At 33.7% G+C, this 72089-nt stretch overlaps 4 protein-coding genes, 1 long non-coding RNA gene and 1 pseudogene across 10 annotated transcripts; 4 read left to right on the top strand and 2 right to left on the bottom strand.

The window, feature by feature from the left end:
• The first annotated feature begins 3628 nt into the window (after positions 1-3628).
• Positions 3629-4849, top strand: LOC131620948 (F-box/kelch-repeat protein SKIP11-like). Its single transcript, XM_058892147.1, has one exon. The coding sequence runs from the start codon at positions 3629-3631 to the stop codon at positions 4832-4834; it is 1206 nt and encodes a 401-aa protein (XP_058748130.1). The 3' UTR covers positions 4835-4849.
• Positions 4850-23033: 18184 nt separating this feature from the next.
• LOC131660564 (F-box/kelch-repeat protein At1g74510-like) lies at positions 23034-23925 on the top strand (annotated as a pseudogene).
• Positions 23926-31541: 7616 nt separating this feature from the next.
• LOC131660557 (uncharacterized) lies at positions 31542-45261 on the top strand. Its single transcript, XM_058929814.1, has 3 exons — positions 31542-31725; positions 31870-32903; positions 45211-45261. Exons 1-3 carry the CDS (start codon positions 31542-31544, stop codon positions 45259-45261), a joined length of 1269 nt encoding a protein of 422 aa, XP_058785797.1.
• A 4916-nt stretch (positions 45262-50177) lies between these two features.
• Positions 50178-54411, top strand: LOC131644720 (protein NO VEIN-like). Of its 6 annotated transcripts, none has more exons than XM_058915283.1 (5): positions 50187-50643; positions 51193-51543; positions 52234-52368; positions 52527-52730; positions 53507-54411. In XM_058915283.1, the coding sequence occupies exons 2-4, from the start codon at positions 51238-51240 to the stop codon at positions 52608-52610; spliced, it is 525 nt and encodes a 174-aa protein (XP_058771266.1). In that variant the 5' UTR covers positions 50187-50643; positions 51193-51237; the 3' UTR covers positions 52611-52730; positions 53507-54411. The 6 variants fall into 6 exon arrangements, 5 of the variants coding, with proteins under 5 accessions (XP_058771268.1, XP_058771267.1, XP_058771266.1 ...); XM_058915282.1 differs by having other exon boundaries at positions 50188-50643; positions 51161-51543; XM_058915285.1 differs by having other exon boundaries at positions 50178-51543; positions 52234-52360.
• A 9984-nt stretch (positions 54412-64395) lies between these two features.
• On the bottom strand, positions 64396-65914 carry LOC131620945 (uncharacterized). Its single transcript, XR_009289373.1, has 3 exons — positions 65529-65914; positions 65218-65400; positions 64396-65031 (listed from the first exon to the last, which is right to left on the bottom strand). It is a non-coding gene; the product is annotated as an uncharacterized LOC131620945 (long non-coding RNA).
• Positions 65915-67661: 1747 nt separating this feature from the next.
• On the bottom strand, positions 67662-71755 carry LOC131620939 (protein FAR1-RELATED SEQUENCE 5-like). The gene is made up of 5 exons (XM_058892130.1): positions 71328-71755; positions 70535-70588; positions 68198-70456; positions 68017-68079; positions 67662-67928 (listed from the first exon to the last, which is right to left on the bottom strand). The coding sequence occupies exons 2-4, from the start codon at positions 70538-70540 to the stop codon at positions 68059-68061; spliced, it is 2286 nt and encodes a 761-aa protein (XP_058748113.1). The 5' UTR covers positions 70541-70588; positions 71328-71755; the 3' UTR covers positions 67662-67928; positions 68017-68058.
• Between the last annotated feature and the right edge of the window lie 334 nt (positions 71756-72089).

Here is a 72089-nt window from a genome sequence, read left to right as displayed (position 1 = left end):
TCTGGTTCAGTGGTACCTTGCTTCGTATGAGCTCCTCGTACCATCCCCAAACTGACGGACAAACAGAGGTTACAAACAGAACTATTGAACAATATTTGAGAGCCTTTGTTCATCAAAAACCATCCTTGTGGCATAAATTCCTACCTTGGGCTGAGTACCACTACAACACCTCTTTTCACTCTTTTGCAGGGATGACTCCTTACCAGGTAGTTTATGGGAAACCTCCACCTTCCATACCATCATATGTGGCTGGTACTTCTGCTTTGCCTGCTAGTGATGAATTGTTGACCTCTAGAGAAGCTGTTATGGAACTGCTTAAGAAGAATTTGGTCAAGGCTCAGACTAGAATGAAAGCCATTGCTGACAGTAAGCATCGTGAAGTGCAATTTGATGTGGATTCATGGGTCTACGTTAAATTACAACCTTATCGTCAGACATCTCTCTCGGGCATTTAGTATAATAAGCTTCATAAGAGATATTACGGTCCTTTTCGTGTTTTGGCTCGCGTTGGACCCGTTACTTACTAGCTAGAGCTCCCTTCATATTCAAAGATTCATGATGTCTTCCATTGTTCTTTATTGAAGGCACATGTTGGCCCCCCTCCCCCTAACATGGAACCACTTCCTCCCGACTCCTTGGGAAACCATCCCTTACTCTCTCCTCTAGCCATCATCGACTCACGAACTGTTACAGTGGCTGAAACGGTTCAGCAGCAGGTTCTGATAATGCAGGAAGTTTACAACCTTGAGGACAAGGTTGATTTTGATGGGGTGGCTATTGATACAGTAGTGGGCCAAGGTGAGGAAATTGAGCAAGTGCAACCCACAAGGCCCATCAGAACCAAGAGGATACCTAACAAATACCAAGACCACATACTCTACTGATATTTTGGAATTGTCATGTGACTTTTATTCTGTTTTATTCCTTAAGATTCTAGAAGCTTGTGACTCAGCTTTATTGTTAGGATTTGATGAGCTGTCATATCTAGGGATAGATTTTGTTATAACCAATTGCTCTATATATGCTGTATGTGTAATTGGTAGCAGGGTATGAATGAAATCGATATTTACTCTCTCTATTCTTATCTCTTTCATTGCTTGAGGAGGTTTACCCAGTCCTTAAAACTGAGTACTATCAGGGTAATTATTAATTGTGAGTAATGAGTACACTATTCTGAGTAATATTTACACCATTCTGAGTAATATCGAATTTTAACTATTTTGAGTAATATATTCATTGTTCTGAGTAATATTTATACTATTTTGAGTAATCAGTATATTATTTTGAGTAATAAATATAATACTTTGAGTAATATAAACAATATTTGAGTATTTATGCGTCGTGCATAAGGATATACCTTATGCACATCAACACATCCCAAAAAAAATTATAGAAAAAAAGGAAAATCAACAAGCATAGTGCTCTCATTCAACATGTCTTTTTCATACGTCGGATTCCTCTATCATCTTCTTGTTTTAATTTTCTCTCATGTTAACCCAAGGGTAAAAAGAAATGGTATAACTTTTCTTGATAGAGATGAAAACAAATGGAACCGAAAAAATAAGAATTTTTGTGGATTTTAGTTTTTTATTTTAATTTTTTAGTTTATGTGTTATTTTATAATATTAACTGGGTTAGGGTAATTTTTCAATTTGAGTTGGGACAATTGATTTTTCTAGGTTTAGATTTAAGGTGATGAAGATGAATGAAAAAAGGATAAATATTTTGAATTTCTTTTATTATTGATTTTTTAAAATATTAATTAAATTGTTTTAATATTAAATAATATTTATTATAGTAATGACATGGACAATTTTGTTGACATGGATCCACATAAGGCTCGCCACGTCATTGCCATGTCATTTCTGATGATGTCACATCTTCAAATTTGACGAGGGACCAAAAAATACCATAAATTATCAAAGAAAGGGACAAAAAAATTGAATTTTAAAATTGAGGGACTAAAACATTAAAAAAAACTAAAATAAGAGAATCAAAAGTGCTTTTAAGACTAGATAAAAATAAACATCACATCGATTTTTTATGAAAACTATGATAGAGGGATCAAAACTATTTTAATTTAAAATAGGGAGACCAACTTCGTAAATCAGATAAAATTGATAGATCAAAAGTGTAATATAGTTTATTAATATTACTTTAATTAATGAATAAATAACTATTTTCCGCATTTTATATTTTAAGTAAATCCTTAACATTTTAACTTAGTATTTTATATTGAATTAATATATTTCAACCATTTCATTTGAATTATCATTTAAAAGTAAAGGTAAATTTAATGAAATAAGGACAAATCTATCCTCAAAATAATTCAAATTATAAACTTTATATTTACTCAACTCATAAATTATAATGAGTTGGCAACATGAATCTAACAAAAAAAGCTTTTGATAGACAACTCAACTCATAAAAAAAGATGCTCCATCCTTGTCTTGAGATTAGGCTTATAAAGGGTCAAAATTACGAAACTTAAGATGCTGATCAAATGTTAGAGTCCTAATTACGATGAATTTGTGAAAAATAGAAAAACTTATAATCAAGATAAAAAAGACAAATAATATGAAATGAAATGATCTGGATGATTCAAATAAACATAAAGAAAAAAGAAAAAAAAGTATAATATAAATTAAAAAATAGGAATTGTTGTACAAAAGCCAAAGATCATAATAAGTATGAGTAAGTAAACAACTTGACTTCATGCAAATAACCCCAAATAGTGAGTTTGTGATATACTTTACGTATACCATGGGCGAATGTAATTTTTGTTTTATATCATTTTAAATAATTTTTTTACTCTATATAAACAATACTACTGACATATAAATGGTATAATCTCTCATACAGATAATACTCATAAGAGACTATATGCATTTTGGAGATAAGAGAAATTGTAGATAGAGATTTAACATTTCAATTTCAATCTTTAATTATTTCAAATTTGTAAGTTTTTCTTGTTCTCCCATTTTATTAACATGTTTTTCTTTGTGTAGTTATGTGTTTTTCCTTAATCATAATTTTTTTTCAAATGAGTATAAATTGTCGTGTAGAAAAAAAAATGAATGAAAATTATGCTAATTCAAATTACAAGTATTTTATTTATCAAAAAAAATTTCTCTGATGGATTAATATTGTAGGTCTTCAATTTGGACATGAAATTCATTATTTTGATTGAATTTATTTATCTAATTATTTCTTAAAAACTCCTCTCTTAGATTTGATTTTTTTCCCTATGTTAACTTAGACATATATTAAATTGAAGATTAACATTCTTTAGAACATTAAATATTGATTTTCATAAGTTGGTATTGACAATTGGATACTCATTACCATGTGTTATGTTTGTAAGCTTGTGTTATACCCATAAACCATTGATGTGTGATTTTATGCCCAATACTTCCATTTTTAATAAAAGTTAGTTGATGAAAACTGTTCAATAGTATTTTTTTTCATTCCAATTAACATTTGTAGAGGAATTCTTTTCATATATATTTGCAGGTCATGTATATTTGATGCCAAAATAATATAAGAAGGATAAACAGTTTGATTTTTATTATCATAACTTTATGGATGTTCAAAGAAAGAAAAATTAACCAAATATAAAAGAATATAAATGATGTCTAAAAACATAGAAGGTCGAGTGGATGATTCTAAGGAAAATGATGAGGAAAAGAATCAAGAAAAGGGAAATCAAAAGAATTCCATTTTCCTTTCCCATCCAAAAGGAAGTAACGATGGAAAACAACATGCTGGTGAGACTTCTGATTCGAGTTTTCTCATTCAACAACTTGGTCGGGATATATCAATTCATTGTCTCCTTCAATTGTCAAGATCTGATTATGGATCAGTTGCTGCATTAAATACGAGTTTTCGATCACTAACTCGATCTAGGGAACTTTATCAACTTAGGAGAACAATGGGAATAATAGAACATTGGGTTTACTTCAGTTGTGAAGTTTTTAAATGGGAGGCATTTGATCCAAATCGTGGTCGATGGATGCAATTACCTAAAATAATTTGCGATGAATGGTTCATGTTGTCTGATAAGGAGTTGTTAGCTATTGGTACCGAGCTTTTAGTTTTTGGTAAGGAATTAATGGCTCCTAAAATTTTTAAGTATAGTCTTCTAACAAATATGTGGTCAGTTGGGAAAATGTTGAATACTCCTAGATGCTTGTTTGCTTCGGCTAGCTTTGGAGGAATTGGCATATTAGCGGGTGGTTGTGATATGCGTGGTAACATCTTAAGCTCTGCTGAGATCTATAACTCTAATACTGGAAAATGGGAAACCCTTCCAAACATGAATAAAGCAAGAAAAATGTGTTCAGGTGTCTTTATGGATGGAAAATTTTATGCCATTGGTGGGATTGCAGCTGACAAAATAACACAACTTACATGCGGTGAAGAGTTTGATATGACGACAAAAGAATGGCGTGAAATACCCAACATGTTCTCAATACGAAATGAGGTGCTTGAGACACCACCCGCTTCTGGGTCACCTCCTTTGATTGCTGTTGTAAAAAATGTGTTGTATGCTGCTGATTATTCACAACAGGAAGTAAAGAAGTATGTTAAAGGAAATAATTCATGGGTTACCATTGGAGGATTTCCCGCACAAGCAAGCTCGATGAATGGTTGGGGACTAGCGTTTCGGGCATGTGGAGATAAGCTAATATTTCTTGGAGGTCATAATCTTCATGGTAGAGGAATACTTGAGATTAATGCTTGGGTCCCTGACAAAAATGCGCCACAGTGGAACCGGCTTGCGACAAAGGAATCAAGGAGTTTTGTTGATAACTGCACTATGATGGGATGTTGATGTTTTTCAGTCTTGTATGAGTTTATTTGTTGTTATGATTTCAATATTTTAATTTATCCCTAAAACCTATTTCTCTGTGATTTCTAGTTTGTTAATGTGGGTGTTACTTTTGTAATATGAAATTATGTTATTTTTATTCTATATTGTTGTTGGTGTTTAAATTTCAAATTTCTATTGGTGGCAGTGGAAAAATATTAAGCTAATTGTAATGATGTATCGTTGAAGATTTTTATTTGGTTAAATGTGTGATATAAAGTCTAATAAGGTTTTTATATTTTGCATACAGATAAAAAATGTTACAAGAAGAGTTAATATTTTAATCTTTTATGACTTAAAATCTATAATTAAAAATACTTGATGAAGTTAAGAATTGTAAAACTTGAGTATTTTATACTAGTTTTTTAAAAATAATTTACTTAGTTTTAGTCTATTTCTTAACTTCTATATTAATGCCACTACTATTTTAAATTTAATGAAACATGACATAGTTGAGTCTTACCGTAGCCTAATTGTATAAGTGGAAACAACATAATCTAAATATGCCTAAAATTAGTTAAAGTTACTAAGGCTAAGTTATTTCTCTCAACATTTTTCGAAGAATAATTTTAGTAGTGGAAACAACTAATCCAAATGTACCTAGGATATTTTAGATAAAGCGATATTTTCATCCATTTTTTTTATCTTCCTCAAATGCACATATGTAATAATGAGTTTATAAGAGCAAACCTCACTAAAGGAAATAATAGAAAAAATCCATTATATTTATGATTTATGAAATAGTTAGTAAAACATATTCACCATAAAAGCTTTTGAAAAATCTCAAACATTAACATTTAAGGTATTACATGGGTGCATTAACTTTTTTATCGTAACATGTATACTTTGTGTTGGAACTTGTATTAAATTGAATTTAGTAATTATTAAAAGATATGTCTATAACATATTTGAGTCCATGACTTGAAAACATACTTCTTGAAAAGAGATCCGATAAAATTTTACATTAAAATTATAAAAAGACTAACGATAATTGTAACACCCCAAATCTACCCCACAATTAATAGGGAAAATCGGAATGCAAAATCTCGAAACAAACATCACATTTGAGGCGTCACATTTTCAACTTAAACAAAACAACGTACAAGCTCATATATGAAGATACATAACACATATAACGGAGGAACTCATACTTCAATAGCCAATCAAATTCAAACAACTTATCACATCGCAGCCGAATTCAAGGAACAACATAATTCAAATCATAACATCCTTGCCAACATGGCACAACTTATCCAACATGTCTCAACAAAGCAATAACAACAAAATCCAACAAGAGATAACAACATAAGCAAGACATCGTAAACATCCCCCGAGTCCTACGTATCAGAACATAGACCCGCCGACTAAAGCTATACGGTAAACAGCTATATCACGTCTTTACCTGCACGTTACCAACAAAGGGTAACATTACAACAGAATGGGTGAGATATCAAACATTATAAAGGAACATATGATAATATTCAAAGCAACGAAATAATCATACATAGTTCACGACTTCTCAACTTACAACAAGTTATTACAATTTTCATCACAAACGCGGCATTATTAGTCATTCACAACAACATAGTCAATTTCACAATTAAAACATCAACACATCACAACAATCATATTGAATCACAACGAGTCAATGCAACTCGATACACAACTTCATGTTATGCGTATGCATGTGGTCCCATTTAGAGTAAACTCCCAACTTAAACATTTTCCGTTCAGGTCAACTTAAACATTTTCCATATAGGCCAACTTAAACAATTGCCATTTAGGCCAACTTGAACAATGCCATGGATGCGACTCAATGATGCACATCCACAAATACAACTTAATCAACATAAACAACTTAAACAACGTAAACAACTTAAACAACATAATCAACATAAACAACATAAAGAACTTAAACAACCTCGGCTAAAAAACATCAACTCAATGTCGAATTTCAACGACAATATCAACAATGTCAATATCATTAAATTCATAGTAATTCATTGCATCTCAACCACATTCTTACGGTATTCAACATATTCGATATTCAACTTCTCAAAATATCATCACTTTTGCAACATACAATTTAAGAAAAGCTTTCTAAAAGGTTTCCAAATCATTTCCATTAGAAATACATTGATTAGAGCTTCACGGAGGTTCAAACGACACTTAAAAAGAGTTACGGATCAAAAGATACATCATTTCAAAGTTTCAAAAAGTTTTACACAACATGATCTGCTTAGAGGGCCACAATCGCGCTTTGCGAGACTAAAAATAGTAGCGAACCATTTTCACGTCTCCGCTTAGCGGACCAGGTTCGCTTAACGGACTCACGAATTTTTCAAAATGTTCCCAGCATCCGCTTAGCGAGCCATGGGCCGCTTAGCGGACGCGCGATTATGCAGAAAAATTACAGACATGACAAACCTGCATAATCCCACTTCCACCACACCAAACCCTTCTCAAACAGCAATTAGAGGCATATAACAACATCAGCTAACATCATTCATCAACAATCATCATTCTAAACATGATTTCAACCATAACTTCATGAAAATTCACATAAACCCTAAAAATTCTACAACACAATTCAAGGTTACTACATATATCATCTAACCCACCCTAAACATCATCATACAACCTTTTATCATGAAAGAATCCCACCCTTACATTGGGGTTTGGATTGAAGACAACTCTACTCTTCAACCTAGTTTTCTCCTCTTTTCTTCTCTCTTCTCTTCGTTCACAATTTTCACCATATGAGCTCTAACTCTCTATTCCCCTTAACTCTCTTATTTTGTTAAACCCTTACTAGTTCTCAATTGCTAATGGGCTCTATTTAGCACCTCTCAATTGCTAACACCAACTTAGGTCCAATAACTAATAAACTTATTAACTTGTTTTATTTACTAATAATCACCAATAAATAACACAAAATCACTTAAGCACACAATTAACACATAATTCAAAATTAATTCACATAACACATAATTAAATAAAATACGTAAATAAAAATGGTCGTTACAGTAACAAAAATAAATTTCGTTTTTATTTTTAACACTATTTAATTTCACACATAAATAAGTAGAATATAATTAAATTAAAAAGAATTAAAAGAAGATAATAAAGTAAAAGATAGTTATCATGTATATGTTATAAAATGTGAAAGTTGCATGGGTAATATGCATTTTAGTTAACTTCATTAAATATTAATTGCAATATTAAATATTTTTACAACACAATTGAATGCATCAAAGAAAATAATATCAATTAGAATTTTACTAAAGTGATTCGAATCACAACAGAGTTATAAGAATAATTGGTTGTTAATAGTAAAAGTTTTACTTTTAATAAATAAACTTGACAAAATAACTAGGACATTATTTAGATTATATTGGATTCTTAATTGATATGTTTACGAGTTCAAAGTTCTATATAACATTCATACTACATAATCTATCATGTATTTTGAATGAGGCGCAAGAATTGCAAAGTATTTAACTAGATCACATTAAATTAACTCTTTGTAAAAAAAATTCTTTAGTCCCTTACTTGAATCATTTTCTAGTATTTTTAAGTTAATAATATCCTTCAACATTTTTTAGATGCTCAAACTTGCATTAAAGCCATGCATTCTTTGATCAAGATTTATTTCATACTCTTCTTCGAAGATCCATATTTCAAACTTGAGATTTTTTAATTTATATACAACAGATTTCCGCAAAATGGTAACTCTGAATGTGTTTTAAAATGGGCATTTTAAAATGCTTATGTAACATAACCGTGGTCTTTATATTTCTCATGACGACTGGTTGTTGTTAAATTTAAAAATTCCAAGGCATTTTATTAAAATTTATGATGACTTGACTAGCATAAACTCTGTATTGTATTGGCGTGAGGCATTTCTTTTTGCCTTTTCTAAAAAAAATTCACGATGCCATTTGCATTGGTAACTCTTGCACATATTGGAAAATAAATTGGAAAATTATACCTCAATCTTGTCCCATGATAAATCATATATCGCATTTGTGTCATTAGTCTGTCATTTATGAATTAGGTTGACCAAAAGTCAACTAAATATATGTTGTGAAATTTGACTAAAAATTCATGCATCGTTGATCATTGTTAAAAAATTATTTAAATCATCACACTATTCCATTAGAAATATTCATTAATCATATCATACATGATGATAAAAAGTCAAAGAAAAGTCATCATTTTACATGTTGAAAGAAATTAACTAAAATTGTCTTATTTCATTTTGCATTTTGAAAAATAAATTCATGATCATTTGATTTATCATCATTATATCCATTTGATTTTTTTTAATCATTTTCGTACATCATAAAAAAAAAAATCAATGTTTCTAGAAGATCCAAAATATCTCTCATTTATAAAATCACTATTCCATACATTTATTACACCATTATTTCATGGATTTATTGCATTATTATTCACTATTTAATTAAATAAGCTTTTAGATTGCACTCACACATTTCTCACTTATTTTTTTTAATTCCTAAACTATCCTTTTTAGAGCCTATAAATAAACACACTCTCATTCATAAATCTCACCACCAGTCCCTTATAAAACTAAGCCAAAACTTTCTTCATTTTTCTCCATTTTTCCAAGTAACTTCTTTCTTCTCTTTATTGATATTTATTTTAGGTAGACTCAAATATTTGTTATTTATTTAATTCTATTCCATTTTTATTCTTGCTTCATCTATTTAGTATCTTAATCATCACCATTTTGCATGAAAACTCCATTGATTCAAAATCAAGAGTTTAAAGTGTTCTTGAACCTCCATGAGAAAAAGTGATTAAATGTGGATTAATTTTCGCTTTTTCGTAAAGTTTTATTGTTTATTTTCTGTTTTCAAGCATAGATCCTTATTTGAATGATAGAATAGATGAATTTTCATTATTCATTTGCCTAATTCCTTGAAAAATTGATGCAGTAATGACCAAATCAAGTCAAAAGATGGTTGCTACGTTTTTTCTCCCCACAATTTTATGTTGTTTATACTCTGATTTAAGTATAGAATCTTGTTTGTGAGATCGAGTAGATGAATTTTCATTATTCATTTGTTTAATTCCATGAAAAATTGAGAAAGTTGCGACATATTTACTATTTTGTTGGATTTTTTTCTTCCATTTTTGTTGCTACGGGAATAGTAACCAAATGTGGGATTGAGGAAGAAGAAGTCTTCCCACTCTCCTCTTGGTTGTTCAACGGACTCTTGCAGGACTCCCTCCTTTGTGCCTAGAACATTTTCCTAATTGTACCACCATTTTGTAGCTCATTTTGTCTTTTGTTTATTTTTATTTACTTTTTTTCATACTTTTCTTTTTAGAAATAGGGCCTTAAGCCCATTTATTTTTAATTAGTTTGTAGTTACATTTAAAATAGGGACTTTGTTTAGACATGCATACAAATTTGTTGGTGTTCAGGACATTGTCTGCATTTTTTAGAATCTTTGCTATCACATATTTTGTCTGCATTTGGATAAATTGCATGTTGATACTTTAAACTCTTTTAAGAAGAACTATCTTCAAAAAATAATAATTTTAAATCTTGAGAGATAAATTTCAAATTTTAATAGCACTTTAGAGTGCTTATGAGAGGAACCTGCATATCTAGTAAATGAAAAATCATGTATTTATGATACATTATAAGAAAACATTAATATAGTGGAAAATAGTACTTATCTAATTTTAAAACTTGATATTGAAAGGGAAGTTAAAACATGTCACTAAATCTACTAGTATTAACTCTATCACCTCAAGTGTGGAAAAGCAATACCTTGGAAAACATTTTAAAAAGCCAATCACTCTAGAAACTATATTTAAGTTGTTTCTAAAAAAGTGGTGTACCATTATTGTGGTAACATAGGTCACATAAGGCCTTTATTGTCTAATTACACGGGCTCATAAGTGTATTAGTACTAACCTTATTGGACCAACGTGAGTTGGGGGCCTAAATTTGCTTGTTGATTTCTTTGTGGGAATGTCTTGCTATCACAAAAAATACATGTTTTCTAGACAATGGTTTCTTAAGACATATAATGGGGGACACTTTAATGTTCATTGATTTTGATCACAAAGAATGTGGTCACGTCACGTATGGACACAATAATAAAGGTAAAATATTAGGTGAAAGTATTATGGTAAATCCTCCTAGAAATATCGTATATGGTGTTTTGTTAGTCAAAAGGGCTTAAACATAATCTTCTATGTGTTAGTAAATTATATGATAAAGGGTATTTGATTACTTTGAGTTGCTTAATTGAATATAAGGCTAATAAAGTTAGTGTTTAAGGGTTATAGAGTTTATATATGCTTAGTCTAGATGATGTTTCAAAGAGAAGCACAAAATGTATTCTCTCCCATAATGAAGATTCCAAGTTGTGGTATAGACGTTTGAGCCATGTGCATTTTGATTTGATTAATAAGATATTTATGGGGAATTAGTAGCCAATCTATCGTAAATCAAATTTTCTAAATAAAAATTATGTGATGCTTTCCAAATAAGAACACAAACAAGGGTTTCTTTTAAACCATTTTTTCTACTAATAAACCCTTTTAGCTTCTCCATTTAGACTTATTTGGCCCCTCAAGGACTAAGAGTCTAGGCGACAACTATTACAACTTTGGTATTGTAGAAGAATTTAATCGATTCACTTAGACAATATTCTTATCTCATCAGGAAGACACTTATTCAGCTTTCATTTGATTTTCTAAGCTCTTCCAAAAAGAAATTTTCTTTGAAACTTATTTCTTTAAAAAATGTTCATGATGGGGAATTTCGTAACCGTCAATTTGAAAATTTTTGCAATGAAAATGGGGTAGCCCACAACTCTTATATCTTCTCAATCCACAACACAATGGTGTTGTATAGCATAAAAAATGTGTTTTAGAATAGGGTGGTCATTCAAACTGTCCTAGAGAAGACCCCATATGATCTACTTAATGGTAGGAAGTCTAATATTTCAAGTTTTTGCTTTTTCGGCTGCAAATGCTTTATTTTAAGTAATGGAAAGACGAGCTAGATAAGTTTCGTGCTAAGTCTAATTAGGGAATATTTCTAGGGTATTTCTCATCAAGTAAGGTATATAGTATGTTCAACCATAGAACATACATTGTGGAAAAGTATGTTCATGTTGGTTTGATGAAACCAAACACCACAAGAAAGGGAAAGATAATTCTAGTTTTGATGTTTCAGGAGTGTTAACTGAAGATCTGGTAAATGATGATGATCCAAAAAAGGATCCTCCTAAAAGTATGGACATCAAATATGATAAATAGGAAAGAAAAAATAGGATGACAAGCAAGAGACCTCAAGCAAGCTACTTCGAGAGTGGATTATAATGAAAGACCATCCGATAGACAACAATATATGATATATCAAAAATCGCGTAAATATGCGTTCCTAGGTTAATATTTTATGCAATTATAGCTCCTTCATATCTTAAATTGAACAAAGATATATTTTTGTGGACTTAACAGATAAAGGTCGCCCCCTTGCTATTTAAGAAGATCTTAATCATTTTAAAAGAAATGATAAATGGGATATTCTCCCACGTACTCAAAACATAACTTTCATAGGCTCCAAATAGGTCTTTGGGAACAAGCGTGATGAACAAGACATAATTACCACAAATTAAGAAAGGCTAGTCGCAAAGGGATATAGTCAAGATGAAGGGATAACTTAGAAGTAGACATATGCTCCCGTAGCATATCTTGAAGCGATTTGACTTCTTTTAGAATTCACATTCAGTCTAAATTTTAAATTGCATCAAATGGACGCTAAGACCACATTCCTTAATAAATTTATAAACAAAGAAGTGTACATCTCTCAACCACCCAATTTTGAGGACCTTGAGAATCCCGACTATGTATTTAAATTGAAATGAGCACTATATGGTCTCAAGAAAGCATCTAGAGCTTGGTATGAGCGCCTTATTGGGTTTTTACTTGGAAAATGATTCACTCATGTTAATATTAACACTAACTTGTATACTAAATATGAGGAATCACATATTCTATTAATTCATATATACGTTGATGATATTATGGATCTACTATAGAAGATATGTGTAAAACAAATTCTAATGTCATGTAGGGACAGTTTGAGATTTCTCTCATTAGAGAATTCAACTACTTTTTAGATTTGCAAATCAAACAAATGGAGAAGGGAAATTTTATATGCCAGAAAACATATTGCTTAAAGATGCTTAAGAAATATAATATGAAAATTTTAAAGACAATATCAACCACTATGGTGTCAAACATATTTATTAATAAATATGAAAATGGAGTTAAGATAGAGATCCCAAATATCATTGTATAATATGATATCTTCTTTATTTAACGACAAGTAGACTTGATATATATGTACACTCGATTCTAGGTCTCACAGGAATCTCATTTTAAGACTGTAATAATTATTTTTAGGCATCTTAGTGGAACCATGCATCATGGTCTTTGGTTTTCCAAATGGTAGCGAGAGTAGATTATCAGGTTTTTCTAACTCTAATTTCACATGGTGTAAATCATATAGGAAAATAACTAGTGGCACCTTTCACAGTTTTGGAAACTATTTGATTTCTTGGAACAGTGAGAAAAAACACATCTTTGCTCTTTATACTATTGAGGATGAATATGTATCCACTGCTAACTGTTGTGCACAAGTCTTATAGCTAAAACAACAACTACTAGATTACGATTTAAGACTTGGTTGTGTTCCAGTCAAGTGTGATAACACTAGCACTCTAATCCTAACTAAGAATACAGTTCTACATTCACTGACTGAACATATTGAGATTATGCACCATTTCCTTAGGAATCATTTAAAAAGGGGTGTCATTTTTTAATATGTGGACAAAAAAATTCAACTGGCTGATATTTTTACAAAATTGTTGTTCGTAGAACCTTTTCATATAATCCGTAGAGAATTAGGGATCATTTACCCATCTTGTTTTGAATAAATATTGATTCTTTAATTATTTCAAGTTTTCTATATATTTTATTTTTTACTAATGATTTCTTATGCATGAAGTTATTTTGTAACAAGACTATTGGTATGATCTCTCTAAACTCTATCATGTCATTATTTAATCCTTTATCTGTTCTTATGTGATGATATATGTGTATAGGATGCTGCTTCTTCATCCAAATTTGACAAATTTTTAACTCCAGAAATGTGCATTTAAGATCTTGTAAAATGAAATATTTGATTATGTTCATGTTGAAATCATTTTTGCTATATTCATGCATTATTTACCCCTCTTCCAAAGTTATGTGTGTTGTCACCACTGTGCTTTTCTACTAAATATTCATTTTAGTTTTTATGATATTTGTTGCATTTGACATTAATAATAATGTATTTCATCTGTGATTTAATCTTCTAATTATGTGTATATATTTCTTCAGCTAATTTTTAACATAATTTGTTGTGTGTTATTTTTAGTGTTTGTTGGATTTATGAGCTTAAACTCCATTTTTATCTATCTCTTTTTTATCGTGTCAAAGGAGGAGAAGTTGTAATGAGTCTAATCTATCGATGTACGTCGTTTTATGAAAAATTGATAAGGTGCAATGTTTTGGGGGGCACAAAGGAAACCATTGATCACACTTTACTTAATGCTCAAGTTGACACATTTATAATGCATGTTATGCAAGCTCCCGAGCATTAAAATGGGGGAGACTGGAGTTGCTCTGCCCCTCTAAGATTTTGGTTTTGTTGCTTGTCACGTTTTCTACCTTATCTTTTATACCAACCTAAAATTCAATGAAACACTCCATTTCTCTTAAAATAGTAACTTTTTGAAGTGTGTTTCGAATAAAGGATATGCATGATTTGAATCAATAAATTATTATTCAGGGTTTTTCCATTTCCTCTGTGATTCATATCATAAGGTTCTCTAATTTGAATCAAAAGTTAGCATAATTAGAATCAAGATAAAGGTTGATTCGAATAAAAATTCATTTAAAATCCTATATTTTGGTTTAGTTTGTGTGATTCGAATCACATGATTCTTTGAATCGAATCACTAATTTGAATCCTAAGTTATCCATAGACTCAAAGCATGTACACTATGCTCGACTCGAATCAAATGAGTATCTTTACTCACTTTTAGTGCTCTATCTCAGACACATATGTAAATCATTATTGTGTCATTTAAAAAAAATGCTTGTGACAACATTGTAACTTTAAGAATATTTCAAACAGAGTTTTTAGCTATCAAAGTTCACCAAAACAAAAGTAGATTGAATCTACATTTATCTTCAACCATTAGCAAGATATTGTGAGTTGATTTCTTCTCAATTATTATAGAAAGTAAAATCTATCATAAAGGGTGATCTTTTATCGTTGATGTTTATGAAGCTCTTGAGTTCTAGGTCAATATTAGTGTTGTGTGGTATTGCCAAGAATTGAAAATCCAGCAGGAGCAAAACGAAAGGATTTTATCCATCAAAGACTTTGGTAGAACTAAGTAAAGATTGTTGTAGAAAAAAGTTGGGAGTTTATGTTCCTTTGGATGATAAAAAAGCTCAGACAAGGTATCAATATGATTGAGTAAAGATCACTGCAAAACAAATGCTTAGAGCAGATCATGGATTTGAGTAAGAAGACAATCAAGACTGAGGGAATGCATTGGAATTTTAGTTGTCTGGGATGTGTATAATAGAAGAAGGAAATATTCAAATTGAAGTTGTTAATTTTTGTTTTTCATTTCAACATCTGGTTCCTTGATTGTATAAAATGGACATTATAAAATTTTCAAAGTAGTGAAAGAATACGAATTTTCGATGGTCCACCACTGGAGACTGAATAAGATGCAAAGCGATGATGAACACATTGAACCAATTTAAACCCTAGTGCAATCTTATCTCTCCTTATCTCCTTTAAATTTTATGTATAATTGAATGTTTTAGGTTTTTACCGCTTTCATAGAAATCTTATGTTGTTAGGTTTATTTTGGTTATCTCAATTGTGTGTAAATTTTAGGTTTGGTATTGATTAAGTCATACGGATTATCTTTGTTGTGATTAAAGTTGTTTGTAACTATAATGTTAGATTGATTTAATTGATCAATAAATATATCCTGAGGTATTTAAGTGGTACTATCAATCATGGTTTTCTGTTGTCTCTGATTGCACCATCCTGTAAGTTCTCTCTTTGTGCTTATAGTGACTCTGATTGGGAGGGTGATCTTGATGATAGGTGTTCCACGTCTGGCTCGTGTATCTTTTTTGAACCAAATCTTGTTTTGTGGTGCTCTAGGAAGCAGAAATTGATAACTCGCTCAAGCACAAAGGCACAATATCATGCCATGTCTCACACGACATCTGATTTTCTATGACTTGTCTCTCCTTCAGGAACTCCGTGTTCCTTTTATTTTCCCTACACTCTTTGTGCGGCAATCTCAGTGCTATTCTATAATATGACAATCCAATTCTTCATGTCCGCTCTAAACACAATGAGCAAGACATTCACTTTGTACGTGAATGTGTTATTTCCAAAATCACTTTTTATTACCTAAGAACAAGCACCTCCACCTACATGTGGAGAGTTTGCAAATGATTAAAGAAGACAATAAATGAATCGTCTATTCTCTTCCCCCTTCTTAGATTTCAAATGGATTTCATTCCATAATACTTGATACTTGTCCATTTATATCAATAAATTGAAATATTTATCTCCTATTTTTTTACTTGTTAGTTTTCAGTAACACCGCCTGTTGACAGGGTTTGTTTATTTTATTGTTATATTAATTTTCATCTTTCAATAGATTTTCAAATAAATTTAATAAACAGGTGCTGAGTGGGAGTAGAATCAACTTCATATATAGAAGGAAAGTTCATCTCTTGTTTGTAGGCTATTGAGCAGAAGACACCAAACAAACACTCGAATGTTACTTAGAACATTAGTTTTCCATACACATTCTAACTTCAACATGGAACCTAGAATTTTATAATATTACATTGATAAAACATGTCTAATTAATTTTTGGGTTAAATAAGTTTTTGGTCCTTATAAATATTGCAGTTTCATTTTTAGTCCCTACCTGAGTTTTGGCAACGGTTTTAGCTGGTTTTGGCAACAATTTTTTTGTAAAAACGGTTGCCTAAAGACAGGGAGGGACTAAAAATGAAAATTGTAATATTTATAGGGACCAAAAACTTATTTAACCCTTAATTTTTTTTATAAAACTTCACACAGTATAAGATGTTTTTGAGACTTTAGTTTTACTTGTTTGTACACTGCTTTTCTTTAAAAGTTCAATGTAACATTTGTTATATCTCATATTTTTCTTATATAATTGAGGTTTTAAGTATTTTTAAATTGTCAACGTCCAAACTGAATTAAATTTCAGAAGGAGTGTATAAATTGTGTATTTATTATAATTTAAATAAAGTAACTAGTAAAGGAAATATATTCTATATCCATGCATTATTGAATGATTTATTTTGTTTTAGTTTAGTTTATCAATACATGTGTTTCATATGAAATTTTCCCTTATCAAGCATGTGATTCCAGAGTCCTTGTATCTGAGTAACCGTCTCTCTTAGCTGCAAGATTGTTTTCAGAATCCAAGAACTATTGGTCTTAATTACTTTTGGTTTGAAAATCTAGATACATAAAGTAGTCCATTTCTCTAAACCAATATTTTTGCTGGTGAAAGTTTTAGTTTGATTTTATATTTAGAGTATTCAAAATATATTTTGAATATATAAAATTGATTTTGATATTTTTAATCAATCTCAAGTAAAATAATGTCATTCCTTAAAATTGATTCTAATTTTTAAGTTATAATTTTTAATTTTGTAGTCAAGATGAATAATATTTATCTAAATTTATTATTTAATATATTTTAACAAATCTATTAAATAAATATTCCATATTGAATTAAATTATAGTTATAATCAAATTAATTTGTTGTAAAAAAACATAAAAAATTATCACTCAAATGAAAATACATGTCGTATGTGAAATTTCAATATAAAAAGTTTTTATCAAAAATAAATAAATCCTACTAATATCTTAATATGATAATTTAAAATCAAATAAAAAAATAAAAAGACCTGCTAGAATAGTAATATAATAATAAAAAATTAGATTAAAAGAAAAATATTAAGAACTAACTAAATAAATCCTACTATATGTTAATATAACAATGTAAAATCAAATAAAAAAGGATATTTTTTATAAAAAAAATAAAGAAACCTTACAAATGTATTAAAATAATGAATAAAAAATAAAATAAAAAGAAAAACATTAATAAAAAAGATACCATACTAATATAATAAAAAAATCAAATAAAAAGAAAAAAATCATATAAAAATAAAGAAACCTTACAAATATATTAAAATAATAATAAAAAATAAAATAAATAGGAAAACATTAATAAAAAAAAGTTACCATACTAATTTATTAATATAATAAGAAAAAATCAAATAAAAAGTAAAAAATAAAAAAAATAAAGTAACCTTACATATATATTAAAATAATAATAAAAATAAAATAAAAAGGAAAACATTAATACAAAAAGATACCGTACTAATTTAGTAATATAATAATAATAAATCAAATTAAAATAAAAAATATTAAAGAAATAAAGAAACCTTACATATGTATTAAAATAATAATAAAAAATAAAATAAAAAGGAAGACATTAATAGAAAAACATACCATACAAATTTATTAATAGAAAAAATAGAAAAAATAAAATAAAAAGAAAAAAAATCATAAAAATAAATAAATAAACCGTATATATATATATATACATACATACATATATATATATATATATATATATATATATATATATATATATATATATATATATATATATATATATATATATATAATAAAAATAAAATAAAAAGGAAAACATTAATTAGAAAAATACCATATTAATTTAATAATAAAATAAGAAAAAATCAAATTAAAAGTAAAATCATAAAAAAATAAAGAAAACCTACAAATATATTCAAATAATATTAAGAAAATGAAAAAAAGAAAAGGGGGAGAGCACTTTTTCTTGTTTAAAAGGAGAGAAAAAGAAAGGATTAGAGATATAACCATTCAAAAATCAAACCCTCTCCCCGCACTTTCTCCTATGCTTCTTTGCTTCTTTCTCTCAACAACAATGAGCAATGACAACAAGCAAGTTTTCAGCGTTATCTATTTTCTTCAATCTCTTTCTCTCATGTTTTTTATGCAATTCTTTAGTTGTTGAATTTTGATTTTTCTTTGCAGCTTTGATTGATGATGGTCGTGCAGAACTAATGAATGCTCTCAAGGTTTGAATTTCTCTTTATTAGATACTACTCAATTTGATTTTATCTTTTTTGGTTGAAGTGTAGACGGTTGTAATTTTTTTGTTCTAATTCTTAATTGTTCTCCCGTTAGTTTTTATTATCAAATTCCACAACACTTTGATTATGTTTTTCTTGAACTAATAAATATTCCACCCATTCAACTAATTTGTAATTTGCTTAGAATTTTTTTTAGTTTAAAATAGTACACTGACAGTGTAAACTAATTTTACATATACAATCAATCAAAATTCTTACACTTGGCATGTCATATTAAATTTTTTAAATTAAAATTGTGTTTGAATTGGATACATGGTTGTGACGGATTGACATTGTAAAAATCTTTTTTTTTTTTAAAATTTCATTTCAAATTTCAATTTAAAAAATTTAAAATTGTTTTGTCATAATAATCTTAATTAATATTTTAAAATAAAATAACAAATAAACTGAATTCTTTATATATATATATATATATATATATATATATATATATATATATATATATATATATATATATATATATATATATATATATATATATATATATATATATATATATATATGAGGGATCAAATAACACCCGAAGAGTTACACAACGTGTTACACTCGCTCATAACTTTATTTTGAATAAATTTTTTTAAAATCAACAGTTTGATTGAAACATAATATCATATAGATCATACCTATAAAGTTTGAGATTAATCTATAATGATTTATTATACCATCAAGATATCCAAAGATTAACGTCAAAATGAGCTTTCATATAATATTAATTTTGATGTAATTCGTTGACATAGTAAATCATTATAGATTAATCTCAAACTTTATAGGTATGATCTATATGATAGTATGTTTCAATCCAACGGTTAATTTTAAAAATTATTTATTCGAAATGAAGTTATGAGCGAGTGTTACTCGCGGTGTAATTCTTCGAGTGTAATTTGATCCCTCCTAATATATATTTTTCATGAAGACAACCTTTTGACTAGAATAAAATTATATATATATATATATATATATATATATATATATATATATATATATATATATATATATATATATATCACATATCATATGAGAATTTCATATTTATATGAGAATGTGAGAATGAATCTGAACCATTGAATTTTAAAATAAATGGTAGAGATTACGGGTGAATCTTTTTTTTTTCTCTCCTACATCATTTATTTCAAAATGTAGGAGAGAGAAAAAAAGATTCACCCATAATCTCCACCATTTATTTTAAAATCCAATGGTTAAGATTCATTCTCACATTCTTATATTAATATGTCATTCTCATATGATATGCCCTATATATATATATATATATATATATAACGTATCATATGAGAATGACATTTTTAATGTGAAAATATGTAAATGAATCTGAACCATTAAATTTTAAAATAAATTGTGGATATTAAGTGTGAATATTTTTTTCTCTTTCCTCCATAATTTATTTTAATAATGGAGGAGAGAGAGAAATATTTACACTTAATCTCTACCATTTATTTTAAAATTTAATGATTCAAATTCATTTTTACATTCTCATATAAATTACCCATTCTCACTAGATATGTCATCGTATATATGACGTATCACATGAGAATGACATTTTTATCTGAGAATATGTGAATAAATCTGAACCATTAAATTTTAAAATAAATGGTGGATATTAAGTGTCAATATTTTTTTTCTCTTTTCTCCATAATTTATTTTAATAATGGAGGAGAGAGAAAATTATTTACACTTAATCTCTACCATTTTCTAAAAAAATTTAATGTGAAAATGGATTTGAATCATTAAATTTTATAATAAATGGTAGAGATTAAGTGTAAATATTTTTCTCTCTCCTCCATTATTAAAATAAATTATGGAGGAAAGAGAAAAAAATATTGACACTTAATATCCACCATTTGTTTTAAAATTTAATGGTTCATATTCTCACATAAAAATGTCATTCTCATATGATACGTTATATATATATATATATATATATATATATATATATATATATATATATATATATATATATATATATATATATATATATATATATATATATATATGAGGAGGGTTATATTGACTCCAAGAGTAAGTTATAATAACTTACTCCACATCTTGACCATTAATTATTTTCAATCTAATGGTTAAAAATAATAAGGAATAGTTTTCTCCTTCCACATTTAATGACTTATTATTTTTAACCACTAGATTAAAAAGAATCAATGGTCTGGATTTGGAGTAAGTTATAATAACTTACTCCACATCTTGACCATTAATTATTTTAAATCTAATGGTTATAAATAATAAGTAATTAAATGTGGAGAGAGAAAACTATTACTTATTATTTTTAACCATTAGATTGAGAAGAATCAATGGTTTAGATTTGGAGTAAGTTATAAAAACTTACTCCTGGTTACTCCTGGAGTGAATATAACCCTCCTTATATATATATATATATATATATATATATATATATATATATATATATATATATATATATATATATATATATATATATATATATATATATATATATATATATATATATATATATATATATATATATATATATATATATATATATATATAGGGGATGTATCAAGTAGGAGAAACTTTTAAATAAGAGATAAGAGGATTCAATGCTAACCATTGGATTAATCAAGAGAGAATTAAATTATTTATTAAAATATTATTATAATTATTATTTCTCTCTCTTGATTAATCTAATGGTAAGCATTGAATCCTCTTATCTCTTATTTAAAAACTCTCCTACTTGATACATTCCATATATATATATATATATATATATATATATATATATATATATATATATATATATATATATATATATATATATATATATAAGTTAATTAATAAAGTTAAATTGAAAATTTAAATAGAATTTAATGTGATATATAGGCAAAATATAAATTTGATGAAAAAACTATAAACTCCATTACAATGAACCAAATATACAATTTGTGCGTTTGTAGAATTTGACTTCAATTAAATGCTTTATTGTTTAGTTTTTTTTCCACTATATATATATATATATATATATATATATATATATATATATATATATATATATATATATATATATATATATATATATATATATATATATATATATATATATATATATATATATATATATATATATATATATATATAAACAACATAATCTGTTAGTCATATAATACTCACGAGAGTGCAAATACAGTCTGGAGTGCAACATAATCTGTAAGTTTTTTTCTTATTTTTTTAATCTCATTTATTTTATATTTTTACATAATTCAAATTAGATAAATATCTGTGTAGAACTAGGTTTATGTGATTTTAGTCATGTAAGGTTGTAGAACATTGTATATGAGTGTCATCATTATAATTATTATTTTTTAATTAAATCTTAAAAACTCTTAAATTTTACTTTAATATTATATTCAAAGATAACCTACAATGTATTTATTTCAAAAATATATTTTTTTAGAAAAGTAATATTAATGTTGTTTTAATTTTTTGTACTTCGTAAGATGGTTTGGAAAATTGGATGGTCATTACAAATTTGTGATATTTGTGTAAATGGGTTTTGTCCATAAATCATATTTTTGTGAATATTTGTACACTTTCAGTATCATTTGTATTAAAAATTGTTCAATAATTTTTTTTTTTTTGGTTTATAACCACCGGTTTAGTCCGGTTCGGGGGAACAGCTCTGGCCTCAAGTGGGTCAAGCCCCCTCCCGATCGCAGTTGAATTGTTCAATAATTTGTCTACATTTCTTTTGGATATTTTGTATTCATGTTTGTTAATGTTTCTTTATGGGCTAATGTGTATTCGATCACTAATTAAAATAGGTGAATTGTATAAACCGAGGGAAAAATGAATATATTAGAACATTGGGTTTACTTTTCCTTTGAAGTCCTTCAATGGGAAGCTTTTGATCCAAATCGCAATAGATGGATGCACTTGCCTAAAATAAATTCTGAAAAACTTCAAGTTTTTGAGTCATTGGCTGTTTGTACAGAGTTTCTAGTGTTTGGAATTGAATTAATGGATCTTATCATTTATAAGTATAGCCTTTTGACTAGTACATGGTTAGTTGAAAAAATGTTGCATACTCCTAGACGCATGTTTGGGTGAAAATGGCATAATAGCTTGTGTTGTTGATGCTGGTGGAAACACCTTGAATTATGCTGAACTTTATAACTCTAACACTGGAAAATGGTAGACTCTTCCTAAAATGAATACGGCTAGAAAAATGTGTTCAAGTGTATTTATGGATGGAAAATTTTATGTCATGGGTGGGATTGGAGCATACCATAAAACACATCTTACACGTGGTGAAGAGTTTGATATGAAGACAAAAGAATGGCGGGTTATAGACAACATATTCCCGATACAAAATGCGTTGTTTGGAGCACCAATCATTTTTAGATCATTTCACTCATATGCGGTTGTAAAAAATGTAATGTATGCTGCTGATTATGCACAACAAAAAATAAAAAAGTTTGATAAAGACAACCCACTCATGAGTTACCATTGGAATATTTCCCAATCATGACACCTCAATGGATGTTTGGGGGTTATCCATTCATTCATGACACTACATGATAGAAATTAGTTCTTGGGTGGCAGATGAAGGAGCACCACATTGGAAACTACTAGCTAAAAAGAAATCATGGAGCTTTGTACATAATTGTGCTGTGATGGGATGTTGATGTTGTTTTATGTTGTACGACTTTTATTTGTTTTGATTCTTTTATTGTTTCAATTTAGACTATAACATTATTGGTTGATAAATTTTGATTTGTGTCGTTATTTATTTTTATTTCCTATTTTTTTATTAATTTTATATTTTCTATTGAAATGAAAGATATAAAACTTAATGGAAAAGAGTTAATAACTATTATTAAATTTTTTAATCTGATTATCAAAGTCTCTCATTCATCGCCATTCTTATAACATATTAAGTGGGATTATCTTATAACATATCTAAGTAAAACAAATAAGTTTTTATGTGATATCCTTCTAAAAGCATATTTAAGGAAGCATATTTAAGGAACAACAATGTAACACAAGCAAATAAATTGTTGAACTAGCTTAGATAAGCTAACGCATCTTCCATTTAATAGTGGTTAATTTTTTCAATAATTATTAAATCAACCAAAAAAGGGAAAAACTAGAAGAAGAAAAATTATACAAATCTTAATTTAAACTCAACTCGTCGGCGGGGATTATAACTTATGACCCCGACTACCATTGTACGCGCCTTAAGCTGAGGGACTCACTTGCTATTTCACTTGTCCATGTGGAAAGTACCAACCAACAAAACCACCCTTGGTCGCATGGATCGTCGATTGGGCGAGGGGCGCACGAAAAGGAAAAGTGTTATAAACACTTTGTCCTTAATTTAACATAAAACTCTCGTGCTTGAGAGACTATGTAGTGTCCTTTTTGGCAAAAGTCCTAGATTGGGGTGTCCATCGCCAAACACATGGGCCGTTCGGACGAAATCTAATAGAGTCGCCCATGTTGTTTGTCTTACGTGGAAGCTAAGTAAGAGAAAGTCCTTGTTGACTCTGGAAATATAGTCGGTCAATAATCTCCTTAATAAAGGAGACCGCGTCCGGGGGGCATAAAACCTAGTTCTCGAAAGACTCCTATAAATACATTATCCCTCAAGGTGTTAAGAGAGCTCCCATGTGATACACACTTATAACTATCCAACATTACTTAGAGATAATTTCAACGAGTTAAAGAGTATCCATAATAAAATCATATACTACACAAATATTAAATTCTTTGCATAAAGCGTGTTATTAGACTCAAATGAGTTTTCAATGAAAAAGCAAAATTTCAAAACAAAATTACATATTTAGACTAAGAAAGACTTTAAATTTAAATTGAAATAACCTGATATTGAAATTGAAATTTATGTTACGCATGTTTTAGGAACATTGTATACTTATAGAGTACATGCTGACAATAAACTCTACAAGCTTGAATTCATTGTGTCCATTGTTTTGTTGACAAAGATGGAATTGACAATGTATTTTACTTGTTGACGAAGAAACACTAATATTACAAGCTCAAAGCCCATACTAAAAAGTTATAGCATCCAAGAAGTCATATAATGTCATTTAATTTGATTTGATTTACACACAAAAAATCAAACAAAAAATAACATTAACACGCAAAAAACGAAAGCAAATAGGAAATTAAAGATTACATGTAACGTGGATTGAGTATCGAGGTGATTCTTGTTGTGATAATGGGAGAATAAGGAAGGAAATTTATCCAGTGGATTTATTGGTCAATTAAAGGTAGTCAAAAGTACAATTTTTAAAATAAAATAAAAATAGATTTTTGGTGGTAAGAAATTAGAAAACACCAAGAAATAAAACTTTTTATCCGTCAAAAATCTAACCGAAGGGATAGCTCAAAAGCTTGTTTTTTAAAATAAAAATAAAATACATTTTCTTTCGATTAGACTATTTACCAATGGATAATACCGTCAAAATTTTGTTTGAAATTTAAAAAATTTACCACATCTTGTTTTTACATCGGTGGAATATTTGATCGGTATGATATTTTGTTAACAAACATGTATTATGTTGTAGAGGTATAGTAAAAAAATGTTGTAGTAAATCTTAAGTATTATAAACATTATAGAGTTAGTAAAACTAGGTCCGCAAATATTTTTATACGAAATAGTATGTGTTTTATTTTTAGTTTTTACTTACAACTTTTTATTATCCTTTTAGTGCGCAAATGGAAAAGTAATGTTATAAGAAAAAAATCTCTTGTATTCTCAAGCTATCTACCATATAAGAAATATAATGGCTCTAGTTAAGTTCAAATTATCCCAATGCTAAATTTTAACACTTATGCAAAATACTGGTTTTTTTTTGTCTTTATACACATATGATATCACTTTTATTATTAAAATAATGTTTTGCCATTTTAATATACCACAATGAAGTTTTAGAGATTTTACTAGTGTGATTCCCGTGCGTTCGCACGGGTGTCATACCCCAAATTTGTCCTACCCCTTTACTTCTAACTGGCTTAGGCTTTGCATTCATGTACATACATCATCTAGGTCATAATCCACATGCATGCATCCATACCATGGGTACTATTCAAAGGCTAGCAAGAAAAGGCTCCATTGCAAAGAAATTTGATCAGAGAATGAGGAAACTGAGGTATAACCATGTGGCTCTATGTTCATTGAAGTCCTCCTGGATTGGGGTGTCTCTCTGCTTCAAATCAGGGCATTGATTAAAGGGTACAAGCTTGCAAATCATCCGGTTCTTTAAATCAGGGTTTCTTTGACCAAAGTCAACCAGTTGACTTTCTGGTCAACATTTAATCAGAAGTGGCTTCTATGTGTGGAAAAATTCTCATACTGACTGTGTGGAGGTGTTTGTTTGACTGGATGTGGGTGAAAGAGACTTAATCGGGAATTTCGTCAATAGTCGGAAAAATCGGGACGGTCGACTTTTGGGTCAAAATCGAGAAAATTATTCAAATATTGACTTCTGGTGGAAAATCGGTCAAGAAAAGTCAAAGAATGAATAAAATCGGGAGTTTGACAAAAAGTTGCAAAAATAGAAAAATAACAAAAATAGAAAGTTTCCAACACTTAGAAAATTTTTGGAGCTTTAAATCTTGATGAGCAGTCCACTTCAGCACTGAATTACACGTGACAAATGGTATTTTTTGAGGAAAAGTCCAACATCAAAGTTGTTCCTCTCATGGAGGAGAACAACTTTGTAGTTGGACACTTTTTCATTTGAAGCTTGTATGAAGAGTTAAAGTGGTGTGAAGTTTCTGGAAACTCATTTGAACCAAGTCACGATCCAAGTCACAATCCAGGTCACAAGTCAGGTCATGACCTGGCATTTTAACAAACACATGGCATGCCAAATCTCCAGCCATTTTTAGAGCTCTACAGAAGTACCATGAATGCAAACTTGGTATCATTCTCTTCTTTGCCATCTCCTCTATCCAATGAAACAAGAATTGGAATAATTGAACAAATATTGAGTGAGATGCAAGCTTTCAAAGTCATGCCCTCACACTGGCCAGAATGCAGCATCAGGCAGGCCAAGTTCCAGGTCATGCGCAAGGCATTTCTACAAACACATGGTAGGCTGAATTCAAGTTCAATTTTCTCTCTCCACAAGTCTCCATTTTGAACAACATTAGTGTCAAACTACTCCTTGCTATGCTTTCTTTCCAACGAATCCAAGATCACTAAGGGTGGACACGTAATAAGCAAGGTAGAGGCATTCAAAGTCACCCCTCTACCAAGCTGCGTGTTGGCTAGCATTAAGGGCAAGGCTAAAGCGCGTGAAATTTCAGTGATGATGCTATGAGTTTGAAGCTAGATTTCTCATCCTTCCAAGCTTCATTTCACAAATTCTCCAACACCAATTCTTATCCATTCCATGTCCTCTTTACACTGAGTATAAGCTTGAATCAATTGGTGACCTGCAGAAGGAAATCTACGCACACGAAGTAGTCTACTTGGGCATGATGAACTGGCAAAGCATACTACAAACCTCCATGCACATGACTGTCTCGTAAAGGATGCTCCAAAACTTACCACATTGACTCACTATACCCATGCACACGATGACTCTCCATGCAACAACACTCACCATAACACAATGCACCGCACCACACCTTAACCCACAACCTCATATAAAAGCTAAGCTCCCTTCACAAAATAACACACACACTTCATTTTCCAGATTTTTCACACTTCATTCTTTCTCTCATCACTCTCTCATCACTCTCTCTCCATTCCCATTCTCTCTCGCCTCTCATCCCTTTCTCTCTCCACCATAACCAATATAACAAACTCACAAAACCACCGTAACCTCTCTCCACCAACAACCACAACAAACTTTCACAACCTCCACCTTCATCATCTACAATCTTCAACTACTACGCTCCGCCATGACATCACCGTCCACCACATGAACCACAGCATCATCACCATCTCGTTCCGCTGCTCATAATGCCGTAATCATCATCCTCGTATCTCAAAGCTCAGTGCTAGTCGGATCTGGTTTTCGCCTTCAAGATTCAAGAGAAGGCTGAGTTTGCTTCTCAGTTATTGGTGGAGAATCACACGCGCGTTCGGATCGAGAAGCTAGAAGCAGGAAGTTATCTTCGACTCTGATTCAAGATTAGAACAAGTAAGCACCTAATCTTTCTCAGCATGTTAGAATTACGCGATGGATCACGTGGCTTTGTATGCGTCGGTGAACGTTTGATGTTAATTTAGTGTTGAACATTTTTGCGCTTGATTCATGTTCTTGAAGGTTGTGAATGTATGTGAAGCTCCGCGTGTCATAAGGATTTTACTGTTGTAAGTAGTCTTGGGACTGCGTTCGGTTTGCATGCTAGAGCGAGTATTAATAGAAACCGATAGCGGATTCGAGCTCAGGGGAGAAATTCGGGCGGAACGATATAGAATTTAGCGTTTCCCGGGCATTCTGAGGTTGCTCCGGTGGTGGAGATGCCGGAGAAGACGACCGGAACAGTGGTTCCGGCGTCTGAAGTTGTTTCATGGCCATTTTCAGTCCGTTCACGTGGCAGTAGGCCATTGGTTCGTTTCCCATAAGTTTGAGACTTTGTATTTTATTTAATCATTGGCTTGATGTGCTGGCATGATGTGATTGGCTGGAGCTTTGTTTTGTCCTGTAGCGTTTTAAGTAGAAGTGACCAATTGATATTAATGCTGTATATTCTCGTGTCACATTCTATTAATCATAAACCATAATAAGAGAATAATACATGCTGAGCAATAATAAAAAGAACAAGTGAATTGAAAGTGGAAATAAGTGGCTTGTGTGGTTGGGCCGCGAGATCTTTGGGCTTATGAGCATTTCTGATAACACCCCTACTTTGATAATGTGCACACTCCCTCGATGGACTGGGCCCTAGCGCCCTTGTTTCTCACACCCCCCTGTTTAGGCCCAGAATTGCTGTTAATTGATTTTAGTTCATTAAAAAAACTGCTAACACACCCCTAGGTAGTCTGAACTTCTTTTCCCGTGTAAACTTTCGTTTCTTTTGCTTTTTACTCATAACTCATTTTGACTCAAATAAAAATACATAAAAAAATTGCTCTTAGATTTTTAGGTTGACTAAATAATTGCCTTGATTTTTGTTAATTTTTCTTAGTTGTTTTAATCCTTTTAATAAGTCCTTTTTTCACAATATGTTTGATATTCTTTGTTTTAATATTTCCTAGTGAATAATTCTCTAATAGACTTAGGTATTAATTTGTAGTCTCGATTTTTTGTATAGAATTAATGGATGTATGTGTGCTTGTGAATATCGTTTGTTTGCTATAGTTCTCAATTTTATTTGTCGCATATTGATTTTCTTTTACCTATTCCATGTATAGTTTTTGTTGTTAATAATTGTGTAGTTTATCATTTTAGTCCCCTTGTGTAGACAACTTAGATTAGAATTTAGGATTAGTTCCCTATTGCATTCTTTTTCTTTTCAACTTTTAAAATACTTAATAAATATCGATGAAGGTCATACCGTTACTATATTTCATAGTAGGAAAGAAATGATTGGGGTGTAGGCCCCGATGTATGTTCTTTCCTACTTAGCGGAGAAGAAATGGTTGAAGTGTGAAGCTTCGACGTATTTCTTAACCGTTGTTTAGAGAAACGATCGTGGTGTAGGCCTCGATGTGCATTCTCTAAATATTCACAAAAAACTCTTTTTGTATCTCTTTTACTTAGCGGAGAAGAAATGATTGAGGTGTGAAGCCTCGATGTATTTCTTAACCGTTATTTAGAGAAACGATTGTGGCGTAGGCCTCGATGTGCGTTCTCTAAATATTCAAAGAACAAACAAAATCTTTTTGGTATGATCTAAGTCACAAATTAAAATCCCCATAAAAAAAAACACCAACCAAAAACACTTCAAAAAACCTAATAAATGTTCAGACTTAAAACAAAAGTGAGGAAGTGATGCGAGACCTTGTAGTGGGTTCTCGTCATCATGGAATTACCCTTAAAAGATACAAACCAATCTCTTTTTCTCCTTTCTAAGGGCAAGTTATCTCCGCTCCATTGCATCCTAGGTTGTCCCCTTGTGCAAGAGCGTGAGCGTTAACGCCGCCCAACTAAAAAACACAAAAACAAACAGAAAATCTTTAGCCGAGCTACGGTAACTCTGATTCCTGAAAAGGATACGTAGGCAGCGGGGTAGGGCCCGTGCGAGTACAATTCTTTATTTTCCCTACATTTTGCATTCATTTCGCATTTAGACATAGACATAGTTATACACCCTTTAGATAGAAACAAACATAGGTGGATACCATCGAGTACGATGGGCGCGAGGGGTGCTAATACCTTCCCCTTGCGTAACCGACTCCCGTACCTTGATTCTCTGGTCGCAAGACCCTGTTCTTTCCTTTGTTAGGTTATCTGATATTCCTTTCCCTTATGGGATAAATATATTGGTGGCGACTCTGTTCATTTTTCGCGAGCGTGCGACAGCTGGCGACTCTGCTGGGGATGTTGCTAGACCTGTTGCTGGTCCATCCTTAGTGAGTCGATCCTAGCCTGCGTTTGTTTGTTTATTTACTGGGTGTTTATTTGCTTTTATGTCTATACCTTGTATATATGCTTGCTTGTTTATTTTTCTGCTTGCATATCATGTTTATTTCTGTTTGCACATCATGCATATGGATTATATTCTGTGTTCCTTGGGGTCTTCTGTTCTGTTTTGCAGGTTGGGTGGGATTGTTCTATGAGGTAAAAGGCCCAATACCCAGGCCATGAGTGATACCTTAGGAACTAGGAATAGAGTGGCCATGACGGACAGAAGACGTATGTCTGATTGATCCGATCATGTATCCACGGGCAGAGCTTGGTTGAAAGAGGCAATATCGTATGATTACGCCTACTTTCAATCCTCTGTTGGCTTTTTTGACCTACCTTGACCTAGACTACACCCGTGAGTGGGGAGGGATATACATGACAGGTACCGTTGGTGACCGTTCTGTTCTGCTGATGACTTGTGTTCTCATGGTTTCATTGTGCCTATGCCGGACCTTTGATCCTGCAACGTCCGATCTTATCCAGAGGCAACACACACTTCTCCTATGTGGGGAAACTTCCATTGCATCATTTACATCATGGCATATTTACCTTCCAAAAAAAAAAAAAAGAGAAAAGAAAAGAAAGAAAAGATGTAGTAAAAAAAAAAAAGAAAAAAAAAGAAGAAAAATAGTATTATTTCTCATATGCATGCCATTTTTCAGGGTATCCGAGGTTATTACTTTTCATCCAGGATGGCTAACAACGTGACCGCTACCAGAGAAGCTACAAGGCGTACTCACACTTACAGTTTCCATCGCGAAGGTTTGGTTCAGTTGGGGCAATTGGGTGGATTGATCACTGGTCATAATAAAACTGTGTTCACTGAGAATTATGGAAACATCTTGACCCTTTTGGACTCACACGTCGACGAATGGGGTTTATCTACTCTTCTCCAGTTCTATGATCCTGACTTGCGTTGTTTCACCTTCTCAGGCTATCAGTTGGCTCCCACTCTCGAGGAGTACTCTCACTTTCTCAATATCAAGATTCAACACAAGGTTCCTTTCGTGTGTGTCCCAGAGAAACCTGATTTGAACAACATTGCCAACGCTCTTTATTTGAGCATAGAAGACGTCCTTGGGAATTGGAAGAAGAATGGTAACACCCATGGTTTCTATATGAGTTTCTTGGTTGAGAGGGCCCAAGAGTTGGCTAACAAAAAGATGTGGGAGGCCTTCAACGCCCTTCTGGCCGTTTTGATTTATGGGATCGTGATGTTCCCTAACATTCACAAGTTCGTTGATCTGGCTGCTATATGTCTTTTTGTGGAGAAGAATCCGGTCCCTACTTTGCTAGCCGATACGTACTATTCTGTTCACTCTCGATATGGGAAAGGAGGAGCCATAAGAAATTGTTTGCCGTTGTTATACACCTGGTTTAAGTCCCACCTGCCTACAAGTGGTCCTTTCATTACTTCTACTCAGAAATGGCCTCAAAGGATCATGGGGCTTACCGGAAATGACATTGTCTGGTGTCCTACTGGGATGGACGTAGAGAAGGTTATAACTAGTTGTGGTGCTTTTGGCAATGTTCCCCTCATGGGAACAAAAGGTGTTATCAATTATAATCCTAAGCTAGCGCTGCGTCAATTGGGTTTTGCACTTGAAAACAAGCCTTCGGACAAAGAGATATTTGAATCCGTTTGCTTTGAGAAGGGAACCGATCTAAAAGGTTTAGAAAAAGTGGTGAGTGCCTGGAATGACATCCATACGAGTGATCAGATTTCTCTAGGTGAAAAGAATGCCGTTGCCAAACAAGCCTACACGGATTGGGTTGAAAATAGAGTTAAAGATCGCCTGTTGCCTTTCCCGAAGGTTAACCCATTGTACGAGCAGCCACCTAAGATTCCAATTGCCACTGTACCTGCTGAGAATCGTATCCAGGTAGATATGGAATGCACCCAATTGCACGAAAAGAAGTCAGATGCGCAACCGAAACATTGTCTTGTGGACCAGAAAAGAGTTGAGTTGACACACGAAGCCAAAATGCTGAAGGGAGGATCTTCCAGAGTTCAAAAGAGGGCTAGAACGGAAAAAGGTGAAAGAGACACTACTGTTATTGTTGAGGATCACCAGAAGATCCTAAAAAGGGCCATGAAAGAGGCAGAAGAGAAACTCAAGCGAGAGTACCGAGAAGACTTGAAAGCTTATAAGCTCAAGATAGAAAGGGATGCTAGAGTTGAAGTGAAGAATCTGAAAAAGAAACTGGAAGAAGAGACCACTAAAAGAATGGCAATTGAGACTCAACTGAAAGGAAGTCACCTCCGTAATACTCGACTAACAGAAGAAAATGCCAAGCTCAGAGATCGAATGATGGAGGACATATCTGAGAAGGATTATCTCCCAGAATGCAAAGGATGTGACGAACTCAGGGAGTGCTGCAAGAAGCTAGATGGGCATTTGTTTCGCAAAGATGAGGTGATTCAAAGCCTTCTTAAAGGAAGAGATCGAGAAGCAACCAAGAAACTGTTTGATGAAACTAAGAAGTGGAGCGACGAGCACTTCAGACAAGGAGGACCTCTGTTTTATATTCAGATGGATTGATGTTTGAGTCTGTATGTTTCGACCACCACCAGACTTGTTGGATGGGGTCTTTTATTTCCCTTGCTGAACTATCTTGTCAATGTATGGCTTGCCCAAGTTTAAAATTCTTGTTATGAATAAAAAGAACTAGTTTCTCTTGATACTTATCTTTTGTCACATTGTTAGCTATTCTGGATCAATATTAAATCTTGGATACTCTGAAAATGGCACATCACGTCATACGCACACATGCACTCATACATTCACATTATCACATTGCATTTTTCAGGTTATTGTACAAGAAACTAATTGGGGTCCCTTTCAGCAACAGATTTCTTTTCCGACGACGAAGCTGACTTTCTTACATCCTTACCGCACCAGGAGTAACGAGAGAATCATGGAACAATTTGAACAGAATCAAGCTGCCCTCCGTAGGGATATGGATGTTATGGGGGAAAGAATGGCCCAACTTATGGAGACTCTCCATGCCGTCGTTCAAGGACAGGATGAACTCAGAAAGAGCGTCGCTAGTTTGGTCAAAGATACTCCTACCAATTCTGCTGACGGAGGGGTGAAAACTAAAGAGACTCCTATTAATGAGACACTGAAAGTAGTGGACGACCACCATGAGGTTATTGATCTTGAACATGATCTTACTGCTGAGTTGACTGAGACTGCTAAGATGTACCAAGCTCTTGAAGAACGTCTTAAGGCTGTTGAGGTTGCTAAAACTTCGAGTTTCGACACTGCTGCTATGTGCTTGGTACCTGGGATTGTTATTCCCCCGAAGTTCAAAGTGCCAGATTTTGATAAATACAAGGGAGTCACCTGTCCAGAGACTCACATTCGTTCCTACTGCCGTAAGATGGCTGCTCATGCTGAGAACGAGCCTCTGCTGATGCATTTCTTTCAGGATAGTCTCACTGGAGCCCCGTTGGAATGGTACATGAAACTTGAGAGGTCTAATGTCAGTACTTGGGGACAACTTGTCGACGCCTTCTTGAAACAATACCACTACAATACTGCTATGGCTCCCAGCCGTGCCCAGCTACAAAATATGTCACAGAAATCTGAAGAGTCTTTTAAAGAATACGCCCAGAGGTGGCGTGAACTTGCGTCCCGTGTCCAACCTCCTCTTTTGGACCGCGAGTTGATTGATCTGTTTATGGGGACTCTAAAAGGGCCGTATCTTCAGCACATGGTTAGTAATACTTCTCCTTCCTTTTCGGATGTGGTCATCATTGGTGAGAGGGTTGAGAACTGTGTCAAAGCTGGTACCATTCAAGGTGTTACTAATCCTAGCAACTCAAGTGGTAATGGTAAGAAGCCGTATTCTGGGTTTGTGAAGAAGAAGGAAGGTGAGACTAGCACTGCCTCTGTTGACCAAGGTCGAGCTCCTGCATATTCTGCTGTTCCACCTCCTTATTATCCGATGCCTTATGCTGTTCCAGGTCCGTATGTCCCTCAAGCATATGCTGCTGCTCTTCCACAACCATGGATGGCACCCCAACAGCCTTTCGTACCACAACAACAAGCTGCTGTTTCTCAGAATCGCCAACAGAATCCTAGGCCTCAAGGTCAAAGAGGTCCACAGAGGCAAAGATACCCTGACAGGCGTATAGATCCGGTTCCAATGTCGTATGCTCAGCTTCTTCCCCAATTACTTGCTGGTCAATTAGTGCAACTCCGCGAAATGGGTCCTCCACCTGACCCTCTTCCTCCTGGGTATGATGCGAATGCTCATTGTGAATTTCATTCTGGGGCTCCCGGCCACACAATTGAGAAATGCAGGGCATTCAAGTGGAAAGTCCAGGATCTTCTCGATGACAAGCTCATCTCGTTCACTCCTACTGGTCCTAATGTGCAGAATAATCCTATGCCTCCTCATGCCGGTGCGACCAATGCTATTGAGTTATGTGATGATCAGATCCTAGTGAGTGATGTTAATGAGGTAAGGATGCCGCTAGCAGTTGTCAGAGAGTATCTTGAGCAACAAAAGGTTTTGTGTGAACTACATGATTACTGTTTGCAATGTTCTTCTAACCCTGAGGAATGCACTAGGTTGAAAGAAGAAATTCAGAAACTAATGGATGAAGGTGTTCTTAGAGTGGAAAGGGTCGTTCCTGTCGAAGATGTGGCTACTCTAGAGATACCTTACCATCCTGCTGAGGTGTCAAAGAATCAGAGTACTCCTTTGATCATTCGTGCTCCGAGTACTCCCTTGGTCATTCAAGCTCCGAGGACTCCATTGGTTATTCAGGTTCCAAATGTTCCTTCGACTCCTTCAACCTCGTCTATTGTTCCCTCTCCTGTGAATGATTCTAAGGCTGTTCCTTGGAGTTATAATGCCGTGTATATTCGAGGGAAGAAATATGATTGTCCTCCGGTGGGTAATTCGAGCATCACTAATATTACTGGCACTAGTGGCATTACCCGTAGTGGTCGGATCTTTGCTGCCCCTCCTCCACTTCCTAAAGAGACCAATAAAGAGGCTAGTACACAAGCAAAAGGAAAGCAAGTTGCTGTTGATCCTCCTGTAACACGTAATGCACAAGATGCCGAGCAACTCTTGAAGATCATTAAGAAAAGTGATTACAAAGTGATTGACCAACTTGATCAGACCCAAGCCAAGATCTCCATCTTGTCTCTCTTGGTGCATTCCGAAGCCCATCGTGATGCTCTGATGAAAGTCCTGGCTTCCGCTCACGTAACTCAAGACATTACCGTGCCTCAGTTTGAAGGGGTTGTGACCAACATTGCTGCCGGTAATTGTTTGGGTTTTTCTGATGATGAGCTTCCACCTGAGGGTAGAGCACACAACAAAGCGTTGCATATCTCCGTCAAGTGTCTGGATGCTGTGTTGTCTCGAGTTCTGATTGATACCGGTTCTTCTCTTAATGTGATGCCCAAGACCACTTTGTTTAAGCTGAGTATGGATGTAATTATGATGAGACCATGCACTATGAGTGTCAGAGCGTTTGATGGCTCCAGAAGGTCCGTAGAAGGGGAAATTGATCTGCCTGTTTTGATTGGCCCTCACATGTTCTATATTGCCTTCTATGTCATGGATATAAGTCCTTCATACACTTGCCTCTTGGGTCGTCCTTGGATCCATGCTGCTGGGGCTGTGACATCTACCCTCCATCAGTGTTTGAAATTTGTTGTGAATGACAAGATTGTTGTGATCACTGGTGAAGAGGATTTGATCGTCAATAATCTGGCGTCATACCGTTATGTTGAAGTGGAGGGAGAGATACAAGAGACACCTTTTCAGGCCTTAGAGATTGTGTCGGTTGATAAACTCCCCGTGGTTGAAAATAAGAAAGAACTCGGAGCACCCCTCTCGTCTCTGAATGATGCTAAGGCCTTCTTAGAAGCTGGTACTCCCCATAGTGCCTGGGGCAAGCTGATTGATGTTCATGAGAAGCGAGACAAGTATGGCCTTGGGTATCAACCATCTTCCTCTACTCAGCTCAGCATAATTCCTGGAAAGAAGGTGATTCCCCCCATTTCTCAAGTGTTCGTCAGTGCAAGCACCAGTTCTGGAAGCCAGGTTCTCGCCGTGGATGATGATGATGAAGAAGATCTCTCCAGATTCATTTGCCATGCTGCGCCTGGACAGGAGCTCAACAATTGGACTATCTTGGACGTCCCCAGAGTCACTTTTATGGAGATGTAATTTTCTTGTTTCGATAAGTCATATGCTTCGCCCTAAGCATTTTGACCGCTTGTATAAAGAAGGGCCCCCATGTTGTTTCAATTTGTTTAATATTGAATGAAAATCATATCTTCGCATGCAATTACTGTTCCATTTCTTTCATTTTTGTTTTTACTTTGAAAAACTTTTTCAAAAAATGGCAAAGCTTTTTCTTTCTCTTTTATGTGTTGCATTCTAAGGCATAAATCATCCATCGTGCAGATCTGGCTCGAATTCCATCAAAAATGATAATGTTACAGTTCCACGTCTTAATATCCTTGAGAATCCAATTGACCAAGCTGATGAGGATAGTGGGGAAGATTGTGAAGTCCCCGAGGAATTGGCAAGACTTTTGAGACAAGAAGAGAAATCTATTCAGCCACATCAGGAAGCCATAGAAATCATCAACCTCGGTACAGAAGAAGCAAAGAGAGAAGTCAAGATAGGCGCCGCTTTGGAAAGTGATGTAAAAAGAAGGTTGATTGAGTTGCTTCGAGAGTATGTTGATATCTTCGCCTGGTCATATGAAGACATGCCTGGTTTAGACACGGATATAGTTATGCACAGGCTACCTCTCAAACCAGAATGTCCGCCGGTAAAACAAAAACCACGGAGAACTCGACCTGATATGGCTTTGAAAATCAAGGAAGAAGTTGAAAAACAGTTGAAGGCTGGTTTCTTATCTGTGTGTGAATATCCTCCTTGGATTGCAAACATAGTACCCGTTCCTAAGAAGGACGGAAAGGTACGCATGTGTGTCGACTACCGAGATTTGAATAGGGCAAGTCCGAAGGATGATTTCCCTCTGCCTCATATTGATGTGCTAGTCGACAACACTGCTCAGTATTCGGTATTCTCCTTCATGGACGGTTTTTCTGGCTATAATCAAATAAAAATGGCTCCCGAAGATATGACCAAGACTACTTTTACCACTCCGTGGGGTACGTATTGTTATAAAGTGATGCCTTTTGGTCTTAAGAATGCCGGTGCAACATATCAACGAGCGATGGTGACTCTCTTCCATGACATGATCCATAAAGAGATTGAGGTGTACGTCGATGATATGATTGCAAAATCCCAAACTGAGGAGGAACACTTGGTATATCTTGAGAAACTGTTTGCTCGTTTGCGTAAATTCAAGTTGAGGCTTAATCCAAACAAGTGCACTTTCGGAGTGCGATCTGGGAAGTTACTTGGATTCATTGTGAGCCAACGAGGGATTGAGGTCGACCCTGATAAAGTAAGAGCAATACAGAATATGCCAGCACCAAAGAATGAAAAAGAGGTCCGAGGGTTCCTTGGGAGGTTGAATTACATAGCCAGGTTCATTTCTCATCTCACTGATACCTGTGAACCCATCTTCAAACTGCTGCGCAAGAATCAAGATATCCGTTGGGATAATCATTGTCAAGAAGCTTTTGAGAAGATTAAACAGTATCTCCAAGAGCCGCCAATTCTCATGCCTCCGGTTCCTGGGAGGCCGCTTCTTATGTACTTAACTGTGCTTGAAGGATCTATGGGGTGTGTGTTGGGCCAACATGACGAGTCTGGTCGAAAAGAGTGCGCCATTTATTACCTGAGCAAAAAGTTTACCGATTGTGAATCCCGCTACTCACTACTCGAGAAAACTTGCTGTGCTTTGGTATGGGCTGCTCGCCGACTGAGGCAGTATATGTTGACTCATACCACTCTATTGATCTCCAAAATGGACCCGATAAAGTACATCTTTGAAAAACCGGCTCTTACAGGAAGACTAGCCCGATGGCAAATGCTTTTATCAGAATACGACATCCAGTATGTCACACAGAAGGCCATCAAAGGAAGTGTCCTTGCAGATCATCTTGCTCATCAGCCATTAGAAGAGTATCAGTCGATGAAGTTTGACTTTCCTGATGAAGATATCATGAAACTGGATGATAATGAAGGACCCGAACCAGGGGAGCGATGGACTCTCACGTTCGATGGTGCATCAAATGCTATGGGCCATGGTATTGGGGCAGTTTTGACTTCTCCTAGTCAAACCCACATCCCTTTCACAGCTAGAATATGCTTTGATTGCACAAACAATGTCGCAGAATACGAAGCTTGCATAATGGGTCTCGAAGCGGCCATTGATATGAGGATCAAGATCCTTGAGGTTTATGGGGATTCTGCCCTGGTTATACATCAAGTAAGAGGTGATTGGGAAACACGACACCCCAATTTAGTTCCTTATAGGGACTATATCTTGGAGTTGTTGCCCGCTTTCGAGGAAATCACTTTCAATCACATCCCCCGAGAGGAAAATCAATTGGCAGATGCTTTGGCTACTTTGGCGGCTATGTTCAGAGTTAGCTCCCCTAAAGAAGTACCAGACATAACGATCCTCCGTTACAAGGAACCTGCCCATGTATTCCCTGCTCATTGTCTCACTACTGAAGATGTGTATGATGAAAAGCCATGGTATTACGACATCAAGAGGTATGTTGAGAAGCAAGAGTATCCCGAAGATGCTACGATTGGTGATAAGCGAACGCTTCGAAGGTTAGCATCCAAGTTCTTCTTGTCAGGAGACGTCCTGTACAAAAGAAACTATGATTCAGTTTTGCTCAGATGCGTGGATAGACACGAAGCAGAACTGATCATGCGGGAAATTCATGAAGGATCTTTTGGAACTCATTCCAGTGGACATTCTATGGCCAAAAAGATCTTGCGAGCAGGATATTACTGGATGACGATTGAAAGTGATTGTTATGTGTACGTGAAGAAATGTCACAAATGTCAAGTGTATGCTGACAGAATTCATGTTCCCCCGACTCCTCTGAATGTCCTGACATCACCTTGGCCCTTTGCTATGTGGGGCATAGATATGATTGGACGGATAGAGCCGCAAGCTTCAAATGGACACAGATTTATTCTTGTTGCCATCGACTACTTCACCAAATGGGTTGAAGCTGCTTCTTACAAGAACGTGACCAAGCAAGTCGTTACTCGCTTCATCAAGAAAGAGATCATATGCCGATATGGGATTCCAAACAAGATCATCACTGATAATGGGTCCAATCTTAATAACAGAATGATGGCAGAGTTGTGTGAAGAGTTCAAGATTGAACATCACAATTCATCACCCTATCGGCCAAAGATGAATGGCGCCGTCGAAGCTGCTAACAAGAATATAAAGAAGATTGTCCAGAAGATGGTTAGAACGTATAAAGATTGGCATGAGATGTTGCCATTTGCTTTGCATGGCTATAGAACTTCTGTTCGTACTTCAACTGGGGCAACTCCCTTCTCTCTTGTCTACGGCATGGAGGCTGTATTACCTGTCGAAGTGGAAATTCCTTCGTTGAGAGTCCTGATGGACGCCAAACTCGATGAAACAGAATGGGTTCAAACGAGGCTTGATCATCTCAATCTAATTGAGGAGAAACGCCTATCTGCTATCTGCCATGGCCAGTTGTACCAAAAGAGGATCAAGAAAGCGTATGACAAGAAGATTCGGCCTCGAGAATTCCACACAGGTGACCTAGTCGTAAGGAAGGTCTTGCCAATTCATACCGATCCAAGGGGCAAATGGACTCCCAACTATGAGGGACCATACATTGTGAAGAAAGCATTTTCAGGTGGGGCTTTAATCTTGACAAAGATGGATGGGGAAGACGTTCCGCTTCCAGTCAATTCAGACTCAGTCAAAAAATACTACGCATAAAAGACCCGCTAGGTCGACGTACCTAGGCAAAAATAAGGGCATCCCGGCAAACCAAAAAGGTTTGGGCAAAAATTAGGGATAAAACAAAAGAGAATAACCCGCTAAGTTGAAAACCCGAAAGGGCGACTTAGGCAAAAAGGGGTATCCCGCTGGATGGAAAACCCGAAAGGGCGATCCAGGCAAAAGTTAGGGATCAAAAGCGAGAGGCTGCAGTCTGAATATCCTTCACAAAGACCACTATACGCCCTTGGCAAAACGGACAGATCAATCCAACCGCTACCCTTCTGAAGCAAAGCATTGAGAGGATCAAGGATATGGGAACTGTAGCAATATCAGTTTTAGTGGAAATCCGAGCATTTCTCTTTGCCATTTCGCTCTTTGCGTTTGTATTTTCTTTTTCGCAACTACCTCATTTAGGAGCTGCTTCCGTGTACAGAAGCCTGTTCACAGGCACTCCATCAATGAAATAATCTTTTGATGCAAAAGCTTTCTTTCTTTCTTTTCATTTTACGCATGCGAGGTGTGATTTAATTCGTTATTAAACATTGCATTGAGAACATGGGGGGCAATAATCACAAAATCAAAACGAAACATGATGTTACGTAAACATAAAAGTGCTCGAAGGGGCACCATTTGCATCCAAACGTTGTTTTCTGTGCAGGTTGCAGGTTCTAGCCATCATCTTGACTCAGGACGTGTCACAAAGGTCATCATCATCCCGCATGAAAGTCCCAGAATATAATTCATCAGTACTGGTAAGCATGGAGCACATGAAAAGGTCCATATCCCCCTTCCATAGGGCAGACAAAGAATGGTCTCTCACAAGCTCGTGATTCCCCGAGCAGTATAGGATGTAAAGAAAGTCGAGCAAAGTCACTTCCTCCCCAACAGAGTTATGTTCTAATCCTCCACACAGTTGCCAATAATCTTTGGCACCATGAAGCTTCCAACGCCCACCCACAATGGCGTCTCAAGATCACAGGCAACGGACCCCAATGATCCTACTCTTCTGTTCCACCAGTGCCTTTATTTGGCACTCTCTGCATATAGAATCCATTGCATATAGCATTTGCATCCTCAAAAGCGTAACATATCCGTCAAAAGCGGAACATTATGCCATAGAAAAAGTCAAACATGCATACAAAGCATAAGTCAGATAATACAAATCAGTGCTAAATCAAGCCAATGGCGCCTCTCCACATAAAGTGTTGTCCATATAAATTCCAATTGATATCTGCTACTACATCGCAAATCTCCTCCGCCCACAGTGCCGATACTTGGGTTTCACCAATCCCCAATCCCCAGTAAGCCCATCTACCAAGTTTCTCAAACGCGCGTCTGTATCTCTCTTTGTGCTCGTCTGTATTCCTTCTGATGCTCGTCTGTGTCTCTTTTATACTCGTCTGTATCTCTTTTGATGCTCGTCTGTGTCTCTTTTATACTCGTCTGTATCTCTTTTGATGCTCGTCTGTGTCTCTTTTATACTCGTCTGTATCTCCTTTTGATGCTCGTCTGTGTCTCTTTTATACTCGTCTGTATCTCCTCTGATGCTCGTCTGTGTCTCTTTTATACTCGTCTGCACCTCTTTTGATGCTCGTCTGTGTCTCTTTTGTACTCGTCTGTATCTCCTTTGATGCTCGTCTGTATCTCCTTCGATGCTCGTCTGTATCTCTTTTGATGCTCGTCTGTATCTCTTTTGATGCTCGTATGTGTCATTCTTTTGTACTCGTCTGTACCTTCTTTTGATGCTCGTATGTGTCATCCTTTCAATACTCGTCTGTACCTCCTTTTGATGCTCGTCTGTATCTCCCTCAAAACAATTGTCTATGTCACCTTATCTTTCTGTCAAACCTGCTTCTCTCCCAATCATTTCCATGTAAATACCACCTTTTCCGAGAACCTTGTATCGGCACCATTACCACATCACCGGATACCACCATTCGAACCCATTACCCGTTGTAAATATTTCCATCAGAAAAACAAAAATCTCTTTCCCCAGCAGATATCAAACAAAAATAACACTCACGCTATCTTTTCTTCAGGACAAATTTCAGGTCTTGATATTTAACCTTCTTCTACCTTGAATGTTCGAAAGGCTAACGCCAATCTCACCTTCAGGTTTAAGACGATTAAATAGGGGCAGCTGTCATACCCCAAATTTGTCCTACCCCTTTACTTCTAACTGGCTTAGGCTTTGCATTCATGTACATACATCATCTAGGTCATAATCCACGTGCATGCATCCATACCATGGGTACTATTCAAAGGCTAGCAAGAAAAGGCTCCATTGCAAAGAAATTTGATCAGAGAATGAGGAAACTGAGGTATAACCATGTGGCTCTATGTTCATTGAAGTCCTCCTGGATTGGGGTGTCTCTCTGCTTCAAATCAGGGCATTGATTAAAGGGTACAAGCTTGCAAATCATCCGGTTCTTTAAATCAGGGTTTCTTTGACCAAAGTCAACCAGTTGACTTTCTGGTCAACATTTAATCAGAAGTGGCTTCTATGTGTGGAAAAATTCTCATACTGACTGTGTGGAGGTGTTTGTTTGACTGGATGTGGGTGAAAGAGACTTAATCGGGAATTTCGTCAATAGTCGGAAAAATCGGGACGGTCGACTTTTGGGTCAAAATCGAGAAAATTATTCAAATATTGACTTCTGGTGGAAAATCGGTCAAGAAAAGTCAAAGAATGAATAAAATCGGGAATTTGACAAAAAGTTGCAAAAATAGAAAAATAACAAAAATAGAAAGTTTCCAACACTTAGAAAATTTTTGGAGCTTTAAATCTTGATGAGCAGTCCACTTCAGCACTGAATTACACGTGACAAATGGTATTTTTTGAGGAAAAGTCCAACATCAAAGTTGTTCCTCTCATGGAGGAGAACAACTTTGTAGTTGGACACTTTTTCATTTGAAGCTTGTATGAAGAGTTAAAGTGGTGTGAAGTTTCTGGAAACTCATTTGAACCAAGTCACGATCCAAGTCACAATCCAGGTCACAAGTCAGGTCATGACCTGGCATTTTAACAAACACATGGCATGCCAAATCTCCAGCCATTTTTAGAGCTCTACAGAAGTACCATGAATGCAAACTTGGTATCATTCTCTTCTTTGCCATCTCCTCTATCCAATGAAACAAGAATTGGAATAATTGAACAAATATTGAGTGAGATGCAAGCTTTCAAAGTCATGCCCTCACACTGGCCAGAATGCAGCATCAGGCAGGCCAAGTTCCAGGTCATGCGCAAGGCATTTCTACAAACACATGGTAGGCTGAATTCAAGTTCAATTTTCTCTCTCCACAAGTCTCCATTTTGAACAACATTAGTGTCAAACTACTCCTTGCTATGCTTTCTTTCCAACGAATCCAAGATCACTAAGGGTGGACACGTAATAAGCAAGGTAGAGGCATTCAAAGTCACCCCTCTACCAAGCTGCGTGTTGGCTAGCATTAAGGGCAAGGCTAAAGCGCGTGAAATTTCAGTGATGATGCTATGAGTTTGAAGCTAGATTTCTCATCCTTCCAAGCTTCATTTCACAAATTCTCCAACACCAATTCTTATCCATTCCATGTCCTCTTTACACTGAGTATAAGCTTGAATCAATTGGTGACCTGCAGAAGGAAATCTACGCACACGAAGTAGTCTACTTGGGCATGATGAACTGGCAAAGCATACTACAAACCTCCATGCACATGACTGTCTCGTAAAGGATGCTCCAAAACTTACCACATTGACTCACTATACCCATGCACACGATGACTCTCCATGCAACAACACTCACCATAACACAATGCACCGCACCACACCTTAACCCACAACCTCATATAAAAGCTAAGCTCCCTTCACAAAATAACACACACACTTCATTTTCCAGATTTTTCACACTTCATTCTTTCTCTCATCACTCTCTCATCACTCTCTCTCCATTCCCATTCTCTCTCGCCTCTCATCCCTTTCTCTCTCCACCATAACCAATATAACAAACTCACAAAACCACCGTAACCTCTCTCCACCAACAACCACAACAAACTTTCACAACCTCCACCTTCATCATCTACAATCTTCAACTACTACGCTCCGCCATGACATCACCGTCCACCACATGAACCACAGCATCATCACCATCTCGTTCCGCTGCTCATAATGCCGTAATCATCATCCTCGTATCTCAAAGCTCAGTGCTAGTCGGATCTGGTTTTCGCCTTCAAGATTCAAGAGAAGGCTGAGTTTGCTTCTCAGTTATTGGTGGAGAATCACACGCGCGTTCGGATCGAGAAGCTAGAAGCAGGAAGTTATCTTCGACTCTGATTCAAGATTAGAACAAGTAAGCACCTAATCTTTCTCAGCATGTTAGAATTACGCGATGGATCACGTGGCTTTGTATGCGTCGGTGAACGTTTGATGTTAATTTAGTGTTGAACATTTTTGCGCTTGATTCATGTTCTTGAAGGTTGTGAATGTATGTGAAGCTCCGCGTGTCATAAGGATTTTACTGTTGTAAGTAGTCTTGGGACTGCGTTCGGTTTGCATGCTAGAGCGAGTATTAATAGAAACCGATAGCGGATTCGAGCTCAGGGGAGAAATTCGGGCGGAACGATATAGAATTTAGCGTTTCCCGGGCATTCTGAGGTTGCTCCGGTGGTGGAGATGCCGGAGAAGACGACCGGAACAGTGGTTCCGGCGTCTGAAGTTGTTTCATGGCCATTTTCAGTCCGTTCACGTGGCAGTAGGCCATTGGTTCGTTTCCCATAAGTTTGAGACTTTGTATTTTATTTAATCATTGGCTTGATGTGCTGGCATGATGTGATTGGCTGGAGCTTTGTTTTGTCCTGTAGCGTTTTAAGTAGAAGTGACCAATTGATATTAATGCTGTATATTCTCGTGTCACATTCTATTAATCATAAACCATAATAAGAGAATAATACATGCTGAGCAATAATAAAAAGAACAAGTGAATTGAAAGTGGAAATAAGTGGCTTGTGTGGTTGGGCCGCGAGATCTTTGGGCTTATGAGCATTTCTGATAACACCCCTACTTTGATAATGTGCACACTCCCTCGATGGACTGGGCCCTAGCGCCCTTGTTTCTCACACCCCCCTGTTTAGGCCCAGAATTGCTGTTAATTGATTTTAGTTCATTAAAAAAACTGCTAACACACCCCTAGGTAGTCTGAACTTCTTTTCCCGTGTAAACTTTCGTTTCTTTTGCTTTTTACTCATAACTCATTTTGACTCAAATAAAAATACATAAAAAAATTGCTCTTAGATTTTTAGGTTGACTAAATAATTGCCTTGATTTTTGTTAATTTTTCTTAGTTGTTTTAATCCTTTTAATAAGTCCTTTTTTCACAATATGTTTGATATTCTTTGTTTTAATATTTCCTTGTGAATAATTCTCTAATAGACTTAGGTATTAATTTGTAGTCTCGATTTTTTGTATAGAATTAATGGATGTATGTGTGCTTGTGAATATCGTTTGTTTGCTATAGTTCTCAATTTTATTTGTCGCATATTGATTTTCTTTTACCTATTCCATGTATAGTTTTTGTTGTTAATAATTGTGTAGTTTATCATTTTAGTCCCCTTGTGTAGACAACTTAGATTAGAATTTAGGATTAGTTCCCTATTGCATTCTTTTTCTTTTCAACTTTTAAAATACTTAATAAATATCGATGAAGGTCATACCGTTACTATATTTCATAGTAGGAAAGAAATGATTGGGGTGTAGGCCCCGATGTATGTTCTTTCCTACTTAGCGGAGAAGAAATGGTTGAAGTGTGAAGCTTCGACGTATTTCTTAACCGTTGTTTAGAGAAACGATCGTGGTGTAGGCCTCGATGTGCATTCTCTAAATATTCACAAAAAACTCTTTTTGTATCTCTTTTACTTAGCGGAGAAGAAATGATTGAGGTGTGAAGCCTCGATGTATTTCTTAACCGTTATTTAGAGAAACGATTGTGGCGTAGGCCTCGATGTGCGTTCTCTAAATATTCAAAGAACAAACAAAATCTTTTTGGTATGATCTAAGTCACAAATTAAAATCCCCATAAAAAAAAACACCAACCAAAAACACTTCAAAAAACCTAATAAATGTTCAGACTTAAAACAAAAGTGAGGAAGTGATGCGAGACCTTGTAGTGGGTTCTCGTCATCATGGAATTACCCTTAAAAGATACAAACCAATCTCTTTTTCTCCTTTCTAAGGGCAAGTTATCTCCGCTCCATTGCATCCTAGGCTGTCCCCTTGTGCAAGAGCGTGAGCGTTAACGCCGCCCAACTAAAAAACACAAAAACAAACAGAAAATCTTTAGCCGAGCTACGGTAACTCTGATTCCTGAAAAGGATACGTAGGCAGCGGGGTAGGGCCCGTGCGAGTACAATTCTTTATTTTCCCTACATTTTGCATTCATTTCGCATTTAGACATAGACATAGTTATACACCCTTTAGATAGAAACAAACATAGGTGGATACCATCGAGTACGATGGGCGCGAGGGGTGCTAATACCTTCCCCTTGCGTAACCGACTCCCGTACCTTGATTCTCTGGTCGCAAGACCCTGTTCTTTCCTTTGTTAGGTTATCTGATATTCCTTTCCCTTATGGGATAAATATATTGGTGGCGACTCTGTTCATTTTTCGCGAGCGTGCGACAACGGGTACCCGTCGTTTTACCTCATTTGAATTGAGAAAAATAAAATGTATTAGTAAAAGATGAAATTTGAGTTAAAATGGGAAAAGATACAAAAATATTAATATTAAAAAATTTGAATATTGAAAATAAAAAGTAATTAAGAAAATAAAGTTTATATTGTTTTAGATTGAATAATACATCTAAGGATGCATTTAAGAAATGTAGAGGTTCCATGGAGAAATAATATGTGTAAAGAAATTGTATGGATTATAACTCATAAAATGAATGGGTTATTTATTGAAAGGCCCATATAACCGAAGTCCCAATAAGAACAGGCCAAAGATGAGTTCATTTTGTTTTGTTGCGAATTTTCTATTTAATGGTGAGTACGAAAATGGGGGAGGTGTTCAACAGTGTCATGGTCAATTTTCCGAACGTCGTGATCCCGTTAATATTCAATAGTTTGATCAATAACTTCATGTTCTCGTTAATATACAATATTTTGATCAGTAACGGTATGTTTTTGTTAATATTCAATATTTTGATCTGTAACTTCATGTTCCCGTTATTATTCAATATTTTGATCAATAATTTCATGTTCCCGTTAATATTAATATTTTGATCAGTAACTTTATGTTTCTGTTAATTTTTAATATTTTTATCAGTAACTTCATGTTCCAGTTAATATTCAATATGTTGATTCGTAACTTCATGTTTTCGCTAATATTAATATTTTGATCAGTAACTTTATGTTCCTGTTAATATTCAATATTTTTATTTGTAAGTTCATGTTCTCGTTATTAGTAAATTCATGGTTCCGTTATTATTCAATATTTTGATCAGTAACTTCATGTTCCCGTTAATATTCAATATTTTGATAAGTAATTTAATATTCTTGTTAGTATTAATTATTTTGATTACTAACTTCATGTTCCCGTTAATAATATTGTTTTACCAACAGTAGAACAAAATGTGACCTGCATAAAGAATAGACAACACAATGTCGATTGTCCAATGCAATAAACTTAGTCACATTTACTTTCAACATATTAGCATCGCTTCCCGTTAATATTTAATATTTTAATTAATAACTCCATGTTCCCGTTAATATTCAATAGTTTGATAAATAACTTCATGTTCCCGTTAATATACCATATTTTGATGTGTTGTTGTTATTATTCAATATTTTGATCAGTAATTTCGTGTTCCCGTTAATATTAATATTTTGATCAGTAACTTCATGTTCCTATTAATATTCAATATTTTTATCAGTAATTTCATGTTCCCGTTAGTATTCAATATTTCGATTAGTAACTTCATGTTTCCGCTAATATTGATATTTTGATCAGTAACTTTATGTTCCTGTTAATATTAAATATTTTTATCAGTAACTTCATGTTCCCGTTATTATTCAATTCATGTTTCTGTTATTATTCAATATTTTGATCAGTAACTTCATGTTCCCGTTAATATTCAATATTTTGATAAGTAATTTAAAATCCCCATTAGTATTAATTATTTTGATCACTACCTTCATGTTCCCGTTAATATTATTGTTTTACCAACAGTAGAACAAAATGTGACCTGCATAAAGAATAGACAACACAACGTCGATTGTCCAATGCAATAAACTTAGTCACATTTACTTTCAACATATTAGCATCGCTTCCCGTTAATATTTAATATTTTAATTAATAACTCCATGTTCCCGTTAATATTCAATAGTTTGATAAATGACTTCATGTTCCCGTTAATATACCATATTTTGATGTGTTGTTGTTATTATTCAATATTTTGATTAGTAATTTCGTGTTCCCGTTAATATTAATATTTTGATCAGTAACTTCAAGTTCCTATTAATATTCAATATTTTTATCAGTAATTTCATGTTCCCGTTAATATTCAATATTTCATTTAGTAACTTCATGTTTCCGCTGATATTAATATTTTGATCAGTAACTTCATGTTCTTGTTAATATTAAATATTTTTATCAGTAACTTTATGTTCCTGTTAGTATTCAATTCATGTTTCTGTTATTATTCAATATTTTGATCAGTAACTTCATGTTCCTGTTAATATTCAATATTTTGATAAGTAATTTAATTTTCCCATTAATATTCAATATTTTGATCACTAACTTCTTGTTCCCGTTAATATTAATTGATTAAAATCAATTTACAAATCAAATATAATATTTCATATATAAAAATATTTGAATCGATCGTATAATTATTCATATATATATATATATATATATATATATATATATATATATATATATATATATATATATATATATATATATATATATATATATATATATATATATATATGTTTTGGAATTATCTATAAAAATATTTAAATCAATAGTAAACATATTTTTGTTATTATGAAATATTTAATTAAATGTGTTAATATCAATATCACATATGCGTACCATATAAGTACCCGTACTATATTACTCCCTCCGTTTTTTATTATAAGTCGTTTTAGATTTTTCACACAGTTTAAGAAAAATAATAATTGTTGTATAAAAATGAGAAATTAGGAAGTTTTTTACAAAATTATCCTTCATTAATGACATGTGGAAGATAAATTTATATAATTAAAAGGAGAGAGAATAATAAATATTTAAGAATATAATAGGAAAAATAACATTAATTATTCACTGGAATTGTAAAGCGACTTATATTTAAAGGTTAAGTCTAGGGTGAGGGCTCAATTAAGTCCCTCACCGGTGAAACCCCTAAAAATAACCACAAGATTAAATGAATGCTTGAGATTTAATAAAATAAATTTGGGAACATGTAAAATTAGTTATAGTGGATTTTGTTTCCACAGTGTAAAAAAAAAATTTTACCGTGTCAAAAATATTTACTTTTGTACGAATTGTGTTTCGTACCTATCTAAAACATCTCTCCACCTCTCCATGTTTCTCAGTAAAGTCTCAATTTTTTTCCTTTATTTTTTCCGGCAGCGGTAGAAGCAAAGCAGACTATGTCCAATTTCCATGGTTTGATGCTTGGTGTTTTATAAAGCTGTACCAAATTCTTAATCCTAAATTCTCATTCCTCTCTCTCTCAGTCGCTTTCTTCTTTTATGTTTCGTACATAAACATAGATACACAAATCTCTTCTTCTCTTTTCCATTCTCGGGGACAAACCCTCTCCGTTGACAATTTAAAGAGAGATTAGGAACCAAATCTTTTTCGCAGAATATTTTCGTTTCTCACCAGCCACCGCTAGCTGCCAGGTACTACACACTCTGTCTTTGCTACTTGTTCATTGATTATCATTATTAACCTAGATTTTGTTTTCATTTCAATTTGGGAAATTCTGAGTTTTAACTTGTTGGTGGTTTTGATTTTTGAATGCTATTAGTTGAGTCAAACAATATTTTTATGAATAGTAGTTGAGTTTTCTGTGTGAAAAATCTGAACCTAGTTTGTTAATTTGGTATGGTTTATGATTTTAGTGACCCACTAGATTTCAGTTTCTTTATGGCCTGGGTAATTAGTACGACGCTTTTGAAAAGTTTGGTTTTGTAAGTATTCAAAATTTTGATTTGATTGGCATTTAGTAGATTGTCATAGCATATCCTCAAAGGTGAATACTGAACATTAAGAATGTTACGCAAAGACAAGTGACTTTTTAGACTTTTAGCAATTTTTCATTCAAAGTCACTATTTGAAAAGCTTAATGATGACAAAGCATTTATTTCGAACAATACTTTTGATCAGTTTTGTGCTCATGTTTCATGCTAAAAAAAGATGACAAAACTAATACAAGTGCATGACTGAAGCATGACCAAGAATTCTTGGATAAGTCTCCTGTGCCTGAAGTGGATATGGTTACATCACTTGTGCCCCGTGAGCTCAATGAAAGGTGTACTGAAATTAGTCAAACAGTTGATGCAGAAAAATCTATGACTAGCCACCTTCAAAGTGGCAAAGATATTGATTCTACTTTGGTCATTGAATCTATTAGGCAGGATGAGTTTGGCCTAGATCCTAGTCTTTCTGATACTGACAGTTGCATGTTGAAGAAGCAACATGCTAGGAATATCCTTTCAGTTTCTTTATGGCCTGGGAGAGCATTGCATTGTCTTTCACAAGAACTTTATTCTCAAGATTCACATTTTATACTTGAACTGGTGAGGATATCCTTTCAACTTCATTTGTCGTACTTAGGAATAGAGGAGTAATGACTACGGGGGGATGTTTTTTGATTCTGTCATACCTTTTTTTTATTATTGTTTGTAAAACTCGTGTACTGATCCACATCTTAGTAACTGTTGGAAATAGAGTATAATTAAAGTTCTGCTTGCCAAGTACAATTAGAATTCCATATATCATAGGGTTCATTGCATTCATAGATTCAGTGTACCTTAGAAGTTAAAGCTAGTTTAATTTCTTTTCTCACAACTGTATATATCATGTATATAAACAGTCACTTTCGCTGGAGTGAATTGACTAAGTTATGTTTTGGGGGTAAGGGGCAATTACAGTGTTAGGCAGCAATGATGATGTTTTGAAAATGTCCGGCATATCTTATTGATTTTTATTTTTTTTGGAATGTTGTTGACATCATTTTACTATTTTTGTAGTGTTGTTCACTCTAGGCCAGAAAGTGATAAACTGAATAAGGTTATTTTACAAGAGTTCTGTCTAAATACTTGGCATTACTTTTTACTGTTTGTGACGGGGATGACTTTAAAGAACTATTTTAACTAAAGATGCATTCTCCATAATGGAAATTTTGTATGTTTTTGGTAATTGGTGGTGGTGAGCTTTGAGAGTTATTATTCTGCGCATGTATCTTATATTTTCTTCATTTGATTCAGGTTCAAAATGCAGATGATAATAATTATCCCGAAAGGGTGGAGCCAACTCTTGCTTTCATTCTTCAAGATTCTGGTATTGCTGTATTGAATAATGAGCAAGATGCTGCATACAGGGCTGCACTAGAAGGTGATCAAGTATGTCTTTTGTAGTGTATGGTTATTTCTTTTGTCAGTTATCTTGGTCTCTACCCCATGATTTATGTTTTTCCCTGTTCCCAATTTCTTCCTTTGGCATTTATTTGGAAAGTCTCGGCACTGTCGTTGTACTGGATTAATGCTGAGTTTATGTCCAGGCTCGGGAACGGCAGAGAAGGGAAGAAGAAGAACTTCTTGCAAGGGAAGCTGCTGAAGCTGAGAGAAAGCTAAAGGAAGAATAGGAGGCTTGTGAAAGAGCAACACAGGAAGCCGCAGAGAAACAAGCAGCATTAGCGAAGTTACGTGAAGAGAAAGCTCAGTCTCTTGGTGAAGAACTTGAAAAGGAACCGAATGTTACACAGGTAAAGTATATGACGATTTGGTCAAGATTTAACTTTTTTCCTGTAGTGCTTTTACCTTGTACTTGGCTTGTTTCATTAGGTCATATATTTGTTCTGTTTATATAGTTTGCCTTGTATGCTAGATCTTACCTTCAATTCATATACGGTTTCTCTTTTTATTTCCACACCTTGATTAGATTCCTTTTATTTCCATGTATCGAAAGGAGAAGTGTTTAAGCTTATTGAAATACCTATAGAGACCTGAAGCTGTTGTTCAGCCACTGACTTTTACGTGATTATTTCACTTTATATTGAATCAAAAAATTCATGATTAATTTCACTTTCTATTGACTCAAAAAATGCATAATTAATTTCACTTTCTATTGAATCAAAACATGTTTATATACTTTATATCATAATGTAGTCATAATGATATAGGGAATATATTCTCATGGTCTTAATTCTTTATATAATTTTTAGAATTGTTTAAAATTCAGATTCTTTATATAATTAAAAATAATAAGTTATATCCTGAAGGCATGTTCTAGAATTACATTAGCTGTGGAACTTTAACTTTAGCAGTGGAACGTTAACTTTAGCATATGTGATGGATTGTCATGAAACAAATACATAATTTGAATGAATGCATGATGAGCTCCTAAAACCCAATAAAACATAGCCTAATCTGTTATGTTAACCATAAATAGTTTCTTAGTTATTTACTACAGAGACTGCAATTTCAAATGAAATAAAATGGCTCTCTTAATTTCAAATTGATTCCTTGTGCATTTTTTTAGATACTTTGGGTTCTACAGGACCTGGACAGGAAGTGGTTGCGTCTTCAGAAGCGGAAGAGTGCCCTCCAATTATACTACGATAAACGGTTTGAAGAAAATTCCCGTTGCGTCGGTTAGCAGCCACAATTTTTCAACATGATTGCAAAAGAGTGAAGAGCTAAAGAGTGAACTCCAGACTGATAATTTCAAGCTGCAGCAAGTTGGAACAACCCTTCTTGTCAAACTTGAGGAGCTTCTTGAATCTTATTCTGTCAAGAAGAATGTGACGGAAGCTATTAAGATGTCGGTGAACTGTGTTCAGGTGTTGGAGCTTTGTGTTAAGTGCAATAATCATATTTCTGAGTATTCCTGCTAGAGCTCTTAAATTGGTGATAGAGAAGAGAATTCCTTCGATAAAATTGCATATTGAGAAGAAGGTTTGTAGTCAGGTTAATGAATGGATGGTCCTAAGGATTGTTGGAGGACTACTTGTAGAGGATCAGGTTGAAACAATGTGGGAGACTGCTTTGTCGAAAATGAAACTAACAGACATTGCTCTTTGGACTACGGAAGAGGTAAAGCCGAATGGAAACTAGTACTTAAACGAAGTGGTTTTTTATCTTGATTCGCTTATGTCTACGGGGCAACAAATTTTACCCTTGGATGCTATGCACGAAGTTGGAACTAGTGCACTTGAGCATGTTTCCAATATAATTGTGGCTGCTTTTCTTAGTGACAGTGTTAAGAAGAAATCAATGGATATGCTCAAAAAGAGACTGAAGGAATTCAATTGATCATTAATTAGGAAAAATTTTATTTCATTTAATGAAGTGTTTAGTTGTATTGACTTTTTCTTATATTATGGATTAGTGTTTCTATGTTGCCCTGACTTGTTTTTCCTTAATAAAAAAGGATCTTTTGTTGTATGGTTTCAATGAAGTGATTGCCACTGTTATATCTTTTCTGGTCTAAGCACCAAAACCACATGCAATTTGCAGTATGTTAGGTTATAAGAGTGACATTAATTAGTTTACTCACAAAACAGTTTATGAACTAGCTAGCATTAGTGATAATGTTAAAGTACATGTTTGGGAGAACACTGAAATGCAATTTTACTGTGAAAAACAAAACCACTACCAACAGTTCCCTGCAAGTTGAAACTTCTTTTCACTGCAAATTCAAAACTTCTGTGCAAACTGATAAGTTTTATTATATACAAGTCCACTACAAATTTATCTTTAGAAATCTAACAAATTGAAGTCCACTGCAAATTGAAGTCCATCAAATACTATTGAATTGGATTATCTTGAAGTAAAATCATTTGTTAATTGTTCAAAGTTTTGACTTTCTTACTGTTACTCTTTATTCAGCACAAACAAAAATTTGTAGCCTTATTTGAGGAAATAGTGTTGCCGAAGCCCGAATTTGAGCCTCCAGTGAGAAATAATTCCTTCATTACTTCTGTCTTTAGAAGTACTATTATGCACTTCTAAACATCATTATGGATATTTGTTAAGTTTAATCGGCACCGAATTTTTCATTTTCTTATTATGTTTTTTCTAGGTGACTAAATCCGTTAGTGTCGTGGAAACTGATTTAAAATCAAACAAGACTGAGCAAAGCATAAAGAATGTAAGCAAGCCAGAAACATACATAAGCAAGGATAGAAACAAAGAAAGAATTTTATTACTTGAAAGAACATAGAATAAACGGAACCGCCTCATTAAAAACCTTATAATAAAAGGAAAAGAGTGCGGTGTAAAACGACAATAAAAGATCTAAGGAAAATGATTGAATAAAAGCACAACCAAAAGGGTCGTCCAAACTAACTTAAGTCTAACACTAATTGAAATTTTTTGATGTTTAGACATCATTCAATCGGCCAAGCTTTTTCAGCCATAACCATCAAGCTATCTTTATATTCATTGTGGTCACCTAACAGCAAATCAATAGCCACCTTCATTCTGACAACATCTTCATTCATCTGTCAAAATTAATTGATAATATTAATACCAAGACAAATATTTAATATTCCAAAATTAATTGACCATGTTATATCTTAAATATACCCACCGTGACATGAATGTTTGGTGTGAACGATGAACCCATTGCTAGCCATTCTAAAACCCACACCGCAGAGTATTGGCTGGTTATTCAAAATGAACAATTATCACATAAGATGAAAAAGTGTTTTATATATAGAAAATAAATACACAATGGTTAAAATAAATTGAAAATTTTGGTACCAAAAGCCTTCTGAAACAAGTCCTATTGGGTCAGCGATATCCCAATTATCTTTGTGTTGTGCTTGAAATAGATAGTTGGGAGGAAGGTAATTAATTTGCACCATAGTCTCCACCATTTGAGTGATAACTTGCCACTACAAAATTCAATTGGTAAACAAAATATATTAATAGATTAGTGGAAGATTCAAATACAAATCATCACATGTACATTACCATTTCTTTAATGGTATCTTGTCTAGGGATTATATTTCTTTCTTCAAAGCCCGGATCCAAATGATACAAAATCTGGTCTTGGACAGAGGCAACCATCAAAAACCAATTTCCAACACAATCTTCAATTGGTAGATAAATCTAACAAAAATAAAGGACGAGTAAGAAAGTCAAATGGCTTCACAGTATATTTAAGATAGAAGTAATGCATTATGATACCAAACTCATACATGCTTTAGAGTCTCAAAATGGGGCATCCAATTCTTTGCATACTCACTAACCAGTTCTTCAATTTTTTTACCATCATATACGTCTCTCTACCAAACATATGAAAAGAATTATTTTAAAAATTAGTTTGCTCACCATAATCAAGCATATTGTTAAATTATTGTCATTAACGAATACATACCACAAACGATGGGGGAAGTGACCATATAGATGGGAACGCAACGTTTCTCTGAATCCAAGTTGTCTTAAGAGACATTATGTGAATGATCTGCAATCAGTAAACAAAATTATTTCAATTAAGTCGGGATTATTTTAAAAGTTTGATAATTCTGCAATCAATAAAAGTACCTCAGTGTCAATTATCCTTCCAGGACACAGAGTCAGAAAGTTCTTTCTTAAGCATGTTATGGTTTCAATCTTGAACAATTCTTCACTGGATCCATGAACATATTAAATATATATAAGTTGGTGTCATTAAATGTTACCGTGGAAATAAAAAATCTCTACTTTTTTAAAATTGGTACCTCGGATCATTCTTAGCATGAAAAACATAATATGAAACTTGTTCTTCTATAGGTTTAAGTTTCATTTCTTGGGTGGTTACGAAGTTGGTCTCAACAAGCTGTTAACAACTAATTGGTTACACATCCAAAGTTAAAAAAATAAAATATATGAATTTAGGATTGATTGATGCTCACCTTAGACATAATCTTTTTCCCTTTAATCTCTAATTTTGGAACTTTTAATTGTCTCTCATTGGGCAAAGCTGTGAAAGGTAATCTCCTTGACGTTGTTGCTTTCGATGAAGTTGCAAAGGACGACAATTTCTTTGACGCCGATGCTTGATTCCTTATTGGAGACAGCTTGTTTTTCATCTATGACAAGTTTAACAATGTTAGAATAAAAACAAACAATTAAACAGAAACTCATTATAGGTTGTTTTCTACCTTAGGCATAGATGAATGCTTAATGTTATTGTCAAGTTTGTTGTTTGTGTCATCATCTGATGTTAACATAATAATATTGTTAACATCGTCTTCCCATGAATATTTCGAACGTTTAAACGGCGACTTAGGCGACTTGGCAACACGTTTTTGTTTTAAAGTTGGAGTTCCGCTTCTTTTAGACAGTGGTGCAGGACTTTGGCTCAAATTCTTTGGCTTATCCAACTTGGTGTCCACGATGACAATTTTGGACAATATGATGTTAATCATGGTATGCATCTCATTAATTTTATCCTCCTGAACCTGCATGATTTGCTTTTATTAAGAACAATGTGGAGTTAAATAAATTTGGTTGAAGAAACAAAATACATCAGATGTATACCTCAAGGCGGTTCATGGCATCATCAACAGAGGTTCTTAAACCATGCAAAATTTTCAGTATTTCACGAGAGTGACTCTGAATTTCCTGCATCATATAAGTGATAACATGTCATAAAATGAAAATTGAAAAAGTAAAATCAGAAATAAATGAGGAGAACGCAACAAGAGATAAGGATTACATCATCTGTAGCAGGTTTTTGATTTGTAAGAGGTAAAGTTCCCTTAGTAGCACCATTAATAGTCATGTCTCTAACTTTTGTTATAATGTGTATGTCAATACAGAGTAAGGAGCCGAGACATATGGTTTTTGAAAGGTAGGGTTTTATAAGAAAACGAAAGTATTCAAGTTCAACTATTTTTGCAGAAAAATAAGGGAAGTGGAACGTGTTGTGTGAGGAATTCAGTTAAGCAGTCCATAGGGTTTGAAAACGGTAAGAAGTGATAATAACAAGTTATGTGGTTCCCATAAAAATAGGAGAAGTTGGATGCAATGGAGACGGTGGATTTATGGAATTACCGTTGTTAAACCCTATGGATTGAATTTTTGGTTTTATCATTTTTTTTATAACAATATTTTTATTATCCTTTCATCAATTGTTAAATGTTACATATCATAAACAAAATAAATGTATCAGCCTAGTCCTTGGAATGTTATGTTAGGAAAGACAGGGACTGAGTTCTATCCCTGCTATCATTGTTTTCTTTTTTGTTTCTTAAAAATTAATAGGTTTATGTGTAACGTTTTTTTTTTACCTAATTAGACTAAAAAGGTTTTATATATCATGATTTTGATTTTTAGGTTAATTTACATTTTTAGTCCCTCTATTATTATGACCGGTCTTGCCTAATGAGACTACATACAACTTAATACTTACAATATCGACCATTAAGATATTCTAATCCTACTTAATTAGACCTAAATATGACTTAAGAATCATGATTTTAATGTTTCATATGACGAGTCTTACCTAATATGAGAATACATATGTCGTAATAATCCTAATTAAGATAGTACATATGACGAGTCTTATTTAATCTTATCTAATTAGATTACGCATGACTAAAGTTTTTTCTTGTGCTTCTAAATTTATGTAAGTAACTCCATTGCTTAACATGAAATTTTAAGTCGCTGCTAAATGATAGTTTTCGTAAATCGATTGAATCTCGCTTCACGACAGACACATACATCAACTTTACCTATTTTATTTTGATGATTAAAATGCTCATTCTTATTTAATTAGGCTAAGTACAACTTTATACTTACAATATTGTCGATTCAGATATGCTAATTCTACTTAAATAGACTAAATATGACTAAAAAATTAGGATTTTAATGTTTCATATGACCCGTCTTAAGAATTTTAATTTCAATGATTCAAATGTTCATTGTAAATAATTAGACTACGTACAACTTAATAATCCTAATATCGACGATTTAAATGTCCAATCTTATGTAATTAGATCAAATATGATTAAATATTTGGTTGATACATATGTCTAGTCTGCTAAATTAGACTAAGTGCAGCTTAATATTATCTCCGTGCATTTATATAAGACAAATCACTTTTTAGGTTCATTGAGTAATTAACGTATCTAGTCTATAAACTGACCAAATACATTTATTATTTAATGAACCTAAAAAGTGAATTGTCTGTAATATAAAGGAACGAAGGTAAACAAAATTATTTTGACGATCCTCGTGTTTAATCTTATATAATTAGATTACGCACGACCAAAAAAATGTAACTTTGATGATTCGAATTTCCACCCTTTCCTAGCAAGACAACATGTGACTTAATAATCCTAATTACCATATGTCCAATCTTATCTAAATAGATTACTTGGAATGCAATTATGAAGCTCTCTCTGCTTTTAAAAATGGATGAATTTAAATTTGGGGGATGGAAACTCATCTTTTTGGTTTTCAAAATGATATGGGGTTGAGAAATCAGTAGAGCAAGTTTCTCTGTGGATATCCTTGTCCTGGAAATTCTAGTGAATTATATTTACTTAGACGGGAGTTGAAGCTTCAATTCATTATATACTAAATTTCCTCTATGTGGATATGTTTTTTTTTGGAGCCTCCAACAAAGATTTTGAATATCTAAACGGAAAGTTGGCCACATTGTTGCACTTTACTCAAGCATGATTCAAAGCTGCAACTTTTGTTGATAGATTTTGTAAACATTATATGAACTCTTAATTGCTACTTTTTGTCATCAAACCTTTTATGTCAATAGGTTAAAGCTTGCCTAGTTATTCTCGCAGTTTCTGAATGATAAAAAAGAACTATGCTTTTGGGATGTAATGCTACACTACAACGCCTTTGTCCAACACCCTTTGACTCAAATATGGCTCTAATCCTATGAAAAAGCCCAACACTCTTTGACTCAACATGTGACTAGAAAAGAAGTTACTTATGGAATTACTGTCGAAGTATTTTAAGTTAGCACAGCGGGCAGCTTAAATGAATCGCTTAGATCAAAATAAATTTGTCATAAAATATTAAATGGTATGCATCATACTTGAATGAATTGCATTAGCCTAACGGTTAGAATGTCATGTGAGCATTAAGAGGGACTGAGTTCAATCCCTTCTGCTATCATTTTTTTCTTTTTTTCTTTTTGTAAAATTAATAGATTTTATGAGTAAAGGTTTCTTTACCTAATTAGACTATATAGGTTTTTTGAATCATGAATATGATTTTTATATAAAACGTCTGAAATAAATTTTATTATTTTTAAAAGATATTTACGAAAGATGGTCCATTTTCATTTATTAACTAATTAAGATAAGTACAACTTAACAATTTCAATTTCGATGATTAAGATGCTCATTCTTATTTAATTAGGCTAAGTATAACTTAATACTTACAATATCGACGTTTCAGATCCTAATTCTACTTAATTAGACTAAATATGACTAAAGAATCGTGATTTTAATGTTTCATATGACCAGCCTTACCTAATATGAGAATACATATGATGTAATAAACATAATTAAAATAAGGGTTAATACCTGTTTTCATCCCTGCCAAGGTTGGATTTAAAAACAATTTTTTTACAAGGTTTAAAACGAAAGAGTCTTCAAACGTTAGGGAAATTCTTGCAATTTTTTTTTTCATGGAGGTTTTTCAAACCAACCCCATATGGCAGGGGTGAAAAAAAGTATTAACCCTTAAAACAATACATTTTATATAAACTCTTACTCGAACAAAACCTTATATCCAATATTACCTATTTAGAGGGTGGTTTGATGTGGTTACGAAGTTGGTCTATAATCTTATGTGAATTCTCGGTAATCAATTAACCAAATTGTTATAAGAATGCAAATAATTATTTAAAAGTATTGGCTTAGTAAGTCTACAATCATTTAACGCACCTCCATATTATTCTTTTAGGACTTAGAATTTGAAAAAAAAATCCGCACGCATGTAAGAGTTTCAAACATGAACAATTTTTCATTGAATTCATAAAAAAAATATAACAAATGTCTCTGGTACCTTTAACTAATAACTTGAAAATAGAAAATAAATATTTTTTCAAAATTTATACTTGACATTATTGTTAGCATGCAAAACATAATATGAAAGTAATATATGGCCTTCATTATGATATTATATTTTTGTTAAATATATAAAACTTTCTATTCAAGATGGTAACGGTTGAAAATGTTGGTTGAGTTGGCAATTGGCTTATTATGTTCATGATCTATAAATATTTTATGTGTTCGAACCATACCAGGGTGAGTTTTTTAATTCATTTTATTTTTATTATTGTTAGTAACTGTTCGACCTATACCACTACTCATTCTTTTCCACAACTCCTTCTTTTTCTCCTCCACCTAACACCCTTAATTCATTTGTTTTGACTCCTTCTTTTCCACGACTCTTCTTTTTCTCCTCCACCATGTTCCCCCATAATCCACAACACCCTAAATTTTATGCAATAAATGGCCATTACCATGTTGTTTTATGGTATATATTAACATCCTATTTCAATATTAAACCACATCAATATCTTTCTCTTATTCACATACAATAACATACAACAGGGAAGAAACACAACCATGGCTCTGAATGTTGGTATGGAGGGCAGAAATCAGTCGGAATATTTGAAGGAACTGTTCATTGTTTTACATGGTTTGACATCTTCGCTTGAAGACGTCATGGAAATTCTTCAAGTATATTCAATTTCCTATATTTTGTTACTTAGGTTCTCATTTATTTAAGTTCATCATGTATAATTGCTCTTGCTAATAAGGTTTAATTCTTTCAGGTTTTGTTGAAAAAGCTTGAAACTAAGTCGGCTAGGTCGGTTCCTAAAAGAAGGACTCCGCCCAAATCTTCTTCTAATGAAAATGTCGAAGTTATCCTGATAACATCGGATGAAGATGAAGATGATGATGATGATGATGATGATGATGATGAGAGAGACAGGGTCATTTTGGTGGACAAGGCCAAAAAACGTTGATGACTCTTTTGGTTGTGCTTTTATTCAATCATTTTTCTTAGATTTTTTATTATCGTTTTACACCGCACTCTTTTCCTTTTATTATAAGGTTTTTAATGAGGCGGTTCATTCTATTCTATGTTCTTTCAAGTAATAAAATTCTTTCTTTGTTTTTATCCTTGCTTATGTCTGTTTCTGGCTTGTTTGCATTCTTTATGCTTTGCTCAGTCTTGTTTGATTTTAAATCAGTTTCCACGGCACTAACAAATTTAGTCACCTAGAAAAAAGATAATAAGAAAATGAAAAATTCGGTGCCGATTAAACTTAGCAAATATCCATAATGATGTTTAGAAGTGCATAATAGTACTTCTAAAGACAGAAGTAATGAAGGAATTATTTCTCACTGGAGGCTCAAATTCGGGCTTCTGCAACACTATTTCCTCAAATAAGCCTACAAATTCCTGTTTGTGCTGAATAAAGAATAACAGTAAGAAAGTCAAAACTTTGAACAATTAACAAATGATTTTACTTCAAGGTAATCCAATTCAATAGTATTTGATGGCCTTCAATTTGCAGTGGACTTCAATTTGCTGGATTTCTAAAGATAAATTTGCAGTGGACTTGTATATAATAAAACTTATCAATTTGCAGTGAACATAAGTTTTCAATTTGCAGTGAAAAGAAGTTTCAACTTGCAGGATATGCCAAAACTTAACCGTTGCACAGAACTGTTGATAGTGGTGTTGTTTTTCAAATTGTTTTTCAAAACTTATCAAATTGTTTTGTGAGTAAACTAATTAATGTCCCTCTTATAACCAAACATACTGCAAATTGCATGTGGTTTTGGTGCTTAGATTAGAAAATATATAACAATGGCAATCACTTCATTGAAACCATACAAGAAAAGATTCTTTTTTATTAAGGAAAAACAAGTCAGGGCAACATAGAAACACTAATCCATAATATAAGAAAAAGTCAATACAACTAAACACTTCATTAAATGAAATAAAACTTTTCCTAATTAATCATCAATTGAAATCCTTCAGTCTCTTTTTGAGCATATCCATTGATTTCTTCTTAACACTTTTGACACTGCCACTAAGAAAAGCAGCCACAATTATATTGGAAACATGATCAAGTGCACCAGTTCCAACTTCGTACATAGCATTCAAGGGTAAAATTTGTTGCCCCGTAGACATAAGCGAATCAAGATAAAAAACCACTTCGTTTAAGTACTAGTTTCCATTCGGCTTTGCCTCTTCCGTAGTCCAAAGAGCAATGTCTGTTAGTTTCATTTTCGACAAAGCAGTCTCCCACATTGTTTCAACCTGATCCTCTACAAGTAGTCCTCCAACAATCCTTAGGACCATCCATTCATTAACCTGACTACACACCTTCTTCTCAATATGCAATTTTATCGAAGGAATTCTCTTCTCTATCACAAATTTAAGAGCTCTAGCAGGAATACTCTGCATATAACTCTTCTCAAGCAAATCAACAGTTTTCAATGCAGGATAAAATTGTGCTTCAGAAATATGATTATTGCACTTAACACAAAGCTCCAACACCTGAATATAGTTCATCGACATCTTAATAGCTTCCGTCACATTCTTCTTGACAGAATAAGATTCAAGAAGCTCCTCAAGTTTGACAAGAAGGGTTGTTCCAACTTGCTGCAGCTTGAAATTATCAGTCTGGAGTTCACTATTTAGCTCTTCACTCTTTTGCAATCATGTTGAAAAATTGTGGCTGCTAACCGACACAAGCTGCTCGCTATTTCCAACAAGCTTATCTCTCAAGTAATCAAAGCCAAGCTCCTAATATAAGAAGGGAAAGAAAAGGAACACAAGAAATATGCACTGTCAAGAAATTAATGCACAACTGAGATAACAATAGTAGCTGAAAATTGTAATTACCAAATTATTCATATATGCTGTATATCACGTCTATAGCTGAATCTCCGCTCTGCAGAATTCATCCCCCTCGGTGCATACAATCCACCAATGAATAAGAGTAATTTATATATTTCATTTATGAATTGTGTTTTTCCTTGTAAAAATCCAATGATATATGTTCAAATGAATATTAATTAGCTTAAGTGACAAATAATATAAATATAAAGAGGAACGGATAAAGGACGGGGAGTAACTTACCAACCCATAATTTGGAGGATATTTTCCAAGAATCTCATCAAAAGGTTTAAATATAACTTTATTTGAACTATATTAAATTTTAGTGCATATTTTATAAATGTAGTCTATGTTTTCATAACAAACCATTTCTAGAAAGAAGAAATATGTTTAAACAATTTTCTTTTCCATTGCTCAAAATCATCACAAAATCAACAATAATGTCATGTCTATAGTTAAAAATACTTATGGAAGTATTAAAAAATGTTCAACATGTATTCATGGTATATATGAGAAAGTTCATACACTTATGGACCTATGCTAACTGCTAAGTACCTAAGATACTGCAGAAAAATGGAAATGAATAACTTGTACAAACACACTCATTCATATTTAAATCTTCACCCTTTTGTCAAATTGGAGAAACATGTGCTCTGGTTGGCTAAAATTATACCGGAAAAACATGTGCGGTCGGAGAAGGTTGCAATGGAAGATTATTGTTACTGCCAATATTTTAGGAATAATGACTTTCATCCTTTGAATGATCTTTCTTCTGATATTTGTTGATAGAGCCAGTGCCAAAATGTGAACCATTGACAAATTATGTGTCAGAATGTGAATGTTGTTTGGTGTTGAGTCAAAAATGCTTACTTGAAATAACATTATTCTCATCTGTGATGGTACAACTTCTGCTAATACTCGGGGGATGTTTTTCGGCTCAAGAAAGATGTTAACTCAATAGAGAATTAGAGAGTTGATCATGGTAGTACATTTGTAAAGAAAATTTTCCATATGGAAAACAACAATTCTTTAGTTCATGCACTTTTTTGTATCTTACTCCATGAAATACGTCATTGCCAAGATGAAAGTGTAATCATGGTTGGTGGAACAAAGGGTAGAAACTGCTAAAGAATCAAACTTGGAAGGTATCCTGTTATAACTTAGCTCACAACTAATCTGCAAACAAATATCGGTCAAGTCTACTTCAGTTGGAATATATTTTATGCTTACAAACTCAAATTAGTTAATACAACCTCCTTTGATAAAAGACGTGTTAGTGTCCAAAATTGACACTGACACTTGTGTTTTTCAAATTATTAACGGTGTCGATGTGTCCGTGTCGGTGTTTGTACTTCATCATACCTCTTAGGAGCATCCTTCACACGTCCAAAAAATCAACTTTAGGATCTAAAATATTAATTTTACGTCCAAAAAGTCCCAAACACCCTTCACGCGTCTACCTTTCAGGAGCATCATTTTTTTGTTTTAGATTATTAAGCTTTCTGTATAATTTATCTGCATCAGTCTTCAAAGAATAAACTTCACCTGTAAATATTATGACATAAGTAATATTAGGAATAAAATGAATTTAGGTAAAACTACATATTTCAAAGAAGTTAATATTCGTGACAAGAAAACCATTTCTAAGATTGGAGCTGCAGAAAACCACTTACATATAATGTTGATTGCAGCTTACATACAGTGTTGATTGGAGCTGCGGGAAACATATGCAGCTTACATACAGTGTTGATTGGAGCTGCGGAAAACATATGCAGCAGAAAAATGTATCCATAACCTTTTCTATACTAAAAAATTCACCCAATAGTGTTGATTTTCCATAATCAACATGACCAACCTGCAATTAACAAATTAAGCACTATTAGACATAATTTTTTTGTCACTTTCACATAACACCCATGTATTGATTCCAAATGCATTGGATTCCAGGAAATATTTTTGGCCATCTACTAATTGCATCCTCAAATGCCACGAAATTACGAATTTCAAAATCTAGTTTCTGTAATTGAGCTGACACCAAGACTAATTCTATGCAGAAAGGGTGTAGCTAAACATATTTATCAAACAAAATCCTTGAGCATTCTAAGCTATCAAGAGCAACCATGCATATGAGATGATTGAGAGAAAAATGTTAGGCATACTTGAGATCAACTTCACTATCCATTGTGAAGACACGTGAGTTTATATATTCAATGCCCAACAGATCTTTTTGATAAACTGACAAAAGGCCATTCAATGCCCAGCAGATCTTTTTGACAATCAAACTTTTGAACAACAGCACCAGGTAACAGGCAACAGTACTCTCTATTTCCCTGTAACAATAAAAAATATAAACAAATAGGCAACAAATCAAAGGCTATGAGTAGCAACACACGACTTTAAAACCTCAAAAGACAACAAATCATGTTTTTCACATTTCCTTAAACCAAAGATTCGTTCAGTTCAGGCCGCCGCAAGAATAATCCACGAAATCATCCATGAAAGCATAAGGAAACATAAACAAAACCTTATAAACCGGAAATCGTAATCATATAGGGAAACAGAGACAAAACCACGAAATCATATTCACTGAGAAATATAGAACAGTGAGAAATGTAGTTTTGGACAGCAAAATGTTTTATAAAATAATTAATACTCAGGATAAATAGTAATAACCTGATTTTAAAGTTTATAAGGATTAGGAAGTTTTGTTGTATCCCAGTCCTCCTATATCGCCGAAGATGATCATTTGTTAATGTCAGTCAATTGATAGTATTGGCAGTGGCATAAGCTTCAACACAGGTAGGGACATAGTAGGAAAGATCAGAAGACTGGACGTAGTCGTTAACTACTTTCTGAAGTGTCACTAACATCTCCTCAGGGAATTTTTGACCTTCAACCTGAATTGAGTAAAATACATTGATAAACTACAATACTTAATACTTGGCACGTCCAATTTAATAAGACAATGAATAATATGATTTAATATTAATAAAACATGAAAATAGTACAGCTTTAAATCTCGATCGAATAAAGCACTATTGATATTGAACCTAGACACAGTTGCCATGAAGTCTTTTTTTGCATAACCATTTGGCACCATCAACTGAAATCTTCCTCATTATCCTCAGCATTTTCATAACAAGTGATAAGGAAGAAAATATATTAAAGTTATAAATAAAGGACCAAGCAGAGCAATATGATGTGGCTTCCTGATTTGGTTTTTCCAGTCCTTATCAACATCATAGATCCTGATGTGGCTTCCCTGTTTCATAACAAATCACAAATGAGGTTTTAAGGACACTGTTGTCCCATGATTATTAATATACCAGTTATGGTTATAGTAGGACCAAATAGATGTGAATCATAAAGAACAAACCAAACATATCCTTGTAGTCCAAAACCAAGACTAATCTGCTGCTAAACTGTTCTTTCATGCCTCTAAAAGCAGAATGTTGATGCACTAACTTGAACTTCAGAAAACTACCGAAAAAACAGTCTTCATAGCTGCCACACTTGGTCACGACATCGTACCATAAAATACAGATGTTGGAGCTTTCTCCTGCAATTTTGCTTAATTATATCAACCTCGACACACCCACCGATCAACTCCACAGCGAGACCAATTGGAACTGCAATGGAGCTAAAATCCAGAATCCGACACAAAAACCAGGGCCTATTAAGAAAGCTATGCCTGGAACTTACTCGGGAACTCGTTTATGCGACATACAGCGGTAATACATAACTGTAATGGGACCAAGATATATCTTATCCAATCTTACGTTAATCCAAATCAGACCAACAATCAATTTAATAAAATAAAATTTAATTTATTAAGTACATGAGTAGTCCACACTACAAATGCATGTATAACCAAACTAACAGATCAAATGCTATCAGATAGAAAAGGCACAACTGAAATACGTAACTATCATCAAGTGGGGAACAAATACATCATCCATGCAACAAAATATTTTAATAAAAACAAACAGAAAAGAAATGAATTGAGATCCAATAGCCAGTGAAAGAATTCTACGAATTTCTTGAATCATCTTGCATGACCAATTTTAACATTCCTGTCAAGAATTAAAAGAAGATAATATCAATAGTCCACATTGCAATTGCATATGTACCCAAATAATTACTATATTTAAGTTAACTTACCAGGTGCATCCGTTTTCACACTTATAGATGCGCTTTTACAATTCAATCAAGATCGTTATGCAACTGCAAGTACCACAGATGTTTATCACAGTGGGTAATATATATATATATATATATATATATATATATATATATATATATAACGATGCCATTAAATATCAACATTAAAGAAATTTCTTACAGAGTCATCACTGAATTCAATGTTGTGAAAATCTCCGAGTGACGAATTTTTCGTGTTAGCATTATGTCGAGGAAATGAACATGTTTGCTTGTTATGGCCAAATTTTCCGCAAATAGAACACTGAGTCCGCTTCCTTTTTTTCTGACGTGATGAAGAATCGCCAGCGCATCCTTTAGTTCTAGCTAGAGCAGGATCCTTCAGTGTCTCCTGGACAAGTTCACTTGAATTTGTGGGTCCATCATCATGTAAGCCCCTTTTTGCTTCCATTTTTTGGATATCAGCAGCAGCCTGTTTCATATGATCATCGAAATCATCACCATTCTCACTTACTAATTTGCTCAAACGCATATATCGAAACATAAGAGCAGAATATCTCGACGACTTGTGTGAATCCCAATATTTTGGAAGATGCTTATTTGTTCTACATATCTCTTCCTTCGCGTTCTTTGTCCACCGATCTGCCACCAGAGACTTTGGTAATTCTGCGACATCTAAAAATATCAATAGTGCAATAATATGCTCACACGGGAGGCCAAATGATTCCATCTTCTTGCAAGAACATTTAAACACGTCATCATCAGGATAGAATGATACGTTCCACTCCCTTTTTGACGCTTGGTACTTGCGAACTGTGTATATAAAGCATGTATAAGTTTGATTGCATGTTGCCACAACCATCTCTGCAGACTTTGCAAGAATATCACGAAACATAAAGAATATTTCCTTAGTAAATAACTTGCCAGCGCAACGCTCCAAGCTTTGGAATCTCGTTTGTAGCACACGATCTCCGTAATTTGATGCAAGATCATCTTCAACCTCCTTATAACGCATGTAATTAAGGCACCGATGAAAATGTAATAAAAAATTAGTCAAATTATATCGTGAGTGAAGAAACTTTCCCATTTCTGAATGTAACCCCTCACACCGGGAGGTAGTTCTGAACCCGGCAAAAAATTTGCCACGTATATGCGCTGTAGCCCACATATTTCTCTTTGCATACAGTTCAGTAACCCACTTGTTGTCATGCAACCCAAATGTGTCAATCATGTCAGCCCACTTGCGCCGAAACTCACCCAAGTCATAGTCACCCAACATGCATTTCCTAAACTGACCAACAAATTCAGGAACTCCAATGTTAGACATTGCATTGCGAATTAGATGCCAAGCACACAACCTATGATAAGCATTCGGAAACACCCTTTTTATAGCTTTCTTCATTGCAAGATCACCATCAGTAATGACAGATATAGGCGACTTACCTGACATTGCTTCCAAAAATTGTTCAAGAACCCACACATACGTTTCTTCTTTTTCATTTGCAACAATGGCACCACCAAATATAATATTATGATTATGGTTATTAACTCCGGAAAACACCACTAAAGGGCAATGGTATTTGTTCGTCCCATATGTTGCATCAAATGCCAACACATCGCCAAAAACTTTGAAATTCATTTGGCTTATACCATCGCACCAAAAAAGGTGTTCAAGCCTACCTTCTCCATCAACAGTGTGGCGATAAAACATCATCGGGTCATCAGATGCCAGTCCATGAAGATAGTGCAAAGCATTTTTACCATCACATCGTTGCAAAAGGCGTTGCTTTCCTATCTGATTATATATATCTTTCCTACGAAACCCTATTTTTTCATACCCTCCTGATTGGTTGGCACACGAACCATAGAATTGAGACGGTCTTATACCAACCTTCAACATGTCGTTCATCTGCATTATATCTGAATCTTCCATTTTTCTATGTGAAGCTAGCATTCCATGGTACTCTTCATGTAAAAGATCATGGTTGTGCCGATCGTTAAAAACTGTTATCCACCAACATTGTGAGAACATGTCTATATGCACTCGAAATTTTGCTTCACATCCACACCGAGTATCAGGTTTACGCTCACGCTTGCGATTTTCTATTGTTAAACCTCTATCCTCCCTAAACCCCTGCCTGTGACAAACAAATGTCCGCTGTAATGTTTCTCCTTTCTTGCTTCGAAGGATCTTACTCTTGCGAACTGCAAACCCGTTCATTTTAGCATACTGGTTGTAGAACGCATAAGCCATGTCCAAACTTGAAAATTGAATTTTTCTTGTCTCGTGGGGACTTAGTCTTTTCAAGTCCATACTAAGAATATCCTCCATACTATCAATATTTATAATATTTTCAATGGTTTCTCCATCCTCAGCACTAATATCATCAACAGTAGTCTCACCTGTTTCATCAACCACTTCCGTTGACACATCTTTTAGTCCCTATCACAATAAACAACATAGTTTTAACATAAGTAATAAAGTACACTAATAAGAAGATTTAAAATTTTCTCCTTTTACCTCCATACCACCTATAACTATTCGAAAATGGTATTGTTGTTCTTTCTCTATTTCCTGCACCAAATATGTCATCCATGTTATTTTCATAACAAAAATTACTAATAAGTATACTCAAGCAGTCTTGCCTAACTAAATAATAACTTTAGAAGAACAAAACTTCATAAGCACCTCAACAAATATTCTACAAACAAACTTGGCTCAAAAATTAACAAGTGAGGTAGATTTGAATACTCTCAATAATTTTGTTTCATGCACCGATTTCAGGTACATCAATAGGAATTTTGGTTTAGAGTATTCGGTATTTTGTTTTATTTTTTATAAAATTACGTTACTGAATTTCGGCTTAGAGTATTTGGTATTTTATCATATGAATAATTAGTGGTAGAGGTGATATGGGATAATCTCCTATAAACTACACTTAAATACACATTAACTACAACAAACATAGAATTCCAAGTACCCGCTAAAGATAAATACTAATAAAACTTATGCCAAACAGTAACCTGTTACAGCCAAATGTGGCTCAACAAATATTCCTACGTTTACCATGTTATTTGAATACTCTCATTAAATAATCACATATAATTGGTTATTCACAGAAAAAAGAATACAAACATCAGACATAAGACTACAAGCTTCACGCAGAAGAACAAACTCGAATTCGACATCAAACAAATGTCGTAAACAATTCAGCAAGAAAATGACCTAAAATTGAGTTCGGTAACAATATTAGCTTGATCGATGCTGCAAGCATATAATCAATCAAAGAAAATTTGAAGAAGTGAAAACTCACCGATTAAAATTGGATTATTGAGAATTTGACTACGAGTGGAGTGGCTCTCGCAGTAATAAATAGGTTGTGTTGCAACGGTGGTTCTCACAACGGTAAATAAGCTGTGTCGCAGTGGTGACTCTCGGGGCGGTAAATAAGTTAGGTTGCGATGGTGGATCTCGTGGCGGTGATAAAACTGTGTTGCAGCGGTCGTTCTCGCAATGTTAAATATGTTGTGTTGAAGTGAAAGTTAAGAGGAAGGGTTGCGGTGTGGAAGAAGAGTTGCGGTGTTTCTCTTTGCAAACGGCGACGGCGGAAAAATTCAAACTGGAAAGTGAGAAACATGGAGAGACTTAAACTATATAATGACAAACTAGAATGTACGAAACATACTATTCAGAAAAGTAAAAATACTTTTTTTACAGTGTGTAAAAATAATCCCCTATAATTAATTTTGCATGTTCTCAAATTTATTTTATTAAATCTCAATCATTCATTTAATCTTATGGTTATTTTTAGGGGTTTCACCGGTGAGGGACTTAATTGAGCCCTCACCCTAGACTTAACCATATTTAAATACAATTTTTTTTCTAAAACGATTTATAATAAAAAACGGAGGGAGTATTTTGTATTTGGATAGAATTGACCCGTTAAAGTTTTAATATGATGATTTCAATTATTTTATATTATATTATATTATATATATATATATATATATATATATATATATATATATATATATATATATATATATATATATATATATATATATATATATATATA

The sequence above is a fragment of the Vicia villosa genome, linkage group LG1, assembly GCF_029867415.1.
Source record: "Vicia villosa cultivar HV-30 ecotype Madison, WI linkage group LG1, Vvil1.0, whole genome shotgun sequence".
NCBI classification, from domain to species: domain Eukaryota; kingdom Viridiplantae; phylum Streptophyta; class Magnoliopsida; order Fabales; family Fabaceae; genus Vicia; species Vicia villosa.
The sequence above is the reverse complement of the archived record's forward strand: the minus strand, read 5'-3'. Positions and strand labels throughout refer to the sequence as shown.

Excerpts from the sequence above, each read along its gene's own strand:
- LOC131660557 (XM_058929814.1), top strand. The coding sequence starts at position 31,542 with ATGGCTAACAACGTGACCGCTACCAGAGAAGCTACAAGGCGTACTCAC. Across the intron at positions 31,726-31,869 it reads CTCACACGTCGACGAATGGG|AGAAACCTGATTTGAACAAC; the intron begins GTTTATCTACTC and ends TGTGTGTCCCAG. Across the intron at positions 32,904-45,210 it reads AAGGTGAAAGAGACACTACT|GTTGTGAATGTATGTGAAGC; the intron begins GTTATTGTTGAG and ends ATGTTCTTGAAG.
- LOC131644720 (XM_058915284.1), top strand. The coding sequence starts at position 51,238 with ATGGTTACATCACTTGTGCCCCGTGAGCTCAATGAAAGGTGTACTGAA. Across the intron at positions 51,544-52,233 it reads CACATTTTATACTTGAACTG|GTTCAAAATGCAGATGATAA; the intron begins GTGAGGATATCC and ends CATTTGATTCAG. Across the intron at positions 52,369-52,526 it reads CTGCACTAGAAGGTGATCAA|GCTCGGGAACGGCAGAGAAG; the intron begins GTATGTCTTTTG and ends GTTTATGTCCAG.
- LOC131620948 (XM_058892147.1), top strand. The coding sequence starts at position 3,629 with ATGATGTCTAAAAACATAGAAGGTCGAGTGGATGATTCTAAGGAAAAT.
- LOC131620939 (XM_058892130.1), bottom strand. Across the intron at positions 68,080-68,197 it reads TTGAATTCAGTGATGACTCT|TTGCATAACGATCTTGATTG; the intron begins GTAAGAAATTTC and ends TGGTACTTGCAG.